Source organism: Stegodyphus dumicola, chromosome 9 (assembly GCF_044657685.1).
Source record: "Stegodyphus dumicola isolate Sdum_Otavi_A_Nest chromosome 9, ASM4465768v1".
Classification (NCBI taxonomy): domain Eukaryota; kingdom Metazoa; phylum Arthropoda; class Arachnida; order Araneae; family Eresidae; genus Stegodyphus; species Stegodyphus dumicola.
The window spans coordinates 153,479,990-153,540,937 of record NC_140776.1 but is presented as its reverse complement, the minus strand read 5'-3'; the positions used below and the strand labels follow the sequence as shown (position 1 = coordinate 153,540,937).

The following is a 60,948-nucleotide window of genomic DNA, read 5'->3' as shown; positions in this document are numbered from 1 at the left end:
GGATGAATACTGAGATCTAAATTTGGATAAATGTTTAGAGAGATTGTTCAACAAACATACAGTATCCAGGGCTTGACTGACAAAAATTGAAATACTGGAGTGAATCTATTGTGGCTGTTATGTAGGTGATAACCTTAATTTTTTTAATACAGTAGATGTCTTAGTATTGGAAATGCATATATTGTTTTTATATATTATTAATAATATTGGAAGATTTGGTGGCTTCCTTAACAGTGGAGGCCTGAAGCACATGCCATATTTACTCTTGCAGAAATTAGACTTTGACAGAACGGTTTAACCTCTTAGCTTTCATGACTGATCCAAAGCCAGATACGGGTAACTAACAGACTACTTCTGGGAGGAAAAGATTTGTAAGACGTTCCATTTAACAAACTTAAATTAAAGGTAATAGACAAACAGAGACTTAACAATAAGTCCTTTATTCGAAAGATAGCATGAAATATTTTTCAGCAAAAGAATGGTGAAACGTGTTAAAATGGAGGCATCGAAAGTGAAATTACGCACTATAGGATTTTATGACTTCTTCACAAAGTTACATAGCTACCATCCTAGTTCAGCTTTAAATACGAAAATTTTCTCAACCTTTCGCTTAACATTGGGACAAAATGTTGTGGAACAAATCATAATATGAGCAGGTGCAATAGATAATCAAAATAGATGCACCAAAAAAAAAACAGAAACACCTGATTAAGGTATAAAATTGGTTATTTTTTAAAGTCTGAGCTATATCGATATTCATTAATTTGCTTAACATTACTTGTAGACTATTTTAACATCCCATATAACAAATCATCAAAGGATCATTTACTCCAATACAACGGCTGAATTCAGTCTCCTGCTTTTGATTTTCAATTATCTAAACCCATCCTAACATGCATGTGCCTTTTATCTTTGTGTGCTAAACAACTGACACATGAAAAAATTAAGGAAAGTAACTGACAAACATTCTCCAAACGGTATGTATACACTGGTTACCATTAATTAAGGGAAAATCACAAAAATAACGATTCCTCAAAAATTTATATGTAGAATATAATAAAACTGACTCACAGTATGCAACATATAGTATAACATAATTTTTTTTTTCGAGGGCGAGCACTTGCCTATAACGGCATTTGCCACATATAAGGCCAGAATTGGTTGCCATTTTATTGTGGAGCCGCCGTTACCTGCTATAAAGGGACACAATTTTACATCCATGCCTTCTCCGGGATTCGAACCCGGGCCCTTCGGTATCGCAGTTATTCGACCCTAACCACTATACCATCTGGGCGGCATATAAAAGAAATCATCAGACAATTATGCTGTTATAGAAATTAGCATATATATAAAATGAACAGATCGGAAGTATCAGTTTGGTATAGGAAAATTACCTTCAGTATGGAGTATGATGTTCCTCAGAATCACTACAGCACATTCAGCGATGTGTGATGCTGTCAATTATGTAGTTTATCAGTTGCATAAGAACTGAGAGTCATTGCTCTTGCAAAGCCGTTACAAACATGGCAAGTGTTTGAAGAGAAGGATTGAGGTCAGCTGTTCATCTTTTTAAAGCAACCCAAACATGCACGAGAGGATTCAGGTCCAGTGATCGATTTGGCCACTCCATGCGTTAAATTATTTACTGCTGAAGATAATTATCCATAATGCGAGCCCTGTACTATCTAGTGTTACCCTGTAGCAGGAAATCATCACATATTGCCTCCGCATGAGGTCGCACATAAGCTTCAAGGATGTCATCTCTATAGGCCTGAGCATTCATGGTTCCAGGTGGAAGGACACAGAGGTATCTGCGGTCACCCAAAGAGATACCATCCCAAACACAGACTTTGCCTCCTCCGTATGTATCTCTTTCACGGATGTCTGATGGATGTTAATAGATTCTAGGTTCATTCCGAATCAAATAATACCTACTATCGCTTTGGAGGCTAAACCTAGACTCATCCATTAAGGGAACAGTTTTCCATTCATCACCCCCCCCCCAGTGGACATGATCTGCCCAACCCAAACGTTCCCTTCTATGACCTGAGTTGAGGGGCCCGCAAATTGCTGGTCACCTCACGTACAGACCTCTTTCGTGAAGCCTTCTACGGATGGTGACGTTGACACCAACTTTCTAGTGGCTGCAGCGAGGTGCTGAACTTCCTGGTGACGAATCTGTGGTTAGAAAGTTTTGCAAAATCGATGACCACAAAAAGTCTCACATTTAGGTATCTGGCCACTTCTGTCTGATTTAGTCCTGTATCTAGTCTCCCAATAGCTCTCCATCGTCTCCCAATAGCTCTCCATCACAGTTCTTTGGGCAAATGACGCCTGGAGCTCACTGTGATGAATTGGTTATACCAGATTTCTTATCTCAGTATAACAGCAAAATTTGCAGCCTTATTCTCAAATATGCAATTTTAGGCTCTTTGAAGATGACGTATTCTGATTGCAGTCCCACTAATTTGCGTACTTCAGAAACTCTTTATTTGACAATCTATTCAAATTTTATACGGATTTGCTTATTTTTGAATGATTACTATTTTTATGATTTTTCCTTAATTTTTGTAAATCAGTGTATTTAATGCTGATGAAAGTGGATTCCTTTTAAGGTGACATCTGATACCCTTTTTAATTTTTAAAGACAAAACTACGAAGTGGTCAGTAGGAAGTTAGGTAACAAGCAATAGTTCCATATACCAGTATGTCAAGCACTAAATGCTTCCACGTAATGTCTAGTAAATCTAGAGATGCTAGGTGTTCAAACCTTAGTAATTTATTGATATAGCAAACACTTTTTAGGAATACGTGATTTGTTTGAATAGGTAAATATTAAATATTTGAAGTAGTTAATATAATTTATAGCTCTGCTATCCATCCCTAAATCAATTATTTGTAATCCATAAGCATGAACGTTTTGAAACGAAGCATTCTCTGTGTTCTTCAGCCTGTTGAAAGAGAGATCACCTAAGTTTCCAGTGCAATTACAGAAAAGTCATATTCATAAAATTCCTTTCTGTGCAGGATGAAGATAAAATTTATGAAATTAACATTTTTACAGTATTGCATCTTCCCAAAGTAGTATTGGGAGAAAAACATAAAAAAATAACTCTGATAATTGTTGTGCAGAACTCCTTGTGCAGGGAATTTCTGTGCTTCTTCTGTAAGACATGCAGGTTTGTTATAACCAACATCGACTGTAGTATATTTGAAAAAGCAGTTTTCCATATCTCAGGTTTTTGCACTATATTTTAATGGTTTTAATAATTCCCTTCCTTAAACAACAGGAGTTAATCTACAGATTCTATTAAATTGCGTTTCAGGAAATTCAAATATTTTCGAAACAACTGTGATTATATAAAATAATTTACTCTTTTTTGATTTAATTACTTTCAATGAAAAAAATATCAAATTACAAATTTATGATATTTTGTGATGCAACAACTACTAAATGTGAGCGTGGATATAAGAGCTATTGCACTGAAGGATGCAAGAAACGGCAGACAACGTTTTCTAGAAATGTGCTCTCTCAGAACGAATTAAAACATAGGCTTTAATGAAAACCTGTATATTTTGAAATCCAAAATACAACTGGATCCAAAATCCAAAATACAATCCTTTTAAATTGTTAGCAACATGAAAACATTGATTCAGGATAGGAGATTTTTTTTTTTTTTTTTGGATAATTGAATAAATATTTCTAGAGCTTTTTCATGTTTTGTGATGTCATATGTAGAAACTGCAGCCTATAAAGTTCGTTTGTCATCTTTTTTATCTTTCGGCTACAAATAAATAAATAAATAATATCAAAAATTCTGCATATTATTTAAATTTAAAACACTTAACATGATTTTATATTTCAGAAAAACTTATTCAAATAACATTTTATAATTACTTTATGTGTTATCATCTGAAAGTTATGAATTTTTTTTAAATATTTTACTGCATATAAATTCAAAAGTCTGTTTGCATGCATGATTTTTGCTGTAATTTTAAAAATTCACTATGTTAACAATGAAGCTTTATAACATCGTCTTCTGAAATAAATGAACATTTCTGAGTAAATGTTATGACAGTCTGCCTTCGTCAGCTTCTGTCCTCGTAGCTTAGTTGCTCTGCATTTTATTTTCATCCTCTCCTCTTTCTCAGTAGATGTCCGATTATTTCGTCGTCATTTTGAGAAAATGTGATGGGAACAGAATTGTCTACATCCATCCAAGCCTGCACCTCTCACTAACACTTATCTTTTTAGAACATATAAGTAAATTCAAGACCTCGAACAAAGATATCTGACGTATTTTAAAACCAAGAGAATCCTTCTCACTTGACTCATGTCTAAAAAGGATCATAGGCCCAATTTACACCAACATAATGTTTTTTACATATTTCTAGGCAAGAGTCAAAACAAATAACGCATCTTTCAATGTGAATCCTGGACACCTCCTTCGTGGATCTTCCTTCCTTGTTCTCATCACAAGAAACATCCCTCTAGAGCTCCCCGTCAGGTTACTACGCAAAACGAACTTTGTTCTTCAGAAATCAGCTCATTTTGATGCGTTCCTAGAAGCTCCTGTACATCATCCTCTGGTGCTGTAAAATCCAATCTCCTACACCTGATGTCATCACCCATTGATATATCCTTGTAATAAACAGAACAAATACTTCTTTAATATTTTTAATGGAACCTAGATATAACCAGCTTAAGGTGATTCCTTGTGCGTTAACTGAAGGTTTCCACTCTGTTTAAGCTGTTAATGCAGAATTTTCAAATTGCTATGTCAGATGAAAACTGCAGATTTCATTGCATCTTCTTAAAAGTACTCTTTCTGAAGAGTTTCTGTAGCTACAATCACTTGCGGTCCATGGGATGAAGCAAAGAAGGTAATGCTGTGTAAGGGCAGGTATAGAAATTTTAGAAGAACCTTTTGCTTAAATTCCATGTCTTACGAAAGGTATGAAATAGACATGGTAAAGCTTGGCTTAAGACATGGAAGAGTAAATGGCCAGTTGAAACATGAAAACCCTCACTAGTTAGTTACATTGTTACAATTTCAAGTTATTTTCTCTAATTATATACATATTGAGCAAAATTATATTACATTAAAATTGTATTTTTCTTACTGTTATTAAGCAGTTACTTGCAGCAACTTTAAAAATGTGAAAAAATTTTCTTGGTATAATAACATATAATGAGAAGGAAAAATTCACTTCTGTGTTCTGTTGCTTCCAAATCATGAGAAATTATTCTACGAGGGCAATCCCAAAAAAAAGGTCTCCTATTTTTGGGGGACGTAGAGAAAGTTTTAATACGGTTGTTGGCAACACTGTTGTGAGTGGTGTCTTCTCCGCTACCACATAAGCACACAGGGGCTTCGCTCGGATGCTCAGTCTTGGCTTGGCAGCCATTCGAAATGGAGCTCCCGATAAACGTTACCGCCAAGTGCGAAATGCGCGCAGTTATTCGATTTTGAACGCAAAAGGCGTTAAACCGGTTGAAATTCACCGCCTATTGACGGAAGTGTATGGACAGTCGTGCATGGATGTCAAAAACGTTCGCAAGTGGTGTAGAGAGTTTACAGCCGGTCGTACTGAAATTCATGACGAAGAAAGGAGTGGGAGGCCGTCAATTGCCGACGAGACCCTCAACTTTTGCGATTGTTGAGTTCGTATTCGTTGAGTTTCGCGATTGTTGAGTTCGTAAAATGCGTAAAGATCGGAGGATCATCTGGATGCTCCTGAAGCTCCTCAACACTTCCTGAAGGGCATGGCGGCCAGCTGGTATGAAATAGGCATTGTAAAACTGCCACAGCGTCTTGGTTTGATCATTGTGCACGTGACACAATTGTGCATCGCCAATCTGCACACATTTCTGACGTTTAACGGCCAATACTTTTGATGCATTAGGTACAACAAAATCTGGGATTCTACAAGCAATTATTCCAGATGAAAATACTGTATAGTTAAGGGATGTTTAGATGAGAGGACAATAGGATGTTTAGTGTTATCATTAACACTAAAATTGATTATTCGTCCTCCAATGCGAATAAGCCAGTTTTTATCACGAAAACAATGGAGAGAAAATAATTTAACTTTCCCCTTCACATCCTCACCTTTCATATATATGGAAAGTAATTCAAAGGAAAAACATCGGAACAAAAAGCTTAAAACTTGCGCTGACGCAGCATAGTAAGCAATAAAATTTGTCTTTAAAAAAGAAGAAACAACCATCGTTCAGAAAAAGAAAATATTATATATATATATATAAAAACCATGAAAAAAAAGTCTGAAGGGTTTCGGATTTTAAATTACATCCAAAGGGACGTTTTGTGTGTTACCTTTATTTATTAAATATCATGTTCTACGGACTCAAACCATAAAATTCAGTTCAACAGCAATATCGCAAAATAACTTTGAAATGAACATATCTTTAGAATTTCCGATGCAGTCTCGCGCGCTGGAGATAAAAATGTTTTTTTTTTTTTTTTTCGTACATTGTTTCCATCGCTCGCTTTGTAATCGTTTAGTTTTTTAATCAAAAATTCTTTGAAGTGTTACAAAATATGAAATAGATAATAAAAGAAAATTCAAATTAGAGCTTCCACATACCCATATTCTATGGAAGATTACGTTATTCAAATTTTGATGGTCTAGGTACCGTTATTTTATCACAATGCGAGATCATACATACATTCATGCAGATTCTTCATTTTTTAATTTCTTTAAATACAATACAGGGCGATAATGTTTGGTGGCAACAATTTGAAAAGTGATTCGCCATTTATAGTTTTCAACTCAAAATTTCAAACCGAAGTTAATAGTCCTTCGGGGCAAATTGCTCCTTTCGACTAAAAATGCATACCAAAAATCCAACTACTATACAAAAAAAGCAAACGATAAAAATTTATTGCAACAGACCAGAAAAAGCAGAAACAAATTATTGCCTTTAAACAGAGATTAACTGACTTTTCAAGGGTACCGATTTTGTTTCGTCAACTCTACCTGCAAGGTAAAGCAAATTAGGACTTGATCGAGTTGAAACTTAAACAAACTGCATGTAGACAATTTTGTAAAAACTGAAAAACAAATGGTTAAAAAATAGAACAAGCAAAATAAATTGCCAAACAAATAATTATGTAAAATCTGAATAAGCAAATGGTCAAATTTAGAGCATGCAAAGTAAATTGCCAAACAAATTATGAAAGTAAATACGTTACAAACCTTCCCGACAAAATCGCATTGCAAAAGATGAAAATCGAAAAGATCAAAGATAATTAAAACAGGTAGTTAAAAACTGATTAAATATACATACAATACCTATTTTAAAATGCAAGTATATACAAAATTACTGAAAAAATATTTAAAACTATGCATACTTAATAAGGCCAGAACAATAAATTAAATTTACATGTTTGTAACTCAGGAAATTGGAAAAATTAACGATGCTTGGAATGAAAAAGGGTTGTTATGAAAAGGAGAAATAAAACAAGTTTGAATCTATGTTTGGAAAGCAGGGAGTTATAGTCAGGTTATCAGGAGTTGGCTAGAGGAAAAAAAACTTGCAAAGTAAAATTGGGGAGAGAGTTATACTTCAAACGCAGAAATTAGCTAGAAACTTAAAAACAATAGAAATTAATTTATTTCTGGCTAAGTCTGAAATGTATAGAATGAGCTAGAAGTTCTTCCTTAGTACAGCTCGACCAACTAGTCTGAGAAACAGAAATAGGCCCATTAAGTTAGTAAAAGTATTACAGCCAAAAGATTATTTTTTATTTTTAGTCCAAAGGGGCTTTGTCCCTGAAGGACTATTGTTTTCGTTTTGCGATTTTGCGTCGGACTCATAAACGTCGGTTCACTTTTCAAACTGTTGCCACAAAATGTTAGAGTCCTGCATTATATTTGAAGAAATTAAATAATGAAAAATCTGCATAAATGATTGTCTATTTCTCGCATTGTGATAAAACAATGGTACATAGAGCCATCGAATTTTGAATGACGAAATCCTACTGCGAATATGGGCATCTGAAATCCCAAATTTGGAATTTGTTTTATTATAGATTTTATATTTTGTAAAACTTTAACGAATTTTTGATTTACAAACTCAATGCTTTAAAAGTGAGAAATGGCAACGTTATATAGAAAAAAATACTTTTATCTCCAGCTCGCGAGACTGTGTATGTCGGAAATTCTAAAGATATGCTTAATTTAACATTATTTTGCGATATTGCTCTTGAACTGAATTTTATGGTTTAAGTGCAAAGAACATGATATTTAATAAATAAAGGTAACACTCAAAACGTTAAAAAAACGCCCCTTTGGACGTAATTTAAAATCTGAAACATTTCAGATTTTTTTTTATTTTTTTATTTATTTATTTATGTTACAAATATACAAAAACTACAGGTTTGATTACAAATTTTAAAAATCCTTAAACTGAGAGACATCCTACATAATTCGCCTAGAAGATTTAGAAAAATATTATCATAACTCTATCAGTAAAAAGCTATACAATGTATTTAACACGTGCTTTCTAAGAGAAAAATTAATAAATTGATTTGGAACACGATTGGTTTTAAATGCTTCCTTTTTAACATCACGTGTATCTGTACATGTATTCTTAATGCGCTGTAATTGATTAATAGTAACAGTATTAGAAATCACTTTTTGGGAAATGTTAAATGTCTAGTTCATTAATTTATTTTTAGTAAAATTAAAGGATCCAGTTTTATAAACATTTTTTATTTTAGTTTAGTTAACAGCTTGGAGATCTAGATAATTGACAATATTTTGTGAACCATTAGTTTTTATTAAGTGTCAGGCACTTTCGATAAATTTGTTTTTTTTTCCCTATTTTTTCAAAATTATTAATAGTAAAAAGATCATATATATAACTGTAAGCATGAGTGTAGTAAGCCAATTCCTCTTGTCGCAAAGGTTTGTGGAATTTAAATCTGGTAGTTCAGTCTGAGGTTCGAATCCCGCGAACGGGCTGGCTGCATGGGCGTTTTCGTAGTTTTCCCCATGTGTAACGTGTATACGAGCCAGTTTCCCTTAGGAAGTCCTCCACGAAGGCATCCCTCCCCTTAGGCAGATAGCCCTCGAGGCTTTGTTGTAATTAAATAACCTAACCTGGAATTTAAATTCGTTTAAAAAAGAAATAGCTTACAAGTAAACGTGGATGTGTACGCTCCCATTGAGATATCTTTGACTTGTTTAAGAATCTGATTTTCAAATTTAATAAAGTTACTAAAAATAGTACAGTTGAGGTAGAGTTTCCATTTATCAATGATTTATTGCAAACATAGAGGGAAAATAGGTAGGGAGCTCGAGAAGGGTAGTATAAATTTCTTCCAATGGTAGTGATGTATATAAGTTTTCGAAGCCATAGTAATTAATAGTTTGTATTTGAATAGTCTGAATAGTCTTAATTACGGGAAGGTTATTATTAATGATCCAACAGAAGTTATTTTCTTTTTTACAAGAATTGAAGATTAAATTACAAACGTTTTCAAGCTGTAAAGCAAAAAAATAGTCACTATTTTTCTTATAATTATTAGTACCATTTGCTATGAATCTGAATTTAATTGATGTTTTGTGAAATTTAAGAAGAGCATAAGAGTTAGCAAATCTGTTATAAGACTATAGAAATTTTCAGCATTTTTAACATGCATGATATTGTTACGAAATTTCCAGCCGCGGTAAGATAGCTTCCCCGCAAGGCGGGTTTAGGGTTGCCAGAAAATAGCAATGAAAGTAGGATTCCCATATTTGGCGTCAAATTGCCAATTTGGCGATATGTCGTGGACGGATGGAGAATATTCTGTAATGACTGCTTACCGGTTTGGCTCAGAATGTTCTTAAAAGCGACCCAAAAGCTATATAAAACCTACTAGTATACGGAGTAGTCGTGTAGTGCCTCGTAGTCTATCGAGTCGATCGCGAATCTACCAGTAGTGTCTCGTAGTCTATCAAGTCGATCGCGAGTCAATCGAGTGTCTCGTAGTCGAGCGAATTAATCACCAGTCTAGCGTCGAGGGGTCTCGTAACTGTATCGCGAGTTGGTGCATCGACATCGTGCATCTTTGAGGCTATCGAGTGTATCGTCGAGTGCTTCGCGAGTTGTAGTGTGGAGAGTTTCGAGAGTACATTGAGTTCCGAGAACGTCCGAACCGAGTCGGAAACTGCATCTGGTGCTTTGGAAGCTGTCTTCACTGTTATAGCTTGAAGACTGTTGCTGATTGTTTCAGCGTTTTTATTGCAGTTTTTCGACAACTGTAAACGTCTTTCTGGAGCTATCTTGAGTAACACTGGCTAAATAAATTGTGTTTTGATACTTCAGCAAGTGTCGTCGTTAATCACTCCAAATCCACGAACCCGTGCAGAAACGCAACAAGTACTCAAGGAAGGTCTCATCACGCATTTCTTCACTGTCCCCTTACCCCTTGGCACATTTTGAGAGTTTTCAGAAGTTTGCTTTGGATGGAAGCTGGCTTTCTTAAAACAGTTTGAAATCGCTTGCAGAGTTACTTCATCCCACGCATTTAAAATAACATGCATGGAATCTAAGAGAGAAATCGACTTAAAACTAAACATCAGTTGAATGGGTAGCGCATTTAACTGACAAGAGCGCCACTTTTTCTTGCTGAAGTTCTTTATCCCACTTCGTAAGAAAATCACAAAAAATATCTCCTTCATGCAAGCCTTGACACCCTTCACACAAGAAAGAAACGAAGGCTTTTGCTTGCACCAACTGTTCCTCTCATATTACATGTTAATAACTCAGTAACAAGTAGTTTCATTTTTACGGGCAGCTAAAGACTGACTCACATAAAGACTGACTGACAGCTAAAGACTGACGAGCGCCACCTCAGCAAATATTAAAGTTTGCTGAAGTGGTGCTCGATAATAACAGTCTCATCAGTTTTAGAAATTTGATGCTGTGTATATGCTTGTAAAAGTCCGGATAAATTCTTTTCTATCTAATTATCGGCTTCAGGACAGTCTGCATCTTGTTGCTCTTCATGTGATTTTTTAATATCGTACCTTACTTTTCATCTTGTGAGACATCCAATGCTAAGGACGAACTGCTTTCGCACTAATTTGGCGACTTATGTTGCCTTTTGATACAGGATTTCTCGCAACATCGTGAGTTTCTTTGTACTGGTGTTTTGAAACTCTTCCACGTAGAGCTGCGTAAACCACGAGTTAGATTATTATCGGCCAGAAGGGTTGCAGCACACTCAATATTATTATATTACGTTACAGGATTTCTTGCGACATGGTGGCGTTCTTTCGCCTGGCATTTTGAAACCACTCAGAGGGAAGTTTCTGCATCGGTAGATATTCCACTTCGTTTCCGCTTACATAAGACATTTGCGCTTGCCATTCGAAATTGCCTTTATTCTTTTTAATAACGTGCATAACGCAGATTGCGAAATTCCTAGCTGCACAGAAGTTTCTCTTTGGCTACATTTTGGTTGGTACATCATACTGCTTCAACAATTCTTCTTTATCTTTTAGACTTAAAATGTGTATGGATATTTTGAGGATTTGTGAACTGAACTAGCTGTGGGAGCAAAATAGAGAAAATTTACATACAGATTTTTCTCCCTCGCGTCTTTTTTTAATGTTCCCGTATCTCTCAACTTGTCTGAGTCAGTTCTGACAAACCTCTTGTAGTCCCCCCCCCATGTTTAGTCCATATCAGAAACTTCTAACATTTGCAGCTCCACGTGTAAAAGTGTGTTGACCTTGAATGAAATAATTGACCTTGAGTCACAGACATGAAGGATGGCTATTCCAGATGAGAAAATTCTAGCATTTGCACCGCCACGTGGGAAAGTGAATCGGCTTTGAACAAAATCACTAAGTGAAACACAAACTTGGGGCCTTTACAGTTTTAAAAGTGATTTGATTTTTATAAGCAATAGAGTTCATTTTATTAAGTGGTTATTTTATAATGCTATACTTTTCATTTGAAATTGTTCCTTGGGTTTCGATTTTAATAAACGGCTGATTTTATAAAGCAATGATTTTATTAAGCGGCACCCACTATCCGCGATTCCAGCGCTCTGATACGCCATCTAGTGGCTAAAAGGTGGAAACATTAAAGCTCGGTATTTACGTTTGACAATGCTACCTAGTTTGTGAAGCGTGTTGTGATCGAAAAGTAATTAAACGTTATATTTTTTATTGTTGTGGGCATATGTATAACTTAAAAAGAAGTACAGACCGCATGTTTTGTTGTGTACATCAGTGTAAATCACGAGCTTGCAAGGAACCTGAGTTATGCTTCAATCACATTCTTGGTTCGAAAAATATGGAACGAGATAGCAAAACGAAGAGGGTGGATTCGCGTATTTCGAATTGGAAAGAAAGTGGGACATTATATGAACGTGCTTTCTAAGCATTTAAAAAAAAAAAACTGATTACATTTTTTCTCGTAAGAAAAGTTTTCTTTATATATGCAAAATTTCTTTCTCGTGTATCGTACATATAAACGTGTATGTGTATTCTTCGAAAGTAAACATGCATATTAGTGTATTGAAGTATAAATCATTATAGCTCATTAATCTCTTAAATATTATTAATATACATATACAATTATGCTTTCATGCATATTTTACCTGCAGAAATTTAAATTGTGTTTCAGTTTATGTTAGAAATGATTTAAATGAAAATTTATAGAATGACACATATAAAAGTAAAAGTTAATTATTTTAACGTTAATGATGAACTTTGAATTTCATATTCTAGTAATGTTGAAATTTCTGTGTGTGAGTCATTTCCTGTTAAACTATTTAGAACTGTTTACAGTGGTTCAGGATAGTTAGCATAAAAAATTTCCAGTTCAGAAAATAGGTATGATGATCTAGTATGAGTAATAGTATAAAAAGTATTACAGATATCAAATCTTTTCCACTATAGAATAGCATGCACCAAACAATTTCTTATAAAATGGTATACATACCATTGTTACTCGCTGAGCACAGTTAAATGTTTTTTCTTGTCTTTTATAGCAGTGTTCGTTTTGAAGTAAGTATTAGTAATAAAAAGTTTTTAAAGTAGCTTAAAAAAATTTATCCATGGTGAAAATTAGCTAATGATGAAAGTATTTTTTCTCACTTGAAGTATCAAACGGCCACATGTATCTTTTTCGAGAAAATTTGTTGTTCTGTAATGTAAAACACCCAAGTATTTGTTCAGTGATAAATATTGATAGGGGAGAGACTTTTAAGTAATTTCATTTCTCAGCCATTATTCAAAATATGATTGCATATAACTAAATAACTTTGGAGTAAATTAAACAGCGTACACAGACATGTGTATACAGATATACAGGTTAGCAAATAAAAGCAAGGACAGTGGATTTGGATCAGTTCAGTAATTTATTAGATTGTTTGTGTATTCCTGTTTTATTTATAACAAGCTTTTATTTAGTAGAATAAGAATGTGTAGAACATTTAGTAGAATAAGAATAATACATGAATACACAGCCTTTTAGTTGCAAGAAATAAGATTTTGCATAGTTATTTAAAGATGCAACCATATTTATTATCTCAAACATATTCTATCTTAATTGTATTTCTGGGGCAAATATGCATTAATTCTCTTACCTCTTGTCATTATAAAAATTTGATTTTATTGCGTTGCTTATATGTTCGTAACTAGAATTGGTGTCGATTTTATGCAGTGTTGATACCTGTAACTATAAGCCTCATCGAAAATATATGCATATTGGATGCCTCATCAATGCTAAGAAGATTTAGCGATTTTTTTTTTTTTTTACTGGCACAATCTCAAAATTTTCATTGCCAGTATGTAATTGTTTGCATACACCACTTTTACTAAGAAAATTATAGTACATATAAAAAATGCTAAAGATAATAAAACCTTTGGTGACACCAGATATACATATTGATTTGATATTATCTGATAAACATTGTAAATGAATGAATAAATTTGTCATTAAAATATTTCGGAGGAGTAAAAATACATTAAATCATTAAATGAAGAGGCTAGATGAAATGTCCAGCTTCTACATTTAGTGCGACAGTAAAAAGTCTGAAAATAATATTAATTCTTTGGTAAAAATATCTTTATTTATACAAAATGTTGCAAATCAATCTTAAGTTATTTTTTAGAATGATATATAAAAATCTGCATGTGTATCGTGTATGCAGTGTCTTCTAGATGCATATTCGTGCAAAGCTGATGAACACTGGTAGTTCGGTCCAACTTTCGATCCCGGCGAACGTGCTGACTCCATAAGTGTTTTCTTGATTTTACACATGTGTATCGTTTAAGCACTATCTTCTGTATGCATACGTGAATAAAGCGCTAACTCTGGTAGTTTGGTCCATTTTCGAATCCCAGCAAGCGGGCTGACTGCATAGGTGTTCTTGTGATTTTCCGCATGTGTAACATGTTGGCAGTATCTTGTGAATGCATAACGTCAATAAAGCGGGTGCAGCCCGGGTAAAATCGCTGAATACTGGTAGTTCGGTCCAACTATTGATACGTAAATCAAGTGACCTAACGTGAATAAAGCGGGCGCTCCACGAAAGCATCCCTTCCCTCATGTAGCAGGCTTGCCCGCTAGTGATATATAAAACTGTCCCTCTCTAGCTACATCCCTGAAAGTAAGCATTCATTCAAATATTTAACAAATAGATTTGATCATATTTTATGCATCATGCAGACTACATTTCCAGCTCTTTCATTTAAGTGCAATTTATTTCCAATGTATGAAGATGAATACTGTACTAGCTTAGTCACTTATTTGTAATTTAGTTCAGTTTTTATATAAAAGTTAAAATTTACCAGGCAATTGCTTAAAAAAATAGTTTAATAGATGTTGCTGTAATTTAACACTTTTGATTTTAATGTTTTCAGAAATTTGCTAAATCAAGTTTATCTTCGTGTGACCTTGCATCAAAGGCACCGATAATAAATTTGTTTTGGCATTTAGTGCTAAAATTTTTAAAGAAAAACTTATTATTGATGTAAAAGAAGGAACAAATTATATTTATCTTGGTAATATGTCTTATGATATGCTTATTTACAGTGTCATGATATTGCAGTAACTTAACAGGCATTTCATATAACTTGTTTCTTAAGTTGCATAACCTGTTTTCATAACATTTTGTTATCAAATATATATAAAAGGTAAATTTCTAATGAAATATTCTTCATTTCACAGCAGTGTTATTTACCATGATATAACGTGTGTTCACATTTATTATACGGTTATGATCATTATTCATTATAGAGCTTTATATATTTGTTATATACATTTAATTTATATCATTATGTTTTACATGATTTTGCTTTTAGAATATATCACAATATATATTTCGAGTTGCTAATAGAACTACAGTGGTTCCCAAAGTGTTATATAAAATATTTTTTAAATGTAGTGAAACTTTATTTTTAAGAAATTAATAATCAAAAATTGACAAACGTTTTATCTCAAAAAAATGAAGATCTTCATTCTAAGAACTTAATTGGAGGCTATATGCCTTAAGGGAGGGATGCCTTTGTGGAGGACTTTATAAGGGAAACTGGCTCGTATACAAGTTACGCATGGGGAAGACCAAGGAAACACCCATGCAGCCAGCCTGTTCGCAGGATTCGAACCTCGGACCGAACTACCAGTGTTCAGCGGCGTTACCGCTCGGCCGCTGGTGGTCTTCACGGGCGGTAATTATGTGAATTAGGATGCTATCATACCACTCACCCAATGGCAAAAATATAGAAAAGGCAAAGTCAAAGGTTAAATTCTTTAATTCTAATCAGTATGCACTAGCAAAGTAAAGCACTGTGGTTTTACATAATTTCTGATTAAGCTATTGAAATGGTACAAACTGAAATAATTCTTGCATTTAAACTTGTATCCCAAATTAAGATTTAACTTGAAATTAATGTAGATAATTACTGAGAGAATTGAATTTTTATAGTGTACTTTACGTGAAATGAGATCACTTGGAGTCATGTGATGTGAACCGGCGAATCAGGATGTCTTACCATGAAAGCATAGTAAATTCTAAAATTAATGTCTTTTTGAAAATTTATTGGCTTTTTTACAAAATTTTAAATGACATTTAAATGTTTATACCTTTAAAATAAAAAATTCTTAGAACTAATATTTGTCTATATTTTTATGTGTATACTGTGTGTTGTCGCTAATAAAGTCTGCTTGGCGAGATTTGCGCTGGCGAAACGGAAAAGTACCAAAATTTGCATTCTATGAAATTGTACTTTTTAAATGATAAAATTTTAAAATCTACAATCTGAATATTAGAATATGGTTGGAAAATTACCATAAAATTTCTTGTTTCTACCAAAACGCTTTTAATATTCTGCGATGGAATGGGATAGTTCTTATGAAAATTATATTATGGTACTGGAAATGGCTTCTTGTTTGCTTAAAAATTATAACCAGATAGTGAAGCTCTTACAAAAAATTTTATCTGATTAATATAATTTATGCCTTTTTTATAATGAAATGGCTGTTGTATATAATGATTGTAGTTGTTTAAGAGGTATGTTATATTTTCCCATGAAACCATTATGGCATACTAAAATTCATTTGATAAGTTTAATTTATTTTTGGCTGTTGGGTATTATATTTAAATGCATTATGGTATACTGATGATTATCGTCAAACTCCTAATATTTTTACTCTACTTTCGACCATTTTTGGCTAACAAAAACTGATAGCAATATACATTAGCCCCAATAATGGATAAGCATGATATCAAAACGTACTCATAAATTCTCGGTGGTTTCATATAACACTGAGAAATCCTTAATAAACCACTTTTATCTGTTGATTATCTAACCAAATAAATAGCATCTGTTCCTCCCAAATTTCCACAAATAATTTTTCAAGCTTTTTTTATATGCTATATCTCTATAGTTTCTGTTGATCATGTAATTTAAATATCTGTTACAATAATTTTTGAAAGGACTATATTTCCATCAATCTTCTTGACTGACAAAAAAATATGTAGATAATGTGTGGAGTTATTATAGCATAGGGAAAAACATGACACCAATTTTACAACAAATCTGGGCTAATCTTTGGAATATGGTAACAGGTAGTTTTGCGACATTTTGGTAAGGCGTTAAAGGTTACTAGTAGGACTTTAGCAGTGTACATGGATACAGTCAAGAGTGTGCGCAATGCCATTTTTGTGCAATTCTAGGATGTTTTTTTAAGTGAAAATAGGTCGACGTGTACATGGACGATACCGTGTATGTGCAATTCGTAAAAACGCGGCAAGCAGTGGGCGATTCTGCCCTTTGTCCCAATTTCGCACCTAATCTTCGTCATGATTAAGCACTTTTATTCCATAAAAGTTCTAGCATAAGTGTAATTCGGCTAGAAGATTGTTGGAAAAAAATGTTGGAAATGTTGAGTAAAAAAAAAACATGCCTTTACTTCTTGAAAACAAAATGGCGTCCAAACAAAAACTAGCAGGTTGCTGTAGCAGGGTTGGTCGCCAAATTTTAGCCAAAAAATCACCAAGTTACCATAATCCAAAGATTAACCCAAATCTTAAATTTTGTTTTGTGACTCTTTGGTTAAACTAAATGCTATAATTTATTTAGGATGAAATAATTCTTTGGCATAATGTAATTCATATCATCTATGTTGCTACAATTCTGTTTCAATACAAGACCATCATATCAGTGTAAGATTTCCCATGTGGAGACTTGGTTTCTAATCTTTGTGTAATATAATACAGAGAAGCTCGTACTGTGAATTCGTAAGTATAATTTATTCTTCTATTAGATTGGAATGGACTCGGTGTTTTCACATAGAATGTTTCATATTCAAAGTGTTAGTTCGGTGTTTCATATTCAAAGATGTTGAAGTTCATACAATGTAATTAATTAATAGACTTATCACACAGACTTTTTTAATAGACTTATTCTTGAATTTTTGGCTCAGATATAAAGTTATTAATTAAAAACAGCATTAGAAAAGCAAAACTGAATAAAAGAACACTTCCTTTATTTTTAAAATTGATATATTTAAATGCTTTTGTTCATATAAAAACAACAATAAACACATTTCTAAATAAAAAGATTATTAAGAAAATTTGGAACATTTATAAAGGTTTGCAAGGACAACATGATCGATTTTGTTATAAATCACATGGTTTTGACATGTTTTGAGTATGCTGCTGCCAGCTTGGTAGAAGCCTGGTGATCCTGTTATGAACAAATCTTAACAGATAAAGATATAACATGTGAATATAGAATCTAAAGAAAAGGTAAGGTTAGATTAGGCTATTTGAATATGGCTAAGCACATCGGTTATCAGCCTGAAGAAGAATGCTTTTATGAAGAACTTTATAGGGAAAACTGGTTCGTATTCACAAAACACATGCAAAAAAATAAAAACTGCACAGCCAGCTTGTTCACCAGGATTTGAGCTGAGATTAAACTACCAGTAGTGAGTTGTTTAAACCACTTGTAGGACAAAACTAATGAAAATGCTTGTAATATCATGTAATCAAAAGTTAACTGCATGTTATATGCCACAATTGCTTTCTCAAGTACTGAGGTAGGTTATACTTAATCTGCTTTTTTTTTTTTTCTTTTGAAATGTTTGGTCATGGTATTATTCATTGCATGTATTTTCTATAATACATACAGAATATTAATAGTTCTATAACAAGTGTCTTTTTTTCATTTTTAAGTGCTTTGCTTGTTGATATTCTCAAAATTGCATTTGATGATTAGTGCTATCATGTGTATAATAAATACAATAGATGCATATAATAGATCAATATATTTTTAGTATACATATAATGATTCAATATCATTTTTATGGGGAAAAAAAGACACTTTTGACTGCACAGATTTTCTAGAAATCCCAAGTAAAACACATATGAAATCATTTGTTTATAATCAGTGAACGTTAAAATCAGCTACCTGTCACAATACAATAAAACAGCGACACAATTTCCTACAACAGCCAGCAGTTCCTCCTTTACATGAACAAGAATTTTTTTTTTAAAATTTTTATTTGTCCTTTTTGAACAATGAAATGTCCTTAGATTTCATGCGATCAGGACGCTATAGAACTTATCCTTAAATAGAAAGCCAAAACTTGTACATTGGATTTCAAGTAAAATTCCGTGCATTACCAAACGATCAGCTTTTGAAAATGCTCTCTGCTTCAGTAATACAGCGAGAATTTACGCCTCCTTGAACAAAATCAAACATTTCGGAAGAGCTAAGTAACTCCATTTTTGAATGTACGAAGTCAGATCACAAATCAAAATACCGAGTTTTATCCGCCATACTAATGTGTGAAAGCGCCATCTATAGGTGAATTGAATCGCGGATATTTTACAACTGTTTTATTAATTAACTAAGGCAAGTGGTGTATTTAAACTTTTCCGGTAGCAGAATTAATCCTTATAACAATGCCTTTTGTGATAAAGACTATTTTACCAAAAGGATGTGATTTTGCAAGCTGTGCAAATGATTGAGACTGGATAGCTTAATTATTATTGTTATTTTAAAAACATTTTTCATGTCTAAAAGTTAAGCTGCTATAACGTCTTACCTAGTTCTTCAAAAGCTGTCAAATTTACTTTTTCCTTGCCATTTGGATAATAACGAGCCATTAGGATTTCTCAAACCAGCAACACACACACACACACACACCAAAAAAAAAAAAAAAAAAAAAAAAAAAAAAAAAAACCCGCCGATTTTGGGGGAGCGGAACTACATCTTGACACTCGAGAATAAAATACGATCTGTGTGTGTGTGAAAAGCCAGATTCAGTTTAATCAAATAATTTTAATATTTTGAGGAAAATTTGTTGTTTCATTAGCAGTTGATTTAACGAAAACTATAACTTTTTGTAAATTCATAACATGATTTTGCTATATTCAGTATTAGTGTATTTATTAAGAAAATTACTCCAGTCAAAAGTGTGGGTTATATCGGTGTTCAAGAACGAACGTAATTGATTTTCCGATAGTAGTAGGTGTAGTGTTAATGTTTCAAAGAAACATCTTTGGAAAAGACTACTGATAGTTGAGTTCTTTCAATACCAGTTGGTTCTTTTTTTTTATTCCAAAGTGGAGTTGAAGCGCTACCTTGTGATAAATGTCTTACTTACGTTCAGACATTGTTCTACTCAACTCTGCATATGTAAAAGCGTGCGATTCTCAATCTTGGTGCACGTTTCGTTCGATTCAAGTCCTGTGCAGGTAAATTCTTCTTTTTCATTGAGGTGAATGCGAAATAATGATATTTTTAATTAAGGGAATGTGATTAATTTTGTCTGAGTAATATTGCTTTGTAATATGCATGTATTTTTTCAAGATGATTGTGGATTCGATAATATGCTTGTAAAGTTTTGTTACGAACGTTTCTAATTTTGTTTAATATTGAGAGTTTTAAGTTATACTTGCTTAAATATTGTAATATGTAAAATTTTAAGCTGATCCTAATTGGAAAAGGAAAAAAAAGAGTTGTATGAACTTCACAGTTGATGCATGTGATGAAAATTTGTTTATATGAGTACGTGATTAAAATATGAACTCTCTCTTCCTGATGCACATTGTGATGTTTGTTGAGCATTTCTGTATTTAATATGATATATAAAACCTTAGTTCTGCTCAAATGTTTTCATCCGTTATTCTAATTAGCATATTTTCAGCTCTGTGTAAAGTTAGTGTGTGCTATATGGTGGAAAATTCAGTATAGTTATATTTTTTGATGGGATATTTTATTTTTAAGATATAAAAATCCTAGATTAGTTGTAAGTTCTTTGCTGCCTATGAAGATTATTTCAACTTTCCTCTTTCCATTGAACATTTATTTGTCTCATGTATGTGTATGAACATAAATGTTTTATATTTAGGTATGTCTCAAGTAAAATCTTTGCCACAGAGCAAGGAAGCACTTCTAAAGTCATACAACAAAAGATTAAAGGATGACATTAAATCAATGGTAGATAATTTCACTGAAATCGTTAAACTTGCTCGACCTACTCATGAAGATGACAAAGGCAATGTTATTCGCCCTCTTGCAACTTCTCAAGATCAGTGTGAAATGCATGTTAGAGCAGCAAACATAGTATGTTAACTTTCTGTTGTTTTTTAATCATTCGTTTAAAAAATTATATTAACATATTGATATGTTTTTTTGTTTTGTGTTACAAAGTGATTTTTTTGGTAGCTATGCATGTGTTTATGATTTATGATTGTGATTTTATTATGTGTTTGTAAAGTTTTGTTACAAACTTTTCTAATTTTGAATAAAAGTTAGTAGATAAAAATGATTTTAAGACTTATTAGGTTATACTTGCTTAAGTATTGTGATATGTGAAATTTTAAGCTTATCCTAAGTGGAGAAGGAAATAATATTTGTATAAACTTTGCAGTTGGTGCGTATGATGAAAATTTGTATATATGAGTACATGATTAAAAAATGCTCTCTTCCTGATGCACAATGTTAAGCTTCCCAAGTACTTTTATGTTTAATGTTCCAATATGGTGTATAAATTGAATCATAATATATTTATTTGTTTTATTGTTGTCTCCATTTTCTTGCAATTTTTCAGTGCAGCTGATAGTATTTACTTTGTTTTTGCATTCTAACATATTTTTTGTATTTGGTCAAAAGTGTGTTAAGGTACAAAAAAATCTTGGGTAAACCCGAAACAAATTAAAACAATGCTTTGACTAAATTATTTTAAGCATTTTAGAAAGTAGACATCCCCCAAAATGTCGCAAAAATAGGTAAAACAGTTAAATTTATTGAATGCAAATTTGATAAATTTTTTAGATCTTTAAATTCATATTTATAGCAAGTTGACAAATAATATTAACATGCTAACATCAAGTGAAAATTCTGTTTAAAGAACAAAACATCCTTTTAAAGAAATTTTTCCTTAATTATTTGCACATTGTGTGTATGGTTGTTTTCTTTAACACACAAACTCGGCATTGTGCACTGGCCATTATCACAATTGTTCAGAAATAGTAAACTTCAGTATGAACTCCAGCAAAACACTTAACATAATGATAGTAATTCTGTCTTCACTGTTTAAAGGTTGAATGAAATCATTGGAAACCTGTACGTTTACTTCCTAAATGACAAAATAGCACTTTTGTGTTAAAAGAAGCAGTTTGAAGCATTATCAGCTGTTAAGATGTGCATCTGTCTTGTCTTACTGAAAAATTTTCATTGCGTTTCATAGTTCTTCAAATTGTTTGTAAACTTATTTATGAAGTGATTGTCATAATGATGATAAGTATTCTGCCAAATGATTTAGTAATGATATTAAATCATGCCCGTACTTACTGAATGATATGTTAATATTTTTATGAAATGTATTTCGTTTGATCATGTAGGCAATTTTGTTGTTTTAATGCTTTTTATATCAAGACTGGTCCTAATGCTAAAATTTTTCTGCCATGTGATTTTTCAGTGAAATCGTTTCAAGCCTGTATATTTACTTGCTGAATGACAAGGTAGCATTTACTTTAATTTTAAGGTATATGCATTATCATTTGGTTTTGACAGGTACATTTACATGCAAGTTAATAAGTTTTATTTTCTTCTGTCACAAGTGTTGGTGGGCTTTTATGTGGTGGTTATTGTTATAATAAGCATTTTGCTATATTGTGTTAGTAATGAATTGCCATACTGAATGACATGCTAGTTTTTTTAATAGAATAAACTAGCAACTTGATGTTTGTATATACACTGCTGCCCATTAAGATTGCAATACCGTGAAGAAAAGCAAAAAAAAAAAAAAGTATATTTACTCTGCATATATGTTATAGCGTGAAGACAAAATGTTCAAATTTGTAAGCAGTCTGGGAGTGTACGGAGATGCGAAATTATCAGAAACATCTGGCGCCTAAAACTGCCCTTACCTGGTTAGGCATTAAGTTGAACTGGGGCCTGAATGACAGAGCAACTCCTTCCATGCTGCTTTATTGTCTATATTAGTTGGAGAGGAGCGGCAGGCCTGTCTGTCAGCAACCGAATTACCAGATGTGTTCAATAGGTGACATATCTGGAGACTGCAGGCCAGTACAGCAATCATTAAGCCCTGTGTATCAAGGAAGGTCAAAACATGACGTGCAACATGTAGACGTGCATTATTTTATTTTTGGTAGATGGCATTTGGCAGGCTTCAAAGATGGGGCACCACCACTAGATGTAAGGTGTTAGAAATGTACCGATCCACGTTCAAATCACTGTCGATCCGAACTAGAGATGTATGTGTTGTGTGCCTAAGGGCTGCCCAAACCATCCACCTGGTGCACGGTCCCTATGCCGATACTGAATGCAAGCAGGCGACATGCAGTCTTTTTGGAGCCTCTAGGCACTTATACAGCCATCAGAATATTGCACACAGAACTGGGATTTGTCTCAAAAGACGACATTGTGCTACTCCTGTATCGAGCTTTGTCGTTTGCTGCGTTGTCAAGGGAAGGCAAAGTAGTAATCGCTGTGCTGATAGTTCATGTTGCTGCTAACATTGACACACCCTACAAGTGGATACTGAGCATGCTGCAAACATGCCTATTTCCTGACTAATGGTTCATGATGTAGTTGTGCAATTTTGCAGGGCTGACCTCGTAATATATCTCTCCTCTTGGGGATATGCCCGAGAGGAGAGATATATTACGAGTCTAGACTCGTAATATATCTTCTAAAGTCATGAGAAGGTGTTGAGATCCTGCATACTGTTCCATATGACCTCAGTAAGCCATTGATTCCATATTTGCATGTCGACCAGTGGAACAGGCGATATCATGGAACAATAATCCACTCTCTCGATAAGCGACAATCTTGCTTGCATCAAATTCCGACACTTGTCAAGGCATAACACAATATTCTGGAAAAACTTTGACTTTACAAAATGCTTTGTGGTGAAAAATCCACTACACAAGGTTTCTTTTATGCTTCAGATGTCGTTTCTCCCTCCTGCATTGTGTAAATGTGCTACAGTACTGATCATTTGCATATCCCAACCTCTTCTTCCTTTCACGTGATTTTGACGTTCATCAGATCATATCTTTCTAGTGCTGTAGTTTTAATGGCCAGCAGTGTATTTAGAATAAAACTGTTGATTTCAAAGACATTTGAACACGGTTGGCTCTTGTTCAGGAGCTGAAAAAAAAAATCTGGTATTCCTGTGAAGCATATATTTGTTGATCATGTTCACATTTTTAGTTTTTGCAGTTTTTAACTTTTAAATTTTTCTGTCCTGATTTATATCAGCGAGATCTTTTCATGCCCGTATACCTGAATGATAAGGTAGCATTCTTGTCTTAAGCTGAGATTGAAGTATGCTGTATATGCTGAATGAAAAGCTATTATTTTTTTGTTCTTGTGCTTTACTTACATAATAAATAGTCATAAATGATGAATTTTTTCTGCCATATGATTTTTTAATGAAATCATTTTAAGCTCGCTATGCGCTTGTTGAATGACTACGTAACATTTTGAAACTATGCTTTTAAGGTATGTTTTTTTTAAATGTGCATTTACATCTTTCCTCATGAAACTTTTGAATTTTTCCTAACCATATTATTCGTAGGTTTTGTTTCTCGTGGTTACTGCTATAATAAGCATTCTGTGATATGATTTAACTGTGCAGAATGACATTCTAATATTTTTTTAATTGGGTAAAGCAGCAATACAATTGTGCTGTAGATTTTGAAATGTATCAGTTTTGTGGGCATTCAGTCTTGGGCCCCTCTTATTCAGGAGTAAAGACAATTCTAGTATTACTGTGAAGAATATCTTGGCAGATCGTGTTACTAGCATAACAGCAGCAAAAACATTTACAATGGCCCGTATACAGTACAAAGTCCGTAATCTGCACGTCCATTATCCGGAATGATCTATAATCCGGACCTCAAAGCCACAAACATATGCATGCGCGTAAAGCATTTACCCTCGCGCTTCCGATAGTGAAGAAAGTGACAGAGAGGTTATTGAAAACGAAAAAATTTCGATTGACAAGTTAGTCGGTATTCTCGATACAGCAATTACAAGACTTGAACAGAGGAACTTTGTAACTGAACAAGAAATTATGTCTGTTTATAGAATTGAAGAGAAAGTATTAGCATAAAAAACGAAGCAACTTGCATTGATAGAAATGTTTAATAAAGAAAATAAATATTAAGCTGTTTTTGTAAATTTTGATATCCTTTAAATCATAATTGCTCTTTATTTTATAAATTATGGTTTCATATTTTAATTATATGATTTCTGCATGCCATCTTCCCAGATTTAAATTGATCTACAATCTGGAATCGACGAGTCCTTATTATGGACTTTGTACTGTATTTACTTAATGACAAAATGGCATTTTTGTGTTAAAAAAGCACAACTCGCAGCATTATCAGGTGTTTAGATATGTGTTTGTCTTGCCATACTGAACTATATTTTCGTAGTTCTTCAAAAATAAGTACTTGTAATGTTTATGTGGTGATTGTCATGATGATGATAAGTATTCTGCCAAATGATTTAATAGTGATATTAAATTATGCCCGTACTTACTGAATGACATGCTAATATTCAGGGCTGTGGAGACTGTAAGACTCCTGGAATTTCAGACTCAGACTCTCTCATACACAGTCAAAAGTCGTTAATCCGGACTCGTCGGGACTTCGATTACGGATTATAGATCATCAGTTTAAATCTGGTAAGATGGCATGCAGAAATTACAAAATAAAAAATATAAAACCGTAATTTATGAAATAAAGAACAATTATGATCTAAAGGGTATCAAAATTTTCAAAAAAAAAGCTCATTATTTATTTGTATTTTATGAAACATTTCTTTCAATGTAAGTTGTTTAAGTTGCTTCTTTTTATGTGATAATACTTTCTCTTTAATTCTATAAACAGACATAATTTCTTCTTCAGTTACAAAGTTCCGCTGTTCAAGTCCTATAATTGCTGTGTCGAGAATATCGACTAATTTGTCAATCAAAATTTTTTCGTTTTCAATAACCTGTGTTACTTTCTTCACTATCGGAAGCGAATTATAATGATGAGGAATATGATTTAAATCATATCAAAGAGGGAGTACATCGAGATGGAATACTACATTTAGTAAGGAATTATAAGCTAAATAAAATAAAAACATCTGCCCTGAAGATAAGGATAGTGCTGACAGATCAACTTCCAATTCACTGCGTGCCGCGGCGCAGAACAGAGTGAATTTGATAAACAGATTTTGAAATGGTTACAGAAACGAAGGATATGCCTTTATCTATTTTTTGCAGCAATTCCACTTTTTGTTTAATGGACTTCGAAACATACTTTCGCTTTGTAGATCCTTTAAATATTAGTAAATATGTATCGGAAGTTCTATTTGACATAATCAAAAGTTCAAGCTTACTTTTATAAAATTGCTCTAACAGTCTGCAAAAAATAACAAGCCGGATCCAATTCGAAGATTAGGAACAACGCAATCTGCGACATTAACTGAATTAGGTAATTTTAGCTTAGCTTTAACTGAATTAAATAATTTTAGCTTATACCGTCCATTATACATTAAACGCGCATGCATAAACGTATTATGCGCACACGCATATTCGCAGCCGTAAAGGTCTTAACGCATGAGCGGAAAGTTTGTAGCTTTGAGGTCCGGATTATAGGTGTCCGAATTAATGACTTTTGACTGTATATGTGTAAACATTTAGACATGGGTTACAGCTTATTTTTTTAATACAAAAGAAGTAATAGATGCTTCAGGAAAAAATGTCAGGTCTTGTAGTACTGCATTATTTTTGTAGTTCTTCAGAAATAAGTATTTGTAATGCTTATGTGGTGATTGTCATGATGATGATAAGTATTCTGCCATATGATTTAATAATGATATTAAATTATGCCCGTAATTACTGAATGACATGCTAATATTCAGGGCTGTGGAATGTTTAATGACTCCGACTCTCTTATATATATGTGTAAACATATACATATGGGTTACAGCTTATTTTTTTTAATACAAAAGAAGTAATAGATGCTTCAGGAAAAAATGTCAGGTCTTGCAGTACTGCACTATTTTTGTAGTTCTTCAGAAATAAGTATTTGTAATGCTTATGTGGTGATTGTCATGATGATGATAAGTATTCTGCCATATGATTTAATAATGATATTAAATTATGCCCGTAATTACTGAATGACATGCTAATATTCAGGGCTGTGGAATGTTTAATGACTGACTCTCTCATATATATGTGTAAACATATACATATGGGTTACAGCTTATTTTTTTAATATAAAAGAAGTAATAGATGCTACAGGAAAAAATGTCAGGTCTTGAACTATATGTGTAGTTCTTCAAAAATAAGTATTTGGCATGTTTATGTGGTGATTGTCATAATGATGATAAATATTCTGCCATATGATTTAATAATGATATGAAATTATGCCCGTACTTACTGAATGACATGCTAATATTCAGATCTGTGGAGTGGGTAGGGAAAATGAGACTCCTGGAGTTTTGACTCCCTCATATATATGTGTAAGCATATACACATGGGTTACAGCTTTTTTTTTTAATATGAAAGTAATAGGTATTAGTTAGTAACTGCCATTAGTTATTTCTAAGAAACAGTATTGATTCGGCAAGATCTTTGTTGAAGGGCCATAGATCTGATTTGATTAACTTCAGAGCTGAGAAGAGTCTTGCCACACTAATTTGAGTAGGAGGAAGAGCTGTTACTGTTAAAACTACTACTTGAACTTTTCAGGATAGATTTTTGTAAGTTCTAAAAGAGGTCTTGCAAGTGCAATCATATTTCTCTATTTCTTCAAAGGCTGTGTAGAAATCTTGTTTGTATTTTATCATTTTTATATCTAAAGGCTTTTGGTTCTTTATTTTCATTCGCTTTACCTTAACCTTTTCAATATAATCCAAAAATATTTCTCAAAATCTTAATTCATCACTGGAAGAGGATGATAGAGACTCGGGACTCGGTTGCAATACCTGCAGTTTGACTGTCCTGTTTCAAATTCTCCAGTTCTGAGAATAATTTCATTCTTAATGAAAGTTCATAGGTGGCTTTCTTTGTCTTTTTAATTTGTTCGTCATCCAAGAAAATTCGGTTTTCCTGATCTACATATATTGAATCCAGCAAGATCTCATTATCTAGCAAATTAGTTTCTCTTTTCTTTGAAAAAAAAGATTCCTTCTGCAATAAACCCTCCATTACGGAAAGAACAAGAGAACAAAGTTCCTCCATTACAGAAAGAGTTTCCAATTCTGCAAGATTATTCCACTGGTCTTTCTGTTAGTGAAACATTAGGGTTGTCTACATCTTCTAAAAAAGTTCTTAATTCTAAAAACCTCATTATCATCAAATATGATCTTTATCATCCTTATCGTGTTGCTTGATCAATAGTTGCTCCTTTTCCTGCTCGCTTCCTAAGACAGTGGCGTAGCAAGCATAACTGCCGCCCGGGGCAAAATACCTTTTTGGAGCCCCCCCCCCACACACAGAAAACTTTCAGTATATAATGTATAAAATATATTCGTAATAAGAAAATAATGCAAATAATAATAAAATGCTGAATCTGCCATAAAATACTCAAAAATATATTAAGAATAGGCACTACCTAACTACACTAGACTTGGGTTCGGAAATGCATCTGTGTCTGCAAAAAAAATCAGACATACGATGATCTAGAACTAGTTAAAAAGCTGTTATTTATTTTACATATTTGTATAAGTGTTTTTAAAAAGTACAACTTTTAAACAATTAAAAGTTTAATATACATTATAGATAAATATATATGTGGCAACTTGCCTACTACAACTCAACTCTGCCAGTCTGGTAACCCATAGCAACCAAAAACAAAATAATATTTATTCTATTCAATTGTTATAATTATTTAACGATCTGTCTCAAAAAATTGTACTACCATAATTGGTGACCCGTATTTATTACGAATAGCAATCTTCAATATTGCACGAATATGGAGTTTATATGTCAAAATTCTGAGCACCAGTAAGTTATCCAGTGTGATGAGATGCAAGTAAGACATTTCACCTGTGATTTCAAGCGTTGTGCCGCATTTCGATGAGTCAACATATTTCTGTCATAATTTCAGCGGATATATGTATCGCCTGCTGCATTTGAGCCTCCAACTTCTCTGATTTCAAGGCGCGAACGGGCTGGCTGCATGGGCGTTTTCGTGGTTTTCCCCATGTGTAACGTGTATACGAGCCAGTTTCCCTTAGAAAGTCCTCCACGAAGGCATCCCTCCTCTTAGGCAGATAGCCCTAGTGTGCTTTGCCATAATTAAATACACCAAACACACAACACTCTCTGATTTCAAGTACCAAGAAACTGTGTCACTATATACATATTGATTATTTTTCTATACATATTATTACTGTGCATATTTGATTGATCTAAAATGGTTGACAACGTGTGCTGCTTCACAATTGGGGCGAGTGGCAGTTAAGCCACCGCCTTTTTGTCCCCGAGACCCATCGTTATGGTTCATTCAATTGGATGCGCAGTTTAAATTGAGTTACATTACTGCCGACGAAACTCAATTTTATACAGCGATCGCCGCGTTAGAATCAGAGGTACTGCAAACAGCTCGTGAAATAATTTTGAATCCACCGGCGACGGACAAATACAAATCTTTAAAAAAAATTAATTTCTGTTTATGAAGAATTCGAGGCAGTTAAAATCAAGCAGCTGTTGCACGATTTACAGTTGAGTGATATAAGGCCTTCTTAGTTGCTGTCTAAAATGTCGGACTTAGTCGCCGTAACCTAACGGATAACATTCTTAAAACATTATGGATGAATAGACTCCCACCTAACATGCAAATCATTTTAGCGGCCAGTAGCGAGCCACTTAAAAATCTTCCCGAAATAGCTGATAAAATTCACGAACTGGCCATTCCTGCGCAAATACACGCAGTGCAGGCTCCTGGTCCAGGTATTATGGCGTTAGAGGCTCAAATTGATGATTTGTGCAAACAGGTTGCTCAGTTAGTAGCCATCCAAGCTGAACCTTTTCACCGCAACCTCTCCACATCACTAGTCGAAATACACGTTCTAACCCACAAAGGAAACGTTATGAAAGCCCTCCTCCGGGTATTTCTTTTTTACCACCACAAATTTGGAAACAAGGCAAACAAATGGCACCCACCGTGTGACCCACCGTGCCAGCAAATGCCACCCACCGTGACCAGGAAAACGAGAAGGGCCGTTGCTCGAAGTCATGAATGACAGGGGCCGGAATTTTGCGCGCCTTTCTGTCATCGAAAAGAATTCGGGCTTAAGGTTTCTTGTAGGCACCAGGGCTGATGTTTCTGTCGTTCCACCACATTTTCACGAACAAAAGCGCCTTATGAAGTTACAGCTTTATATAGCAAATGGAACTTCTATTCATACTTCTGGTGAACGCCTGATATCTGTTGATTTAGGATTGCGCCGCAACTTCCAATGGCAATTCATTATTGCTACTGTCCTATTATTGACGCAGACTTTTTACATAAATTTTCTTTGCTTGTTGATATTAAGAATAGCCGTTTGATAGATTCCATAACCAATTTAACTTATCCGGGAGTAATTCGCAATAGTGAAGATTTGAGCATTAAACTGATTTCGGGTAACTCCCCATGGCATCAACTTCTCAGAGAATTCCCTACAATCACTCGCACAGTTATGGGTATTTCCGAACCCAAGAACGATATTATATTGAAACTAACGGACCTCCAATTGCCGCTAAACCTAGACGCTTACCTCCGGACAAGCTTAAAGCCGCCAAAGAGGAATTTTAATATATGATGGAACAGGGAATTTTCCGCCTTTTAAAAAGTTCATGGGCCAGTCCGCTCCATCTAGTTCGGAAACGAAATGGTAAGTGGCGATTATCGCCGGTTAAATGCAGCTACAATTTCTCATCGTTACCTAATCCCGCGCATTCAAAACTGTATGCAAGTTTTAGAGGGAAAAGCTATTTTCAAAACCCTTGATCTTGAGCGGGCGTATCACCAAATGCCCGTTAACCCAGCTGATAGTCCCAGCTGTTAACCCAGCTGAAACTGCGGTTATTACGCCTTTTGGACTATTTGAGTTTCCGGTCATGATTTTCGACTTATGCAGTTCATGAATCATGTGTTAATCGGCCTCTACTTTCGTGTACTTTATTTTGATGACGTCTTAATCGCCTCTTCTTCAGAGCAAGAACACCTATCACATTTGAGAACAGTTTTTGAACGTTTTCAAAGGTACGGTGTCAGTCTTAATCCTTCCAAATGCGTTTTTGGCCAACCAAGAGTATCCTTTCTTGGTCATGAAATTTCCGCTGATGGCGTTCGACCCCTTCCAGAGTCACCGCTTTCCGCTATATGCCCGAACCATCTACAGTGAAGAACTTAAGAAGATTTCTTGCTATGCTCAATTTTTATCGACGTTTCTTACCTCATGCAGTAACCATGCAAACACCTCTAAATTCTTTTTTGGTTGGAAGCAAGAAAAACGATAAACGTGTTATAACCTGGACCGCAGAATTTTGCGAAGCGTTCCAAAAATGCAAAAATAATTTAATTTCGGCAACAAATTTGCAGTATCCTTTCGCATCTAAACCATTATCACTCTACGTTTATAAGGTATTTCTCCCGCTTTCCTAGTGTGCCTTCATGATATGGTGGTTCTGCACGCTGGGCCGGTACTCCAGAGGTCCGCGGTTCGATTCCCGGCGAAGGCGGTTGCTAATTTTTCAATCTCTCTTGCTTCCAAATATCCTAATGTCTCTACAGTGGCGCTCGAACTAAAAGGATGAGGATTCTCCACACCCAGGATTTGGCGATGGGGTTTCTTGAAAACACCAGTCGCCCTTTAAAAAAAAGGCTTATGTTTTATGCTTTTCAACAGGATAAAACTTCTCCTAGTCAAATGAGACACCTAGACTTCATAGGACAATTTTCAACAGCTATCCGTTATATTGAGGGTTCGCAGAATATTGTTGCAGACACCTTGTCTCGTATTGAAGAACTAGCCGTTCCTTCGCCAATAAAGTTTGCTGCCCTTGCGGATGAATAACACCGGGATTCAGAACTACAAACCCTCTTGAAAAGCAAATCTTCCACCAATCTCAACTTGCAGCCTATGCAGCTGTCACCTGGAAAATCACTTTATTGTGATGTTCAGGATTGAAGATTTCGACCTTATGTTCCCTCCGGATTTCACCATGCCATTTTTAGTTAGTGACATCGTCTGTCACATCCTGGCATCAAGGCTTCGAAAAGAAATGATACAGCAACGTTTCGTATGGCCTAGCATGCAAAAGGACATAGCCAACTAGACACGTTCGTGCTTGGAGTGCCAAAGATCTAAAATTGTCAGACACACCACCAGCCAACTTAAAAATTTTAATTTGCCCTCATCTCCCTTCAATCACGTGCACCTCGACTTGGTAGGGCACTTATATTTATTAATAATAATATAATATATGAATACAATTAATTACTATGTATACATTTTTCTTACCTTGGATGAAGCAAATTTACTATATACTTCATCAAAGTCGATCCTTTCAAATTTTTCTCTTTCCACACTTAAAAATGCTAGATGACTTAGGGGATCTTGTCCCATCGTTGATTGTAAATATGTGAAAATTTATTTAATAATTTTAGCACCGCTCATAATTAGCATTTGATAATGAAATAGTAAGTAGTATTTGAAGTGCGGCTCTTAGGTTTGGAAAAACATTTTCTCTATAGATTTGTAGTGGAGTTTTAGGTTCCGTTTCTTTTCTACTGCGGAGTAACGTCATACAGTCATAGTCACTGCTCAAAACAATTAGGGGATATTGTGGGTTCGGTATGAAATAACCATATAATCGACAACCTTTTTGAACAAAAGGAAATAGAAGAGATTATAAAGGAAAATTATAACGTTTACAAAGTTGGGAATATGCAAATTTAGTCTGTGAAGTCTAAAACTATGCGTTTTAGATAAGAAGTGAGAAGCGACCTGCAGTATTCCTTTTGTAATAGGAGATTAAAAACAATTGACATGCGTTGAATGCTTCGTAGCAGTGAATATACGATGTCTCAGCAAGATGACATAGTTGAATCGGTAGCCAGGAAGGCCATCAGTCGTTTACAGGAGAGTCAAACGCAATCCATTGTAACGGAAGCATTAGGAACGGAAGCATTAGGATTTTCCTAAAATGTCATTTCCAGATTATGGAATCGGATTTTAGAAACTGGATATGTTTGAGAAATCGTTTTAAAATAAAAGCAGAACATATACGTGCATTTCGTTTAAAAAAATATTAATATATCTCTACTTTGGAGAAATAAAGTGGTCAGGAAGAACGTTTTGGTTGATGTACTGCAAACATTTTATTACACATTTTATCAGACAAATCAAGAAAATAAATAATTAATTATATATAATTAATTACAATAGTTATTAAGTTTAAATATATTTTACAGAAATCGATCAAAATAAAAACTGAAATTTTCCGGAAAATCTTGTTTGGAGACCATTTGGCGCCCCTCTACGAGCGGCGCCCGGGGCATCATGCACCCCCATGCCCCCCTCTCGCTACGCCACTGAATGGCATCGATTATGGGAATTCTTGCTGCTGCTGCTTACCTAAATTTACCAGCGAGATTTGTAGCTAAATGAATCAGTTTAATCACTAATGGCAAATATCACATCCTCCTCCCTTTTATTTATTTATTATGTCAATAAAATAGAAAATAATTTTTAATGTATATAGTCCATAAATAAAAATAACTCAGCTTGTCATTAATTTTTTCAATTCATTTTAATTTCATTTCAAATTCAAACTGTCCAATAAAACTGGAGTTGACTCCACAGCCCTGCTAATATTTCTATCAAGCATATCTTGTTTGATCACGTAGGCAGGTTTTGTTTTAATGCTGATATATCAAGACTATAGTCCTAATGGTAAAATTTTTCTGCCATGTGATTTTTCATTGAAATCATTTTAAGTCTGTATATTTAATTGCTAAATTACAAGGTAGCATTTAATATATTTTTAGGGTATACATAAGGTTTTTAATCGTATATGCCATGTTAGTATTTGGTTCATGTATGGGTGTAATGAGGATTGGTGCCTAGCTAGTCGGATGTAGAGTATACTCGACAATCACGCTGAACGAAATGTAAATGTTTTCTTTTCTAACAAAAGATTTCTGTTTAAGGCCTTTGTTTGCACCCCCACACCATTTTCGCCTTTAAGATATATTTGTAATGTTTGCCATGAGAAAAGGTTTGGCTTTATGATTTATTAGGGAAATCAGTTGAAATGCAAAATTGTGCTTCATGTATTTTAACTAGTGTGCTAGTTACAATAAAAGCATTATGCCTGTAGTTTTATAAGTTTAGCTATATTAAAACCTGTAGTTTATTTGTATCTGTCTGTAGTTGTTGAATGATGGACTAGAGTTCTGGCATCGAAAATTATTATCTGTTCCGTAAAAATGCATAGCTGGATTTATAAGGAAAATAATTTTATCTATTTTGTGCATGTTTTTAAATGTATAAGTTTCTGTGATATTAAATTCTAATGATGGTTTCAGTTATGATCATTTTAGACACTCTGCTCTAGTATAACATTTTGTTACTCATGCATATGATGTTTGAAGGAATCTCACTGAAAATAAAATGAAGGAAGATTTATTTTTCTGATGCCCAATTGTCTTTTGAATGCACTCTTTCTTGATTTATTTAGTTTTTTTTTTTTTTTTTTTTTTTTTTTTGGTTTGTTTGTTTGTTTGCTATGTCATTCAAAATATTTGTGCTCTTTAATTAGAATATAGAATAAAATATTGTCATAAATGCTTAATACATATTCTGAATAAAAATCATGTTTTTTAATTATAATTAATTTTAACATTCGCATGTTATGAAATTTAGTAGAGTGAAGTAAAATAAGGTAATTGCATCGAAGTTGGCAAAGCTCTTGCTAAAGTTGCACCAATCATTTTTGCAGAATTCTAAGTTGCCCTTCTGTCTGCAGCTCTTGCAATAAGACATTTGTCATTCTCTACACAATCGACCAAATACCCGCTGCTGCTGCAGAAGTATTCAATCCACATTGTTTTTACACTTCATTAAAAGGCTTACTTTTATATGTAGTATTTTGTTAGACCCTCCAATTTTACTGGAAGCTTCCTTTAGATTGCTCTAACTTTCTGCATGTGATTATTTTTCTGTCAGCTGCAATTAACTATTCTTTCTCGCCATTCAACAGATGTTAATTCTCTTGATCAATTGTGTTGGATTGCAGTCATAAATGTGATTCTACTGCCCTTGAACTTTTCTCAAAATATAAGAAAAAATAAGCAGTAACAGTTAATTTATATCCTTGTTCATAAAAACAAAAAGTGGCTTTTCAAGAATGAATTGGGGTTACATTAAAATAAAAACATATTTTGTGTGTTGGTACATCGGGACTTATTCTAAATGAAGCTAAATTGCATTGCTCGGTGCCAGTTTCACTGATGACAAGATAACACATAACTATCTAATATAATTTAAAAGGTGACAGTAATGATATATGCTAGCTTTGCAATTAAAAAAAACTTTAAAGTAATTTTCAAATCTTAAAGACATAAATTTTTAATTTTGCTCAAAACTTTCATTGATTCACTATTATGGTCAGTAAATAGTATTTGTAGAAAGGTGGTAGTATATTTAAATTTGTGAATTGCATAGCTATTCCAATAGGATTATATGCACAGTTTAAAAGTAGAATCTGTATTTTGAATTGCTGATAACATGGCAGCACTATGATTTGTAAACTTCAAGGAATGCAAATAAGATCTAAGTAGGTCCATGGTTTAATCATTAAAAATTGAACAGTATTCATTTCTACTTTCTGTACTTACCAAATAAACAGATTATATATCTGGCGGCACTCATTCTTGCTTAAATTAGTTTAATAATTTTAATGTTTCTAAGAGTGATTTGGATACTGTTTTTGGAAGTTTTATGCTTTTTTTTTTTCCATGTCTGATATGGTTCTGTGCCAGTTTCCTTTAAAAACATCCTCTACAGAGCCATCCTTTCCCTTACCAGATAGCCTGCAAGTTGCTTTGCCTTAGTCAGCATAATCTAACTTAATTTATTCCTTCTCCCCGAGAGTGTTCACATAGTTAAAAGTAAAACATGTAAATTTAGAAAATTTGCTAGTAAGTTATTTTCTCATAATTTTTAAGAGTTTTTGCATTTTGTTGTTTCTAAAGCAGTTAACCAGAGGAAAAATTTAGGTTTTTATTTTCTAAAGACGCTAATTTTGTTTTAAGCTGCAATTTTTTTAAAAAAATCAGGCTATATTTTATAACAGAACATTATAAAAATTATATTCTGTATTGATTATCTCCTAAAGAGCGGCGTTTCTTGGTGTTTATCTGAGCTAACGGAGACAGTCGTCCCATTTCTAAAACTATTTTTTTCCTATAGGGCAACAAGTTTAATAAATCTGAACTGCATGCATAGTAGAGCTAGTCGACACATGGAACTGACGGTGTTAGCTCGAATAAACTCGATTGTGAATGGTGTTTAAAACACATACTCTCTGAACTCTGCGAGAGCGATCATTTTAGTTTGGGAAAGTCTTGTTGGGCTCCCTTTTTGGTATGTGCTGAAGGCACTTGTCCACAAACCTCTATTCATATTTATTTATTTTACAGTTCCAAACATTTCAGAGCAGGTTTCTAGGATACAGTCATGCCCAGACAATCACCCTCCTACAGTAGGTCTTATCCTGTCTTGTTTATTACTGTTTGAAATTAAAAATACTACAAACAGATCTTCAGAATGCAGTCTAACGATTAAAAATTTTAAGGTATTGGAAAAATATTAAAAACTTTAAAACTAAAAATAAATTTTGAAACAAATGATCCTATACCAACTAATTAAGCCTTAATCAGTTAAAAATATAGCATTAGAAATGTCTTGTTAGTTACAACAGTGCAAATGTTCATAAGAAATTTTAAAAAAATTAATAGCTAAGAAGTGTGTTTATTGCTTTAAGACATTCACCATATTAATTAATGACTATTTGCTTATATTTTAAAAATGAATTCAAGTTGATGCTTTGTTGGATGATCTTAACGATAATCTTAGAATTGCACAGTGGTTTTCCGTCTTTATGGAGATGAAAATTCTGCACATCAAAGAGGAAGTATATGTCATAACAATTGCTTTTTTCTCCTCCTGGTCAGTGAATGAATGAGTTTCTTTTGGGGGGTTAAGGGGCTTTTCTCATTAAGAAAAGGGATGAGGTCAGGGTTACTGCAATTGTGCCAGCAGTGCCAAAAATGAATGTCTTCCTGTTGGTCATCAAACTGGGTATTATATTGGATGAAAAGTTCACCTGGCTGCCTCACCTTAAAGCCCAAAGAGAAAAGGCTCGCCGAATCGCAAACAATCTGCAAAAAATGCAAGGCCCGCACTGGGGCCTTCGGCCCAATATCTACAAGATACTTTACTCCACTGTCGCGGAGAGGGTCCTAACCTACGGAGCAGCCATCTGGGCAGCCCCGATGACAGTCAGAAAGGCAAAATTGCTAAGTAGTGCACAGCGACCATTTGTCCTGGCCATAACGAAGACCTACAGGACTGCGGCCGCTTCGGTATTAGCAGGGCTTATGCCGCTCCCAATCAAAGCGCAGCAAGAAGCCTCAATTGCAACGGTGACGCAACTCCAACAGCCATGCACATATGGGGATACATGCTATCTGCCAGAAGTCTACGAAACACGCAGGTCCAAACTAAGCACACATCCGTCGGATTATGGACTGGGCATAAGGACTTTCCACTCACCAGCGTTAACCCCGCGCTTAGACGGACCAGGGGCCGTGCTTTATACAGACGGGTCAAAAATTGATAACGCTGTAGGCAGTGCCTATATAGCCTATATAAATGGAAACATAGCAAAGGAATGGAAGGGCCGTCTGGGAGCACAGAACTCAGTGTTCCAAGCGGAAGTAGTTGCCCTCACAAAGGCAGTGAAATGGGCAATTGACACACGGCAGAGTCGAGCTACGATATTTACTGACAGCCTGTCAAGCATTTATGCTATCAACAACCCTCTCCAGCGCTCCGCACTAATCTCGCACCTGCAAGAAGTCCTCCGTCTACAAGAAAAGTCAATGAGAATCCAAATTTCCTGGGTGAAGGCGCACGCCGGAATCCAGGGAAATGAAGCAGCAGACGCTCTTGCCAAGAAGGTTGCCCAAAATGAGGAAACGGAGCAGATTCAGGTGCCCCTGCCCCGGTCATGCCTAAAGAGGCAAATAGAGGAGTCCGCCATTGGAAACTGGCAGAATGAATGGGACCAAATCCCGCAAGGCCGCAGAGCATATGAGTTCCTGCCCAAGGTAGAGGTGGACCGGCTCATCTCATCGCCCTACCTCACGCGATATATAACAGGCCACGGCCCCTTTCCGACGTACTTTGCAGAAAGGGGTCTAGCAACAACTGATATGTGTGTTTGTGGCAACGTGGGCTCACCAGACCATTATTTCACGGAGTGCCCCTTAACAGCAGAATGGCACATAAAATTCCCAACTACCAATGTTCTGCCTTTCAAATGCCTTCTCATAAAACATCGAGGCACGTGGCAAAAGCTTAAATGCATAATGGCCAAACTAGAAAAAATGGGCATAGACCTCTGCAGGCCGGAATAGGGCACCTGCAATAAACATAAAAGCATCTTACAACTGTGAAGACTCAAGATGGTTGCAGGGCCAGGGTAATACCCGAGTAGTCATAGAAAGCCGTCCGGGTGCCCTGTCCTGCTGTCACCTGTCACCTGTTGGTCATCAAATGATTTACACAATCTAGCAAATTTTTAAATAAAAAGCTGGGCACAATCTTTCATTTCACACATATTTTTTATTTAAGAAATAATTGAATCACCAGTGTTAGTATTTAGACTTTTTCATTAATTTTGGGAAATTCTAGAAATATATTTAATTAAAATGCTTTTACAGTAGCAAGTGTGCATGTGATGTTTTGAAGGAATCTCTCTGAAATAAACTGAATGATTCTTTATTTAATTTCTGATGCTCACTTCTCTCTCTATTAAATTTTTATTTTAATTAAAGAAAACCAATTTCAGTGGTACATAATATTCTTTATTGATCTAAGAGTTGTCTTGTTATATTTAGAAATAATTATTCTAATGTTTTAATTTCAGTTCTTTCCGGTGTTTATCAAGCATACATATATTTTGAAAGTATCTGTGAAATAAACTGTATGATTCATGATTTGATTTTTTATGTGCACTTTCCCCTCTTTATGTTTTTGTGTTTAATGTCTCTAATTATTTCAGTGGTATATGCATATTTTAAAATTTATATTAATATATCAACATTTGTATTCATATTTATAAATGTTATCAGTAATTTCTAATTGATGTAATAGTTTTAATAATTTACCATTGTTTACTTAAATACCTTTTCTTTCACCTTTATTAAGTGTGCATATGATGTTTTGAAGGAATCTCTCTGAATGAAACTGAATGATTCTTTATTTGATTTCTGATGCACATTGTCCATTTCTTTTTAAATCATTTTTTGTGGTTAATACGTATTATGTCATTTCTAGAAATAATTTATGAAAGTTTTTAAAATTCCACATCCTGTGACTAGTTCTATTGAAACAATATCTTACGAATTTCGTAAAATGATCTTTATAATTAGAAGAAAGTGAACAGTTGGTTGCTTTGGCATAATTTGTCAAAAAAAAATCTGATGTGTACACCACGTGACTTCCTTGTATGGAATATTAAATTATACGCATTTTTTCCTTGAATTTCATTTAAATTGATTGGATTGAATTAAATCTACTTTGTCGACAGTGCATAAACCACAATAGAATAAATGCACTCTTTAAAATTCACTATATTTGTTTACTATAACGACACTCTGAATGCACAAAATTTATATCATTTGAAAATTATCCTTGCCACATGTTTTAATCAAATACTATAATAAAGCTGAAACGATGTATGAAAGAACTTAAGCAAACAAAACAGAAAAGAAAGTTTTTCACAGACGATTTAGTATTTCTCATTCGATTAATCCAGTTCTCACTTTGTGACAAGGCAAAAATACATAAAAAAACTCAAAATATCTGCATTAAAAATTACGAAGTAAATCTTAAACACTTATTTCCTCGAAAAAATTCCAGAAAAAATTAAGCATGATTTAATTCGCAATAATAAATGAAGGCATTATTTTTATGTTGCAAAGCTTAGTCTCTCTAGATTGGTAACAAATCTACAATTCTGCTGTTTCAAATGTAAACAAACATGCCCGCCATCCGCAAAATTCGGCTTAGCTGCACTTAAACAACTTTTAAATTGTTGATAATTCTATAAATATTGCATGCAGACTTACTAAAGGCATAAAAACACTAACTGGAAGATAAGAACAACATAATTCAATTATTTTTAAAGCAAAAAATTAACAATTTACAAACATATAAGAGTAAAGAAACTGAGATCACTGAGCCGGGTAACAGAGTGGATATATATATAAATATATTTATATACGTTTGGTGTGGCCAATTGCAACCAAAATACGAGGTGCATGTCTACATGTTATAGCAGTCCTATGTACAAAACTTCAACGTTCTGTGGCTACTCGTTTTTGAGTTATGTGAGATACGTTCAGACGCCACGAAAAATTCTCTTCCAAATTCATTTTTATAATTTTTTTGGAGGAAAAGAGTCTTTCTGTCCTTCTGTACACAGATATCACGCAAAAACATCGCTAAATTACATTCGATAGCGGTCAAAATGGATATTTTCGTTGAAATATGTTGCCTGAAACTTTTTGCGATTACAATACTTCCTTTTTACTTCGTACAAGGAAGTAAAAATAAGACAGCCAATGCATTTTTAATGTTTAGTGGGAAAGCTGAAAGATTGTAATTTCAGTAAATTATATTGATGCAAATTTCACTAGAGATCGTGCATTTCGGTAGATGTGTAGTATTTGGTAATATAACTACATATAAAACATTTTTTAGTAATCTCTGGAAATAAAAATGAACTAATGAATTAATATGTACACTTGTGTGTACTGTGATTGGCATTTGCCACAAACATTATTTTTAGTTGCTAGTCTAGTCTTTATTTAATAGCTATGCATAGTAAAATTTAGTTTAGCATATTATAAATACAAGGTTTGTACAGTCCTTAGGTTTTTGGAATTGATTTTTGGTCCTAAGTTCCTAATTTCATCCAAAATTGAAGGTCTGAAATATTGGTCTGTTTTTAAGACTGCAGTTTTGAATGTGAATTAGCATTTTGGAGGAATACTTTTCGCAATTCACTGAAAAATATAGTTATCATTTGAATTTGTTCCTCTTTCTAATATAAACAGTGCAGTACACAAGTTTCTAGGCAAGAAATGAAACATGCGCATTTGAAAAAAAAATTTTTTTCTAATGAAGCAACTTTTGCCTTTGAGAATATGAATTCTTTAGTTGAATGGCTCTAAATTTAGTGACATATCAACATTTTGGTGATTTTTTTAATATATAACATTAATAAATTGCATCAAAATAATGGTAATATATTGAAATTAAATTTACAAAATGACATTAAAATAAAACAGTTTTATTTTTCCATGCAATATTATAATGTAAATTTAATTTCAATTTTGGTGACTTATTACTACAATATTTTGAATCTAAAAAATAAGAGTAATAAATGCTATAAAGCATTTTACAAAAAAATTCTTAGGAAAAGTAGATTAGCTATGTAATTGTCTTAGAATATCCAGAATTTTCAGAATGTGCATTTTTTCCCCCATTTTGAGATACATTGTTGAGAGGACAAATTAGGAGATAAAGCAGAAAAATTGTTTTGCATATTGAAACAATTTTTTTTGTCAGAAAAGCTGCTTAAAGAGAAGGAAATTGATATAAATTAGCCAAAAAGTCGGGGAAGGTTTCAAATTGAAAAGATGCATAACTATTTTATTGTGTGTTCTTGCTTTAATGTGTAGCTAGTAGTGTATAATTATCCTAATATTTAAGAATCAGTGCCATAAATTACATGTGTTTGAAACTGAAGTGTTATTAGATAGTAATTTTAATGCTTTTTTGTATATTTTTAAAAAATGAATAAAATTTAATAGTTATCTATAATGACTATTTAACTACTTAATTTAATTACTGTTAAAAGTTATCTGCACGTTAAAGCAAGTTATTGCCTGTCATTAATCCTTACTGTGGTCACAAAAATATAGTTAATGTAAAACTTATTCTTTGCAGCTAATGAGACATAAAATAACACAAAACAACTTACTATCTCTGGTGCTTTATTGGAACCTTAAAGTATATTAACTGGATTATAACTCCAGGAGCTCTTCACGAAGCTATGACACTAACTGTCTTAGACGAGCACAGCATAACTAACTTTGAAAACTTGCTAACCGTGCGAATATCAGGCATTCAGGTCTGTTCTGATAATAGTTTTCTCTCTAGGCTAGCAGCAGCAGTGGCAAACAGCTGATCTTCTGTTATTAATCTTGCTGATTATGATTTTTCTTCTCATTTTAAACTATGCCGTTTGAAGACTTGCCAACTCTCCCGATTTAGGCGGGAGACTCCCGATTTTCGACCGCTCTTCCGCCAACCCGATTTACAATATATTTCTCCCGACTTTTTCTTATTCTTAAAATTTCTCACGATTTTTATGGAACTTGGCTTAATACTTTGTTATATGAACAAAAAAGTGATTTTGGACGTCCGAAGCAAATGAATTTTCTCTAGATTATATCTGAAAACAAAACCTTGCGAATTAGATAACTTCTACTTTGTGAGTGAGAGCATATACGTATCCAGAAACGTCCTCCAGTTCTCCAATGGGCATCGTGCTCCACTGTGTGTCATCTGGCATATATTAGCCAATGAGGACAAAACAAGCTGTTATTTGGATGTTCTTTAGTTATTTCTGTCATTTTGTGTGAGTATACGTGCCTTCGGGAAATAGTTTTAGAAATTATCATCTTTTGTTATGTCTACGAGAAAGGTGAAATACTCGTGTACGTTTCAAAAATCGTACACAGTTGACTTTCCTTCCATTATTTCCTCAAGGAAATGTAATAAATTTGCTATGTGTACCGCCTGTCGTTGCGATTTTTCGATTTCGCATGGTGGAAGGGCGGATGTTCTCAAACATGTGCGTACACAAAAACACAAGGGCAACATGAGCTGTTTTGAAAAAAAAAAACGAAAAATTAAATTTTTCTTCGGAAACAAAGAACCAAAAAGTTATTAATGCAGAATGTCTGTTCTCTGCCTTTTTACTGGAGCACAACCTCCCACTGAATGTATCGGATCACGCTGCAGCTTTATTTAGAAAAATGTTTCCTGATAGTGAAATCGCTAAGAAATACTTAAGTGCAAGAACCAAAAGAGGTGCAATTGTTAAAGAAATGGATTTGAAAAATAAATCTTCACTTATTGGTGTATTTAATTATGGCAAAGCACACTAGGGCTATCTGCCTAAGAGGAGGGATGCCTTTCGTGGTGGACTTTCTAAGGGAAACTGGCTCGTATACACGTTACACATAGGGAAAACCACGAAAACACCCATGCAGCCAGCCCGTTCGCGGGATTCGAACCTCGGACCGAACTACCAGTGTTCAGCGACTTTACCGCTCGGCCGCTGGTGGGCCCCTTCACTTATTGATCGCATTAAAACAGCTCCGTTCTGCCTCTCTATGGATGGAAGCAATAATACCAATTCAAAACTGTATCCAATTGTTTCTTTTTTTAATCCAGAGTCTTCAGAAATTGAGTGCAGTTTACTTTCTGTCCCCACATAAGAAGGACATTTGACAGGCTTTAATATAGCACAGCTAATTATTAAAACTTTAAAAGAAAATGCAGTCCCTCTGGATAATTGCTTAGCACTTGGTGCCGAATAATGCACCCTGTATTGGTAGGCTTGAAGACTGGTGTTGCAGGCATCTTCAGAAAGGAAAATTCAGATTTGCAGATTATGAGGTGCACCTGTCACCTCTTAAATTTAGCAGCTGAAAAAGGAGTAGCTTCTTTACCAATAAATGTGGATGAATACATTTTTGATATTTATTATAATCTTGAAAGGAGTTCTAAAAAGGAGGGAAAATTGAAACAGGTCTAACAGCTGCATAATAGCAGTTTATAATTAGAAAACTTGGATGAAGTTATAAAATCAGCTAGGATTGACACCCAGTGGAGTTTAATTGGAAAACTGAAAGATGCTGATGGAATTTTAAACTATAGAGAACTGTCTAGGATTATGTTGGCCATCTTGACAGTTCCCCATAGTAATGCAGAGTGTGAGAGGATTTTCAGTGTTGTGAAAACGAGGACTAAATTTATATCTAATATTAGTGATGACACATTAGAAAACTTTTATTAGTGAAAGCAGGCCTACGTGGCAATTGCTATGAACAAAGGTTTCTTAAAGAAAGCAAAATCTGCTACCGTTTATAACATTTGTACAAAAACTGATTAAAGTTTTTTTTTTTTTTTCCTTAAACGATGCAAGTAATAAAAATATTTTTTATGTGTAAGTATAAAAGGTTTTTGTAGGTATTTTTGTGTTGCTTGCATTTAAGAATTAGTTACTATTTAAAGTTAATTCATTATTAAAAACTATATTTTCCTCATTTAAAAAGTCTTTTTAACATTGTGAAAAATCTCCCGATTTCTTAAAAAAATCTGATTTTTGAGTGTCATAGGTTGGCAAGTATGCGTTTGACATAAAATCTGCCTGTTATTTACTAAACCTCTAGACTGAACAAGTGTATGACGAAATGAGGAAAAAAGGGTGAACATAAGCTAACTGTTAGAAAAAGGTTATTAAAATGCCACTGATCTTCATTAAATTTATATTTTATTCTTAGGATGGTATTACAAAAGTGAAGTTCGGGCATAGATAGTATCTTTAATTGAATTTATTCAGTTCCCATTTACTAATAGGTCCTTAAAGGTTTGTAAAAGTACTTAATTTTCATATGCAGACGTGTACAAACCCTGTAAACATCATTACTTTGGAATGTGAAGTAACATGTAAAAGTTCTTTGTCTCCTCTATTAAGAAGATATTTTAAACAGTTTGCGTATTCATTTGTAGAATATCTCGTATTTTGATTTATCATTTAATATATTAAATGATAAATCAAAATATTGCCCAACAGTGACATCCAATTAGCCATTTGGGATACTTGTGCCTTATTGGTAGTGATTGGATAGTGTTAAGGCCACAAACCTAGGTGCAATTTGGTGATTGTTTACTGATTAAAGGGTGAAATGGTTGGTGGTTTTCTCAAATTTTTTAAATCAATATTTATCATAATTTGGCAAGTGTTATGTGAAAAGTTAACGTACTTTAGCAATTTAAAATACAAATTTTAATTGTTAATAATTAACAAAAATAAAGCATGCAAAAATGGCTATGTTGCTTGACTATGATAAGAATGGTTGCCAGAGTTAGGCACATTCTAAAAATTGGCGACCTCTGCTTAAAGTGGTTGCGAAAACTTAAGAGTGCTATTTATTGTTGTAGTTCTGAAAAGTGCCACATTGTTCATAATGGTGAGTTTCTGATGTTTGGTCTTTAGTATAATTCAGTTGAACTCACCCACAAAAGATAGGTGTTGTTTACTTGATAGCCATGTATTAAGTGTAACATTTTTTGAATTTGTTTAGGAATTCCCTCAGAAGACAAATTTTAAATGAAATGAAGTGTTACATTTATGTAATTTGAGCCTTGTTTTTTAATTGATATGCATTTTGTTTTAGGTACGTGCTGCAGAATCTCTGATGAAGCTGATATCTGATATCAAACAGTATCTCATTTTAAATGATTTCCCATCTGTCAATGAAGCTATCTCTCAGAAAACAAAGGTGTGCCGTGCTCTTCAAGAAAATATAGATTCTAAATTGGCTGCATTACGAGATGATATGGCTGCTGAGTTGTATGATCTTGAAGAAGAATATTATTCATCAGTATTCAAGTTAAAACCTATGTTTTCTGAAGAAAATGTGTTAAATCAATAAGAATATAATTTTTATTACATCGAAATGTTAAATGCTGCTGATATGCAGTTTATTGCAGATTCTCAAATGTGATAAAGTCATTAAGTGCTGTGTACAGTTTTCAACTTTCATGGTAACACTGGAAGACTTAAAATTCCCCCTCCCCAATATGTCTCTGTACAAATAAAAAAGTCCTATTAATTTCATCTAAATAAAATTTCAACTATTTTGGAAGAATTATGAGAGTTGAAGGGAAAATGATTGCTATTTTTTAAGCTTAAATTATATAGATTTCATTGTTTTTTCAACATAATTCTGCTGATTACAGGGTTGCCACTCAGAGAATGAAATTCCCTGACTTTTCCAGGTGTTTTTTGAGAAAATTCCAGTCTATCCGCATAGTGCGCGTTGGCTGCACTGAGAGGTAAAATTAATTATGGTACCACTTGAAAACACAAAAATTTGCCAGTTGTGTATGATTTATTATATATATATATATATTATCAGGAAAGCATTGCTATTATAGCTATAATAGGAGTTCTTTTCCCCACTGAAAGATTTAGATTAGAATCTGCCCAATCAGGATTAAAAAATGAGTTTTTTTGGCAGCTCAATAAAAGAAAGAAATCTAAAATGTGCATTAAATTTCATGATAGTATGTCATCATACTGCTAGATTTAGTTTCAGAATTATGCCAGTGAAATTTGAAAGTAATATTAACTAATAATAAAAATTTAGAGGGAAGACCATTAAATGATATAAATAACATTAAAATGAAGTTAATTACTTAAAAATTGAATTACAGTAATCAATGCTGTTTTGGCGAATATTAAACGTTTGCCTAGATGACTGATTACTATTTTTTTTTATTTTACTGCAAAATGAAAAATAAGGCATTTATTAAAATAAAAAAAAAAAGGTTTTAAAGATTTTGTTGTAAAATTCTAGTCTTCGCTACGGCCTTGGTACAATTTTGAAAACTGCCACCAACACCTTAAACAGACTAAGAGACAGAAAGAGGTAACTGTTGTTACTGCTCACCATAATGTTGCCAAATCTCGTATACCGTACATGGAGGTTAGAATAAAAGGATATGTATTGTTAAGATAAAAAAACCTCTGCGACAGAAATGGCTCCGTCCAAACATAGAGGGAAACAGCTGCAGATGCGCAAAATATCTATTGCCGAAGCTCTCGAAGGTCAAGTATATCAAGAGTACATAAAACGAATATCGTTTCAAATTTCCTTAAACTTTAACCCTTTCACAACCAGTTTTTTCTTTAAAAAAAAAAAGATAAATTAGGGGTTTATTAGGTAAAATAAAGTAGAAATAGCAATATTCTGCCCAATTATCAGCAAAAATTTACTGTAAGGGCCATTTTGGAGGTGGGACACTGGTCTTTTTAGTTGGGACACATGTGTCCCATTGGGGTTGAAGTGACAATATAAAACATAGTGAAAAGTTCAGTTTTCTAGTTCTAAATGAATTTCACAATACTTTTGAAACAGTTTTATCAGAAAACACCTACCTACACAACATTATTTATGAAATTTCTATGTATGGTACATTGCAAAACAGTTTTTGTTCGGGTTTCTTTATTTTGTTTGGCACAGCGGGCACATCTTCTTGTTGGCCCTTCTAATGGCAAATGATCTCCAACATTCAACATCAGTTTTGTTGCATTTGACGGTCGACCTGATTTCTTCCTCTTGACAATTGCATTTTCTTTGCCATGAGCAATCATTAATTCGGCTAGGGGGACAATGTATTGCAAGAGAGGTATTTTCCTATGTTTGGTTTCTTGAAACAATATGTGTGCATTCACAACAGCTGTCATCAAAAGTTTATAAAATACTTTTTTCCACCATTTTGTAGATCTTCTGTCAAAATCATATAGGCATATCTTTTGATCAGACAAATCTACTCCTCCCATAAATCTGTTATAGTCGGCAATAGCGGTAGGACAATTTGTCATTACTTTTTCTCCATCTTTCTGCTTGCGTTTTACTTGTATGACATCAGGTCCGTGGCAATTACTCAGAATCAGAACTTCCTTTGAATCTTGCCATCTTGCTGCAAGAGTTCCTCTTCTATTCTGGAGAAATTCTGAATCACCTTTTTGAAGTTTTTCGTCAGAGAATTTTGGCATGTCTTTTCTACGAGAAATACAAGTACCAACAGAAGGAAAGGATATGTTATCCAATAAGTTTACACTTGTAAAAAATCTATCAAATGTAAGTGTAACATCTGGGTTACGTATTGTTGAGGAAAGTTTTAGAACAACTCTTTCTCCAAGTATTGTTCCCTCATGATCTGTATTATCCATGTCTTTGCCAGAATATATATTGAAGTCATAGGTGTAGCCCGTAGCAGCATCACATCTCTCCCACACTTTGATTCCCCGTTTTATTGGCTTTAGGGGTAAATACTGCTTTAGGCTAGAACGACCTTTGAATTTAGCCATGGATTCATCGATGCTTTGAAAGGGACTATCTTCGCGAGCTTGCATAAATGTCCTTTTGAAACATGCCACCACTTCATCCATATAATATGTCTTTGGAGCATTCGCATCTTTTTCTGGATCATTGAAGTACATTTTTGCAAAGAGCAATAGGCATCTGTTACGGGAAATCGCATTTTTGATAGCTTCGTTTCCCAATGAAGAATTGCTGGACCAATAATCTGAAAAGTTCGGTACTTGATTATACGACATGACAAGCATAACTCCCAACACAAGCATAATTTCTGAAGGGTCTGTGTCAGGAATATCTACTTTTTTTTCATGTCTCAGTATTTCAAGGCGCTGGTTGGTACATTGAGAAATAAAAATAAGAAGACTTCGTGAAAATACACATGAGAAACATTCTAATTCATTAGAGGATCTGTTGATTTTGGCCAGTATTGCAGTTGGACGGTCTTTAGATACATGGAGCCGTGGCTCAAAATTTGGACCAACATTTGACCAAATGACAGGATTAGTAGGTTTTGAAATAGTTTTTTTTTATGTTTATTTTTTGCCTTGCACTTATATTTTGATACCTGCTCCGCTTCATCGGGTGAGAAATCATCAGAGTCCGAGTCAACGGAGGGTTCTGATGAATGCTCAAGACATGACAGCTTTCGTTTCGGTGCCCTTGATGTTCCTGAATTTTCTCTCAATTCTTCACAGCTATCACTGTCTGAGGAACTAGGGACATATTCCTTGTCTATATCTGAATCGTCCAATTCATCACTTGAATCCGTTTCATTCAATAATTTAATTATTTCTTCCTTTGTCAATCCCTTCCTGCGATTCATGATATTGCTATGCCTAAAAATACAGAAATGACCACTTTGAGAATGAGGCATAGATATATTTCAATAACCACTGGGACAATAATGTCCCAATAAAACAGACCATTGGGACATATATGTCCCATAATATTTTTTTTTTTTTTTTTTTTTTTCAAAATCTACAATGAAAATTCACTTACTTCAAATAAACTGCTTGATATGGCAAAAATAGACGAAAATCACATACAACGAAAACAGCACGTGTGTCCACTCATGTATCTTCGCCTAAAATGGCTGCCAGAATGTCCAAACTTTCCCGCTTGTCAAAACTGTTACGATAAAACAAAGAGCTCACAGGGCACTAGTGTCATCTATCGAGAAAAAATTACACTAAAAGGTAGATGTAATCACAGGAAACCAGTGGGACACTCTCGGCAATAAATTTTACGCTTGTTTTCCCATTGGGTGATTTGCGGGACATGTCCCGGTGGAGCCGAAAGGGTTAAAGGAAAAGCAAATACTTTTTGCAAGTAAATTAATTAATAGATTAGCTGTTTTGAGCAAAAAAAAGTACGAAAATCTGAGTATAAATTATTGCGAAAGTCAAAGAACGTTTTTTCTTAACACATGCTCCACAATTTCGTATACACATCATGGAGGGCGAAATACTCGTTATCAGGTTCCGTAGCCAAATCCCTTGGCAAGTTTTTCCCTCCGCTTTCTAGCAGCACTATAGCAAACTGATTTACATTACGTCTATGGAACCTTTCTTTACATTAGAACAGAGTACATCGGGGCTATGGTACCATATATTAGGATTAAACTGATTTTGTTGTATATGAGAATGGAAAGGTATTTTTTTAGTTCAACATAACCCACACATGCGAGTCTTAGGATTCTCGAGGTTACTGGAAACCAAACTTCCTTTCCTTGAAAGACAATCTGATTGGAGCTGCAAAAATTGGCTGTATGCCAGCTGCCCGAAGGATGCTCATCCGATACATAATTCACTAACAAAGTGATCACTTCCAATGTTGGTGCAAAACTCTCTTTTTTGGGGGATCATTTTCCAGTTTTCCAGGTAGTGTGGGCAACCCTGTGATTAAATTATATTCCATCTTGAATTGTTTTAATCCATTGCAGATTTTTTCTTTCATATACATAATTTTATTAGAATAAATCAAACTATAAAATTAGATGTCTGTAGTAAATTTGTCAGTTTGTAGTTTTTCTTAAGTTACAGTACAAAAACATGATTTTTCTTATTTCAAGGACAGCTGCATTTATACTTAATGCAGCATGTATACTAAATACTTATAAAGCAAATAATTGTCAGCAGCTCCCACTTGTCTAAATTTTATACCTAGATATGCTAACCTACAAAACTTAAAACTCTGGAAACTTTTCTAAGAAAATCAATGTCTTTGTAACCAAAATAATTTGTGTGATAAAAAATACAGATAATTTTTTTAAAACAATGATCACCATTCCTTCTAATTGGAAAATAGACATGCCAGTGTAAAATTTGGAATTAGTTCAAGAAAGTAACCTTGGATGTATTTTCAATACTGGTTGCAAATAAAGTATTAACCAAGCTATGTAATTATGTAGAAATATTTTGTAAATTGGCAAGAATATGGTTGAAAATCTGATAGCCTGCCTCATTAAGAAATTTGACATCCCTGTGTACTATTTAATTTATAATATTTTCTCCATATGTTGTGTATATATGTCTGTTTCATATTGTATATATGTAGAAACCTGTTTTGTAAATATGCTTAAAATTTTATCTTCAGTGTAAATATATATATAAAGAAACATTCATTTTTCTCAATAAAGGTATTTCATATATTTTTAATTAATTGTTGTCTTTACCTTTTATTTTGGCTTTGACACAAATTTTTCTTATCAAATGCAGTTGTTATGCAATAAACTCTGAACTTTAAAAGTGCAGTAAAGTTTGGAAAAGTTTCACCTAAGATGTTAAGAATGCAATTCCATCCCATTTGAAGTGGGATTGCAAAAGGAATTGTCACAGGCTTTTGAAACCTTTTCTTTAGGGGTTCACCTTTGTTAATTTTCATACGAGACTAGCGAACACTTTTCTTTTTTGTGAACAAAGTTACATATTGTTTCTCTTTTTGGAATAAGAATTTCTTTATTATGCAGTGCTAAATTTGGCAATTTCAAGATCAGTTTGTGTACAAAATTTTTTATTAGGAGTTTTGCAAATCAAATTTTTAACAAATATAATAATGTTGATAAAGATCATAAAAACAATATATTATAATTATATTTAAGAAATAACATTGAAATAGAACTTTTTATTTTCTATTACCATATTTTAAAATGCGTGGTAACTTGGGAATATTTTGGGTTCTGGAAAATAAGCATAATAAATGCTATAAATCATTTTCCGGATGGTATTATCATGTAATGGATGTTTTTTATATGGCCCATCCAAACGGTCCTCCGTCGCAATTTGAGTGCAACCATTTTTTTCCCTCTTGTTCAAAGCATTTAGTACACTATTTCATTTTTCTTTTTTGAACTGGATTTCAGTCTACACTAAACGTATATATAGTCATTCAAACCGTGGAGGTGATAATGAAAGGAGGGGCCAACATCACACTACAAAAAGGTACTGAGTGCTTTGCCAAAACATATTTACTAGAAGATTTGCATTTGATAATGAATGTATCCTAAAACGTGTTTTAAGTCAAAAGTTTGAAACTTGATGGCTAAATGTGAATATAAAATTATGCACGTTAAAATATTTGTAATTAGGCACATACGTCAGGTTAAGTTTTTAGTAGAATAAGGCATGCTAGGCTATATGCCTAAAGGGAGGAATGTTGTAAAAAACTTACCTTTGATTGGATATTAAAGAATATTAAATTATAAATGTATTTGGAAGACAGGTGCAAAAGTCACTTGAATCAGGCTCCTGGGAAAAAGCCGGGTCCTGTCGGCAAGTGCATAACATGTTTATGCATTTGGAATGAAGAAATCTAGATCTAAATTTATAACCATTATAAATATATAATAACCTTAACATTTAATTGTAAACATAAATTGAAATTATGTTGAAAAATACGTTTATAAAACTTAAGCACGAACTGTTCATACTGGAAAGCAGTCTTTGTTAAAAGATACTGTACAGCAAATTCTGCAAGATGTGTTGAAATTAAAAAGAAAATTGATGAGTGTTAAAAGAATTATTCCCGTACATTTTATAACTTGGTGACAAGCTTTAAGTAATATTTTTTAAAGAATCCTTTTCAGAAATATTGAGAGAAAGTTAAATACATGGAAACCACCAATATTTAACGTGTTTCATTATTAAAATAAAAGATACTGTAATTTGAAATGGTCTGAATAAAGCATTAATTATCTATTGACTCAGATTTTCGATTTTAAGATTCCTCAGAAGCTTAAAAACCATCTCATATTTGAGAAAGTATTTTAGAGAGAAGCTTTGTAAATAGAAAAGAAATAATGTGTGATTTTAATATTAATAATACAATAATGATCTTAATTTTTGTAATCCTTAACCGAATAAAATAGAATTATCTCACATTTGTTTTAATGTAATTAATGAAGACTTGTGAAAATATTGCATTCAAATTAAGTAAGCAACCTGTTCTGTGAAAAGTATAGCATTTAATTCCGTTTAGAATGAAATGTTTAAAAATGTATTCTTTTCACATACTTAGGACTGAAATATTGTAGAAAAAGAAAATATATACAGTTATATGTATATTTATGACATATTTGCAGAATGTTTACATTCGATCGAGTCAAAACCCATTGGTCCACCCCCCTTAACGCTAAGTCACTGAATGTTTTGGTCTCCACGAAGGGATCACTAGTGCTTGAAAGCAGTGTGTGGAGAAAACCGGTTAGAGCCTTTCCTCTTAATTTCTACCTTCATGATCCGAACGTTCATCAGTCACTGTTTGATCTCAACCGATTTTTTCAAATCACGGTACATGGTTCAGACAAAGAAATACGAAAAACGCATTCTTTGAGGAAGAAAACGTTCTTGCTTTTGTTCTGAAGTCGCTAATTGATTAGCTCTTTTATGTTATCAGTCTTTCACTTACTAAATCCAAAAATTATTCCAAACTTCTATCTTACTCTCAAAGTATTTCAAAGCATAAAAGTCGAAACATTGCACCTCTTTTGCTAAGCTTTTATCTAGCATCTTTAAAGAGTGTGTGAGAAAAATATATGCACACTTTGAACGGTTGTATTTTCCATGCTACACAAGGTTAAAATTTTAAGAAAAAGGTAATGTTATGTTTCCTCAGCAGGTATTAGCGCAGCATCGATCTAGCTGCGCAACCCAGTTATTGTCAAGAAAGTACATCGACATGGCGGATGTACGTTTGATCTACCAAGAGTGGAAGCAGGTTATTAAGTTGTTCTGGAAGTTTGAGAATGTTGCTACATTTCAGAAACGGTGGAGATGTGAGGCATAATTGTGTGTAGTGTGCTGAAGGTAACTTTACTGATCCCCATTTTACTGTTGAAAAGGCTGTGCAGTTTTCCTGGTGTGGTTTGTCTCCTTGGGGCTTATTGAGCCTTTCCATTTTGAAGGCACTGTAACTAAAGAAAAGTACCTAACATTGCTTGTTGATTCCATTTTCCCTACTATTCGATCAATGTGTGGTAATGACAAGTTTTATTACCAACAAGATGGCGCCAGTCCGCACTGCCATACGCATGTGCGGACATATCTGGATTAACCCTTTCCGCTCGAAGCGCTTTTCTGTCGGGTGAACCAGCAACTTGAGAGTAATCAGCCACTCCCGCTTATATCATGAGTTCCTTATTGTTAACTTAAAATAATTTTAGACACAATAAAACACTTTAAGCTCGTATATTGTAACATTATACATATTTTTTAACTTAATGAAACATAAGTATTAAACATTACGTTCTAAAATTTTGCTTCGAATGATATTTTACAAAACAATCTCCAATATGCAGCCTTGGCTTGTCGGAGCATTTGTCACAGTAGTATACAGTTTGTCGCCTTTGGGACGTTCTTTGGGAGCAAACCTTGCAATCTTTTTTTTACCCCATCAAAATAATATGCAGCTTCCCATTTAGTCGGATCGCTTCAGAAATGCTGTGTGAAGTAGAAGCTGTGCTGGGTTGTTTTTGTCGAAAGTCTCCTCTCAGTTGATCCACTAAAGTTTTCAAATAATTGTAAGTGACTAAGCTGCCGTTCGTTTCTCTGTTTCTTTACTGATTTATAAAGAATGTATGAATTGATGGAGCAGATCTCCAAACCCCCCAAAAATAGTTTTCGCCACCATTTTACGGATTTTCTTAAAAAAACAATATGTCGAAGCCAGTTGGTCAGCTCGATCGACACCGCTCATAAATTTGATGTAATTTACAATAACATTGGGCTTTTTTATAACGACTTCAATACCGCCTCGTAGAGTTCTTACAGGAGTTATTCCCGCATTATTCCAAGTAGTCAAAGCCGTCATAATCCTCTTGTCCTTCCACGCAAAGACCAAAATATTACCTTTACGATATGCACATGTGGTTCGATTCTCAAATTTTGGCTTTCGTATTTCAGATGGCAGGTGCTTTATATTTGTCATGATCGTTCCAGTTAAGTGGCACTTTTGTTTGCGTCATTCTTCCGCCAATATGTAACTCGTATAATAACGGTTCGTGAATCTGAGGTGTCCCTGAACACAGGAAATTTTATCCTGTATCATTTTGTATAGATGTAGCGGTATTCTGGTTGATACCGGTAGATCGAGTCTTATCTGTTGTGAGAGATCCATAATACGGCAGAATAGCACAAATGAAACCGGTATTTGAATCTGCGAGCGTATAAACCCGAATACCCCATTTTGTAGGTTTCATTGGATTGTACGTAATGAATGATATGCGGCCTTTGAATCTGACAGTCGACTCATCTACACAAATCTGCTCTCCGGGTACAAAATAATTCAAGAACCTTTCATTTATATACTCGAGGAAATCAGATACTAACTGCAAACGGGTTCTAGGGTTTGTGTTTTCTGAGGGTGTTGTCTAGAGGTGAAGTCTCCAAAATATTTGACAAAATCGGTCTCTCGTAAACGTGTCTGAGTAAAACGGAATATAACTAGTATCATTTTTCGACCAGTATTCTTGTATGTTTACCAGTGGCATTATCCCCATATTTATGATTGCCCCAATAAACGCCCAAAATTCGGTAACTGTTACATCGTACCATGATCGCCATATAGAACGGGATGATAAGGTCTTCCCATCCACCTTCCTTGCAGCGTTATTGTTAGTTTCCTGCACTATGTCAGTAACTAATTCCTCTGTGAAAAATAATTTGAAAAAATCTATTGGTTCTTTTATGTGTGCAAATACGTGCGGTCCTACTTGTCTTTCATCGGATACAAATGTTATTCTTCTGGGGATTTCTTCGGATTCTGTGCACACTGTCCATTCTGAAGGTTCAGTCTCTTCTGTAAAATCACTTTCACTCCAGATTCACTATCGATTATTCGGATTTTTCGTCTTCTTGCTCCTCTAACGTCGTCACTATCTTTATCACTTCCGTCTTCGTTCTCATGGGCAAGCTGTCTATGTAGTGATGTAATTTCGTTCGTTATTGCCGAAAAATTAAACTCATCTTCGCTAAAAGTAACTTTTTCGTCGTGTTCCATACTTATTGGGCTCAGTAACTTTGAAAGAAATACTGCGATCGGCAAGAAGGTTGAGTTCGAACTAATGTCGAAGACAGAGTCCTACCCGCGGTTGCAAGTATTTTTGAGATAAGACATTTAATCGCATAAGCATTGCAAAGACAACCTTTATTTGAGATAAGACATCCTTATAGCTATTCAGACACCTCGTAATATGATCTACAAAAGGCCAAGTAGATCTTTCAAGCGATATTCCTTAGGTCAAACACTAATAAACACATCGATACTAATGGTGCCTCTCAGGCACCGCTCGAGTTATCGCATCACATGCAGTGGTGCCTGAGAGGCACCGCTCGAATGCAAAGGGTTAAAATGTACCACGAGACAGTATTGGGCTCAGGGGACCAGTCGAATTTCTTGCGTGCTCTTCAGACCATACGCCGCTCAATTGTTTCGTATGGGGCATAGTAAATGATGATGGGCACCTTCAAAGCACGTAACTTTGACTCACTTTGGGATGGCATTCAGGAGGTCTTAGCAGAAATTCCATTTGATACTTTGGTAAGATGTACAGAATAAGTTGTGACTCGTACTCAAAAATGTGTTGATCTGAAGGAAACCATTTTAAAACATTCGCTTTGACCAGAAAGTGCACTATTTTTCATATTGGACCTCAGACTTATTTTCCCTAGAAATCTACAGAAGCTCTACGCACACTTTTTAGACGATTTTCATTGTATTTTTAGCAATATTTTACCTAAAGTCGACGTCTAGACAATCCCATTTTTAAAAGGGCAAAAGTTCAAAAAAATCTGTGGATGACACATCAGATTTACTAGGAATATGAATGAAAGGTAGTCTTTGATACCCGTTTCTTGTTCCATTTTTTTCAGGAAATTAACAATGGATTTTCACATGCGTCTGCTTGCTTTGTCTTTAAACAAAATATATGCAAGTCTTTAGTAAATCAGACTGGATCGAACTTAAAGTAATAAACAGAGAGCGTTATCAGTGGAGTAACGAGCATAACTGGAGCACGGGGCAAAATACCTTTTCAGTGCCCCTCTGCGAGCGGCGCCCGGAGCATCATACACCCCTTGCCCCCCCCCCCTCGCTACGCCACTGAGCGTTATTCCACAAACGTTTATTTACGAATACCAAAGGCAAACTGATACATATACATAATTATGACATCAGTTTCTTTTTACAAACACTACCGCCATCTATTGGCAATCTAAGCATACATAGTAATAAAACTTAACAGTCTTGATTCAGTTCTACTGTTAGATGGCACTTGGGGTAAAGAGAAGGTGTTTTATATTTGAAAATTGGGTATAAAACATATTCTTGATAATATGTGGAGTTGACAGTAATGGTTTTCTGCACTCCTTTTAAGTTTTATTTGTTTATATATAAAAAACCAACAAGCATAAATCTTTTTGAAAATCTTTTATTTATTCTTATGTCTTTGTTTTAATTCTCGCAGCATTTTGATCTTTGCACCATTAGGTAGACTGGAAAATAATATTTCAAATAAAAGTGTTTTTGGAAATGCTAAACGAATTTATCAAATTTTGGCGCTTTAAAAAATCATTCATTTTTTTAATTTATTATTATTAGGGATGGATTTCCGAATCGAAAGATTTGATCCTTCGTTTTCAGCAATATAAACTCTAAGTGATAAACATCTAAATTATAAACAAAAATTTTAATTTCAGCAGGCATTTAAAGCGGCTATAAATTATGTTAACAGAAGCAGGGTTGGAAGAGTTTTCTGCGTTTTTAAAATATCAAGATATTTTGCATATTTTTCCTTGAGTGCAGTAGGTTAGACAGGTGTATGTTGCAATTAGATATAAAAAACCAATACTGTGTGCAGAAAATTCCTTAAATAACAACCAACCCGCTACTCATCTTTAAATTTGATTTCTTCTCAGATTTCATGTTTTATTTTTCATTTTAAGCCTCGGGTTGCTTTTTGATTATTAACTTGTTGAAAATCAAACTTTAAAATTATATTTAAAGTAATATTACCAAGAGGTAATTATTTTGGTCAGCAATTAATTTTTATTCAATTTTTCAACAAAAATTTATAAATTGTTATTTTTATATACTGCAGTGAATAGTGTCTATTTTGCAGTTCGACCGCATAGGTATCAACAGTAGGTTGTATAAAAAGTTTTTATCATAAAAATAAAACTTCTTTCCTTTTAATATTTTTTTTTTCAGAATAAAGTAGAGATTATAAAATACTATCACGGTCAATACTTACAGAAAGCATAAGTAGATAGATGCGATAACCACAGATGTGGCATAAAAATTATCTGACAGGAAAAGGTGAATGAAATTTCTTAATTAAAGAAATCTTTTTATTTATTATTAAATATCGTAGATGGCGCCACTGTATAGAATATTTCGATATAGTGAGAATCTGCTTCTGCAAATGAAGAAAACAAAAGTAAGATTAAGAACAAGAATGCTTCCTGCTGAACAACATTTGAAACAATAGAAGCAAATTTTTCATTCCTACTTATCTTTTACTTTTTCATTTAAATGTTAATAAAAATTATTTTAAGAAATATATTGAATCACATAGTGATCATGATAGACGTTAGATATTTTGTTCTGATTTTAGATATGTCCTGAATTTAATGTTACAGTATAATAAAGAAAGTAAAAGTCTTTATCGTAAAAAAAATAAAATTAAAACACATAATAAATTTTAAAATATAAAAAGTAAGTCTCTGCTAAACTATTTGGCTTCTTAAACCATTAAATGAAGGAACATTTAAAAAATGTATATAATTATTAATCGAATAACTTTAATTGCAAACATTTAATTTTAAAATATATCGAAACTGCACATTTTTATTTAACTGAAAAATAATATAATCGAGGCCGTTTTAAGTAATTTTCGGGCCCGTCCGGAAGCTGGAACATACGTCCCTACCCTTTAAAATTGCATTTTGCTTAGATGCTTCATAAGTTATTATCACTAAGCTCTTTATTAATATTATTAATTATATTAGATACAGGTACTTATTTAATATATTTCGTATACTAACAGTTTTTGAAATTATGTAATTTCCATGGCTAAATAAGATGTATGTTTAATAAAAAAAAAAAAAAAAAAAAAAAAAAAAAACCACGTTGCACTGGCGTAGCGAGCATAACTGGCGCTCGGGACATGACACATTTTCAGTTCCCACCAACCGAAAAATATATAGTAATATAATATATAGCAGGGGTGGCCAACAAGTTGATCGCGAGGCTAATTTTGGTCGATCGTTGGCAATGACTGGAGTGGAATTCCGTATAGAATGGATTTCGAAGCGATTATAAAAGAGAAAACCTTTTAGCAATAGTTTAATGCATTCTGGGAATTTGCCGAGGTCATAAATTCCTAGAATTCTGACAGCCTGACACTGTGATCTTCATCCATCCAGCACAATACATTTTGACTTATGTTTTACACTTGTCACCGGACGCAATATGTGAACGCAACTAACTGTTAGCTCTCGACTCATCGAAGAATACAGTCAGTTAGCTTGAATATTTGGTAGCGTCATACGGTAGCTCCTTTTCTTTTGCATTAACAGTATAGTTATTAATCAATATTATTTAGCCTCAGTGACCACTTTCGGTTTCAATTTTTCTTCTGTTTAAAATGTAAGTACCTCTTCTTTGTTTTAAACCAAATTGCTTTTTTTACATATCTATTTACAAGTGAGCATTCTCGGCAACAGACTTCTAAACTGCGGTTATTATACTGCATTAAAATAAGGGACAGTATTACAATTATATTTAGGAATAACAATAATTCTATTTAAATTAAGATTTCAATATTTAAATCGTAATAAATATATTGTAATTTTAACATGCTTTATGTAAATTTGAATATGTCGTTATTAGATTTTAATACACTTTTATTGCTGTGTTCGATCGTAGTATGCAGTATTATTATTATTTCTCTCAATGTAGTAAGAGATAATAGCCGCAGTTCATGAGTTTTTAATTTTCTAGAAAAATATTTAATTCAGTATTTATTCTTTAAATTGTCATATTTCTTTGTGTTCTAGTTACACCCATGAACATGAGTAGTAAACCGAAGAAATTGAAAACTTATCACTTCAATGAAAAATTGGAACTTGATTACTTTTTTACAGTGTTGAATGATAAATGTTGTTGTTTAATATATCTAATAGGGAGAGACTTTTTTAGCTTTACGTAATAAGTATTAAACAGATTATCCACCAAATTTTGAACTGAAAAAAAACATGAAGTTAGGGATCTTAAAACTCTATTAACAAATCAACTAAGCGTTTTTAAAAAGTCAAGGGTGAAGTCACAAACAGTAACTACTGCACCATTCAAAGTAGGCTATCACTTAGCAAAAAAAATGTAAGCCATTTTCCGACGGTGAATTTGTAAAGGAAATGTTTTTTGAAATGTCAGATTCACTTTTTAACGATTTTAAGACAAGAGTGAAATTGTTGCTGCAATTCAAGATCTGCAATTGTCTCGAAATACAGTGATGCAACGAATTGAAAGGATGAGTGGGAATGTAAAAGAGCAGTTATATAATGATATTTAATATATGTTCTTGTTTTTCCCTTCAGTGTGATGAATCGACAGATATAAGGGATACGGCACAATTACTTGTTTTCGTTCGTGTGATTTTTAAGGATTTTACGTCTAAAGAAGAATTGTTGGGTATGATTTCTTTGAAGGAAAGGACTAGAGGTGTAGACATAGTCAAAGCCCTTAAAAACTTGCTCAATGATTTGAAAGTACCACTTTTAAAATTAATTTCAATAATTGGATGGCGCAGCTGCAGTGATAGGTAGCATAAATGGATTTATAGCCCTATGTCAAAAGGAAGAAGAATTCCCTGCCTTTTTAAGCTATCACCGCATAATTCACC

At 33.8% G+C, this 60,948-nt stretch overlaps 1 protein-coding gene across 2 annotated transcripts; it reads left to right on the top strand.

Annotated features, from left to right (window-relative positions):
* The first annotated feature begins 20,140 nt into the window (after positions 1 to 20,140).
* Positions 20,141 to 49,520, top strand: MED22 (Mediator complex subunit 22). 2 transcript variants are annotated; one of them, XM_035368756.2, is made up of 3 exons: positions 20,141 to 20,240; positions 20,897 to 21,111; positions 45,840 to 49,520. In XM_035368756.2, exons 2-3 carry the CDS (start codon positions 20,899 to 20,901, stop codon positions 46,095 to 46,097), a joined length of 471 nt encoding a protein of 156 aa, XP_035224647.2. In that variant the 5' UTR covers positions 20,141 to 20,240; positions 20,897 to 20,898; the 3' UTR covers positions 46,098 to 49,520. The 2 variants fall into 2 exon arrangements, with proteins under 2 accessions (XP_035224647.2, XP_035224648.2); XM_035368757.2 differs by having other exon boundaries at positions 20,239 to 20,263.
* Positions 49,521 to 60,948: the final 11,428 nt, after the last annotated feature.

Bases quoted from the DNA above. Each gene is read 5' to 3' on its own strand.
- MED22 (XM_035368756.2), top strand. From the start codon at position 20,899: ATGTCTCAAGTAAAATCTTTGCCACAGAGCAAGGAAGCACTTCTAAAG. The intron at 21,112-45,839 runs GTATGTTAACTT...ATTTTGTTTTAG, and splicing joins ATGTTAGAGCAGCAAACATA to GTACGTGCTGCAGAATCTCT.